Source organism: Castanea sativa, chromosome 8 (assembly GCF_040712315.1).
Source record: "Castanea sativa cultivar Marrone di Chiusa Pesio chromosome 8, ASM4071231v1".
Taxonomy (NCBI): domain Eukaryota; kingdom Viridiplantae; phylum Streptophyta; class Magnoliopsida; order Fagales; family Fagaceae; genus Castanea; species Castanea sativa.
In genome coordinates, this window is record NC_134020.1 from 23,809,261 (window position 1) to 23,869,884 (window position 60,624).

The window sequence follows — 60,624 nt, forward strand, 5'->3', positions numbered from 1 at the left end:
GTCGAATCGGACTACAAGTCTTCAAATTGAAGCATTATAAATTATTCTTTATCTCAAATTGCTTTGCATCAAAGCTAAGAACAAATAGAAGAGGTTTGACATCTAAATGGGTGTCCAGCAGCTTCTTTCTGCAGTTTTTCATTTGTTCGAATGCAAATAAATTCAACCAAGCAAAAATTGGTATCTCTTTTTTTTTTTTTTTTTTTTTGGGGGGGGGGGGGGGGGGTGTTGGGTATAGATAAATCTCGTATTGTATTTGTTTCTTAATTGGGTTTCCAAAGATATGGCAGCAGCATTTGTTGCAGGGAATGTTGTGGGGGCAGCATTTGGAGAGGTACTTGCTATTTTGCATGACGCAGTTACGAATGTTGTAGGCCAAGCCATTGTATTCAAATCCAATCTTGAAGACTTAAAATCCACGCTAGATGGTGTAGCACCAGTGGTCCGAGAAATAAGAGAATTAAGCCTAGCTCTTAACCGCCCAGAAAAGGACAAAAAGGTCTTGATCGAACAAATGGACAAGGGCACGAAGCTGGTTCTCAAGTGCTCCAAAATCAAGCGTTGGAGTTGGAACTACTGTTTTAAAGCCTACTCTTATGCAGGCAAACTTAAGGAGTTGAACGATGCCATTGAAAAATTCTGCCGGGTTAATTTGATAGTACAGAACACGAGGACTGGGTTGGAGACTTTGACCAAGCTGAATCTTGTTTTGGACGTGAGGAAGAAATATGGAGTAGGATCACTGTCTTGTGCAGTGCCTAGACCCCGAGATTTTATCGTTGGGTTTGATTTGCATTTGAAGGAGTTGAAGACGATGCTGTTTAAGAAAGATGTGTCGCTGCTTCTATTGGCTGCTCCTGCAGGTTGCGGAAAGACCACATTGGTGGGAATGCTTTGTAGGGACCCGGAGATTAAAGGTACTTCATCTCAATTAAAGCTTTTGGCAAGTACAATAATCTAGGGATACACAGTTTTTTTTTTTCTTTGTTAAGTGCTAACATGTCTTATGATTGATCGGTACATAGCATTGCTCTTGTACAAGTTATTTATGGTGCTAGTATGTGGATACTTTGTAGTGAGGGTAAAGGGGTAGAAGTATAAGAATTAAGGTCGTAAATGAACTGGCCTATTTATGAATAATTTAAGCTTGGTTTGGGAAAAATTCTTGTTTATGTTAATTTGTTTAACAAACAAGCTAGGCTTAGGTCCAAATGTAGGTTTGACTATTAAATAAGTCAAGCTCAATCACCAACTCATTGATCTGATATGATCAACCCATTGACTTATATAAATTAACCCTAGGCTAATTATAGACAAACCCAATGTTAATATGTGTTCTACAAGTACATGAATCTACAATTAGTTTGGGCCACTTGGACCACAATATTCCTAACAAAATAATGTTTTCATCAACAAGCATGTAACATAAGGCTTGACTTAATTTGATTGTATATAATATCTTATTTTTATTTTTATATTTGATTTAATTGGATTGTATAAATTTGTAAATGGGTTTATATGATATCAAATTATTATTTGTAGTTTATTGATAATATAAATTGTCTATTCGTAGTAAAACTTCATAGCTTTGTGAAGGAATAAGAAATTTTAGTCATTGTTTTACTAAATATGGGAAAATCATAAGTTATCAAGTAACTCATGAACAAGCTCAAACTTGTTTGACAAGAAAATGAACTAAACTTGAACATGTAATCTTGTTTGGTGATAAGCTCAAACATGAATTGTGCTTGGAATAAAATTAAATGAACGAGTCTAAATTTTTAAATAATACACGATCCAGCTTGGTTCATTTACAACTCTATCAAAAACAATATACATTAAAGACTTCATTATCGAATCCTAAAAATGTAGTATAGCTTGTCTCTTACGGTGAGATATGGTTAGCCACTACTATTTGTTAGGTTATAAATTAACCCCAGTTAAATTAATTAATTACCCAAATTAATTAATTAGTCCAAATTATATGTAGATCTAATTAAGGCATGATTAAATTACCAAACTAAGTTAAGCGCAGTGAAAAATAAGTTTAACATGGTGATTTGATGGGGGGAAAATCTTGTAAGCAAAACCCTATCGAGTGAATTTTAGGTCACTAATCCCAAAGAATCCACTAACAAAAATAAATATTACAAGTATGAGGAATCTTACCCTATCCTGAAGTACCTACCAACAGTTGAACCTACTAATCTATAAGGAAGCTTAGTTCTGTTAGGACATATGTGATTCATGTTAGGAGCATATGTCATTATGTATTGGCTAATCCTTTGACAAAACGAACTTTACTTGTAAGTGGGTAGATCTAGGATGTGTTTAATGCTTCAAGGAACAAGGAATAAGGTTTCAAGTTCAAGTGTTAAAGCCATGCAAGTCTATCCAAGAATCAAGTAATGAAGTGCTAGCTTTTAAAGCTCGACAGCTAGTATGTATCAAGATTTAAAAAACTGTCTAAGCCCGAAGCTCGACAGCTGCTCGACAGATAAGTATCTATCGAGAATTATAAAAATTAGATTTTCAGTTCTGATTTCATTTCAATCCGTTAGTATATGTTTGGGCTTTCTTTTCTTACAACCCTAAACATATATAAGGATTATTTTAAGGGCCGTTACAGTGAGCACAATTACACAAGTGTGGAGCAAAGTGTTGTTGATGAAAATTGTGACTGGAAACCTAGTTTGCTCTAGTTCTTCATTCTTTTGACGAAGCTGCTGTGTTTGTACACCGTAGGGTTTTGTGACCAAGCAACTTCATGATCTTTATCGTGTGATGAACTGAATAACTTTGCAGCCAACATTTTTCTCAAGTTGGTGATCAAGTCACGTACTGAGATCTGTGCATTTATTGGTTAGTCGCATACTAGGAGCTATGCATTAAAATGAGAGATTGTCACTATAGAACAAGTCCAATTAGGTGTTGGGGTAAGGGTTTAACTGTAGGTTGGTATAAGGTACTGAGATTCCTTTACTTGTAACCGCTTGTTGTAATGCAAGTGGATTCTTGGGAGTGGTGACATTAAAAGCACCGGGTGGGGTTTTTGTCTTGGAGGTTTTCCCCATTCGAAAACAAATCACATTGTCAAATTTATTTTATGCTACATTTTATTTTAGTTGGTGATTTGTTTGTGCTATCACGTACATTGCATATTAAATTGATTAATTAACAAACTTGGCTAAATAATCAATTAATTCATCACAAGGGGTCAATACATTTTCAGCTGATTAGGTTTTAATCTTTGTTGTGTGATCCATTGACCCCTGTCGTCATGGATAGATGACTATCTCTTATTATACCTCCTTTATTTGATGGTGCTAATTATGCATACTGGAAAGTATGCATGAGAGCTTTCTTGCAGTCATTAGATGAGAAAGTATGGCAAGCTATGGAGATAGGCTAGACCAAGCCGAAGGAAGCACTGATTGATTGGGATGATGCTAAGATCAAGGCGGCAAACTTCAACAACAGGGCATTGAATACTTTATTCAGTGTGGAGGAGTTCAAGAAGATATTCTCCACTGAAACTGCAAAGGAAGCATGAACCATTCTTCAGAAAACCTATGAAAGAACCAAGGCTGTCAAGAATTCGAAGCTTCAAAGGCTCACTACTAGCTTCGAAGAGATTAAGATGGAGGAGGATGAGTCATTTGATGAGTTCTATACCAAGCTCAAAGGCATAATAAACTCGGCTTTTAATCTTGGGAAAACCATTCTCGAACCCAAGATTGTGAGAAAGGTGCTCAGATCTCTACCCGAGAGATTTTATGCCAAGATCACTTCTATTGAGGAATCAAAGGACATTGACAAAATTTCTTTGACAGAGATGGTTGGCAATCTGTAGACCTATGAGTTAGGTTTGACAAGAATAGAGAAATCTAGTAAGGGAAAGAGCATGGCACTAAAGGCCAAGAATAGTGATATGGATGAGTCTTCAGATGATGAAGATTCTAAAATGAAGTCCTACATCACAAGGAAATTCAAGAAATTAATGAAGAATGCCAATGCGAAGGGCTTCGACAAAAACCGTAGGCAATCTTGTTAGTCTAAGAACCAAGACAAGGGGAAGAAGGATGCTAGGGATGGCGGTCAGTACACTGTTCCCTCAAGACCTAAGTGTTTTGGGTGTCAAGGCTTCAGTCACGTGAAACAAATGTGCCCTACTTATCTCAAGTCCATTGTTGTGAAATTTTAAAATACTCGCAAGTGTACGAACCGTACCGAAGTATAGTTTGACAAGAACGAGGTCGAACCCACAAGGACTTGAATGAATGTAGGAAAATTAATTAAATCTTAACCAAATTAATCCTAATCTAGTTTAATAAAAATTGGTTGTTTTGAAAGTAAATAAACTACGCAAATAATAAAATTAAGCAAATAGTTAAACTAAGCAAAAGATATAAAACAATAAAAAGATGGATACAATCAAGGGAAATGAATTAAGGTTTTGGAATCCGTCTTGTAAGTCATATCAGCATATATTTATGATCATTAATTTTTTCCAACTACTACATGATAATCTAGAAATCAATCTTGCTATCATGGAAAATATTCTCATTAAAATCCTTATTTTAAAAATTCAAAAGCATGTTCTTCTTCGCTTCTTAAGTATAAAATCAAATCATCAATTGTATCTATAGCCAAACAAATCACAAGATATATCCAATTCTAAAAATCAAATCATAAATTGTATCCATTGACAAATAAATCACAAGCGATATCCAATTTTATAATCAAGAATTAATAAACCAAGCATTCAATTAATTAAGATAAATCCTAAATCATGAGAAAAACATGATTGAACTCATATCTAGAATCTCATCTTAGTCAATTGATATGAAGCAAGAACAATTTAAATCATTAACGAACAACTATTGTGGGAAAAATCAAATCACATAAATATTACTAATAATCTTTAACAAAGTTTCATTCTCAACCCTAATTATAAATTTAGCTACTCATAGTAATTAAAATAAAACACAAGAATAAAATACTAAACATTAAACTAGACAAATAAAATAAAACTAACTGTCATGGAAGAAAACCAAAGAAGTAGCCGCACTCTCTATGTTCAGCCCCCAGCCCTAGCACTAGCCTCCCCTTGAATTTTTCCCCAAAGAGCCTTTAAATAGGTCAAGGAATCCTATTACAAGTTGAATTACTGTTTGGGGAAAATTCCAGATTTTTAGACTTCACTTAACCGACAATTTGGGCCCATTTAACGTCAGAATTCGGACTTTTGGTAAACTAAAAAGTTGTAGCCCTTTAAGTTAACTTTTCAGCCCAACTTGAATCATCTCAATTGGATATCTAAACCGAAAGTTATGCCAAAAATACTAACTGATGTGCAGGCTGGAATCCTAATCCGAATTGAACTTGGATTTGATGCAAATTTCCTTTGATTCCCTGCTCCAATTAGACTTAAATTTAATTGGGTTGGTCTTCTTTAACTTCATCATGGCCCTTGTAAAAGTAAAGTCCATTAGCTTTCTTCTTTGCACAAATCCACTTATTTAATTCCATTCTCCTACAAAAGATAAATTCACGCAATAAGATTCAATTAAGCACAAAATTGATTATTCACCATTATTCCAAAACCAAATATAAAATGCATGAATTACCTCAAAATAAGTATGATAATGCTTTCTAACAATGATATAAATATGCAAAATTAAGCTATTATCAATGCACATCATCCATCGAGAAGAGCAAGGAACTTACTGCTACTTTGAGTGACACCAAACCTGAGGATGATTCCGAAAATGAGGATGACGGAATCCTAAATGCCTTCACCGCCACTGTCAATCCTACTAAGGGGATTGTAGAATATGTGGATGAAGAAGAAGACTTGGTGGAGTCAAAGTTTGAAAAGATGGATGAACAAGATGACATCCACACTACCTATGCAAAGTTATACAAGGTCTTCGAAAAGTATGAGAAGTTGTATAGGCTGGCCACCAAGAAGCTCAGTGATGTCGAGCTTGAACGAGAAGAAATCTCTACAAAGTTTGATGAAGCCAATTAGACTATAGGAGCACTGAGGTTTGAAAACAATTTCTTGGCTGAGAAGACCGAAGCTTAAAGTGAAGTTGTTTCAAGTCAAAGCTCAGTTGGAGACGACTTCAAGTGCAAAACTTGATGAGATGCTCAATATGCAGAAATCTGCCTCCGATAAAACCGGTTTAGGGTACAATTTCTCTTCTCCTAATATTGCTTCTTCTAATTCTACTTTTTTGCTTCTCTTACTAATAATATTGAATCTGAGAATAATGATGTCAAAACTGTGTTAGCTAGTGAGAACGTAGATAAGGGTAAATCTATCTTAGGAGCACCCCCTAAGCTTACTAAGAAAAAGAACAAAAACCTTAGGGCTAAGAAGAGTAATGCTCAAAAGTCTAAAGAGAATAAACAACATATCTGTCATCATTGTGGAGCTGTTGGACATACTCGTCCTAATTGCTATAAGTGGCTAGCCACTCAACAGAGCAATAGCATGGTCTCATCGGAAAACCTGAGTCAGTTTCCTTCCTCTCTTGCTCCTCTTAGAGATCTCCTCAAAGCCCTCATGTTCCTTTCGAACTTGAACGGGTGCAATGCTTCCCCCTCTCCGACGATTCAAGGATTTGCAAAAAGGAAAGGTTCTTCCAAGGTGTGGAGGGAAAAAAGTCTCCAAGTGATTTAGTCACTTTTCTCTCTCTCTCTCTCTCTCTCTCTCTCTCTCCCTCTCTCTCTTTGTGTGTTTGCATTACTTGTGTGTTTTGCTTTATTATTTTGAGTCAGTCTAATTTTTATGCATTGCTTTGTTTAACCTATTTTTGTTTGTGTGTTTTCAGTTTTGCTTTATTTTGTTTTTTTTTTTTTAAATTGAAAAATCAGAAAAATACAAAAATAGTGTGTGTTTGTGTACATTGGTACTTGTGTACCTTGAATGGCCAATGAAATAAAATTTTCTAAACTTTGTATCTCTTGTAACTTAGATGAGCTTTTCTATGCACAACTAAGCAAGTGAGTTTTATGGTTCGTGTTTATGATGAGTAAGATTAAGTAATCTCTTGTACTTAACACTTGTATCACTCTTTTTTATGGGAAGGAAAATCCTAAGAGAAAGGCATAAATAACTATCTCACCATTGTTGCCCGCTAATCATAAAATGACAACTGTATGCTTCGGCATAACAAAAGTGCAATGTCAAAAGCCTAACATAATTGGGTATTTTTTTTGTCTCTTTTATATGTCCATGCATGATATGCTTAAAAGAAAATATGCAAAGAAAAATTAAAGTAAAAAGAATCAAAATGCTTTAAAATACGATTGCAAGCGTGTATTCTAGGAGATGTGGGAGTTATAGGATGTACCTCGAAGGTGATAGTCCCCATCAATTAGTTATGATCGTGTGTGAGCTAAATTGATTTCCTCATATCTCAAATAGTCATAACATGTAGACACTTATGCAATCTTGCAATATTTTGCACACACAACACGCAATATTCTTTGCTATTTTTAATACATGTGCAGGTACAATGTGAATTGGCCATCACAAGGTATACTTGTGTTAGTGTATGCCTACTAAACTATCTTGACTTGTTTTTGAAAAATAAAATTGGTTAGACATGTTGTGTGTGTGTGTGTGTGTGTGTGTGTGTGTGTTTTGGATCTAAATGCATGACATTTTTCTTGATTGAGAGATGTTTTGAGAGCTAAAATCATTATTTGGATCTTTGGTTGAGTAGCATGCTTGATTGCATTTATATTTGTGTTTTTCTCTTCCTTGAAAAACTGTTTTTAAGCAATCTCGACAGCTTCTCGATACCTCTCGACAGCTAGACTATCTATCGAGCTCTTCAGCTTCCTTTTATCGCAATCTCGATAGCTTCTCGATAGCTCATTAATCCATCGAGAAAGTTTCTGTCTCTTCAATAGATGCTCGATAGCTTCTCGATCCATCGAGCCTTTTTGCTGTGGAAACCTTTGGACAGATCCTTAATTGCTATTTACTGCTTTTTAATTCTCGACACCTCTCAACATCTCTCGATCCATCGAGAATTATGAGCTTCTTTATAAAGGGTCCACACGATTCCAGCTTCATTTTTCTCGATCTCTCTCAATCTTTTCTGACCTCTAACCTTCCCAAACACCTCTCTCTCACTCTAAACTTCATTCCCAGTTGATTTTCGGCCTAGATTAAGTGTTTCTTCACTGGTAAGAGTCCTAAACCCTTCATTCTTCATGCATTTCATGCATTAGACCTAGGTTTTTGGGTTTTCTTTGAAATATTTTTGGGGTTTTTCAAAATTGATGAAGTTTTTGCAAAATTTTGGGATGGGTTTTGTATAATTGATTCTATATGATCATGCATTGCATCACATTTGCATTATAATAATGTTTCATACATTTTAGATGTGTGTTTACTTTGTTGCAAACTTGTGTGCTAGTAGGTTTGGATTGGGCTAAGCCCATGATGCTTTTAAGTTTACATGTCACATGTTCATGCATGTTTCAAGTATACGTACCTTCATTTCTTTATATCCTTCTAGTGAATTGTTTTGGTGCTCTTCTGTTTGTCTCCTTCTCTCTCCCTCTCACAGTCTGCATCAAGGCACCCAAGCTTAAATCCACTCTATCTCGGAACCCTCTTCGTTCCGGGGCATCTTCCTCTGATCCTACCCCTTCTTACCTTTGGTTCCATGATGAGAAAGCCCGTAAGGACTTCTCGAAGAACTTTTCTCAACGAGGCATTCATTCAGAACGCCAAGTCATTATATCGGACTTCTCCGATATTGACCTACCCACTGTCATTCACAGTAGGGGTTGAGAATCACTATGTGGCATCTCGGTCACTTGTCCCTTCATGATCATACGGAGTTTTACTCCAATATGCACGGTTTTGATTATTTAGTACCTCATTTTTTTACTCGCGTTCGAGGTACGCGTATTACGGTCACTCCGGATATTGTATCTGAGGTGCTTCATGTCCTAAGGGTGTTGCATCCCGACTACCCTGGTTGTGAGCATCTTAAGACTGTGTCTAAAGACGAGCTCATGTCTTCGTTCTGTCAAACTCCTTCCGATTAGGGTGATAGTCAGAACACTCGTTGCTCGGCCTTTGTTAAAGGTCTGAGATTCCTTAATATGGTGATGACTTTTGTTTTACATACTCTATCATAGAGCCTCGTGCTCGATTTTTTCTTTGCCTCCTAGAGCATCTTACTATAGACTTCCATTTTCACTTCATCCTCTCCCTCATAGATGTCTATAGGGATACAGGGGCCCATGATAAGCTCATCTTTCCTTCAGCTATCAAGAGGATTCTACGCCATTTTTCCGTCTCCTTTCATGCTTTCGATTATTTCTCTGTCATGTGTGTCATTGATACAACGACTGTCAGACGGAGTAAGGCCCAGCTTCGATCGAAGCGGCCATGGACTAAGATGACGACACTTCCAGCTTCTATAGCTCTATCCACCTCTGCTCTTTCTTCTTCTTTTGCGGGTGGTGTTACTCTTGATGCGATCATGGCGCAGTTTCAGCACATGGATGCTCGCCTTGACACTCTTAACGATAAGTTATGTTAGGTGAACACCCGTGTCGGTCGTATTGCACGACAACTGGCTCGCCTTGGTGGCTTTATTGAGTCTCCTACTCCTTCTCCAGAGACTTCTGAGGATGAGGACTAGGATGGTGGCTTTGATGGTGGTGATGATGAGGATGATGGTGCTACCTCCTCCAGCGATGATGAGATGTTTGCTTGAGTTACTTGCCCTTTGTCATTCGTGACAAAAATGGGAAGTAGTTTTGGGTATGAGAGCAGTCATGTATTTAGGGGGAGAGTTAGTACTTAGGAGATTTTTGTTAGAGGGAGTGTCTATATTTTGAGGGATGTAGCGATGACTTATGTATCTTTTTATTTTCTTTCTATTTTAGATACTTTGTTTATGTACCTTTGGTCTTGTGACCACTTTATGATAGCAAACCTTATATTCATTTTTGATGATATATATATATATATATATATATATGTGATGAGGTTGTTATTACAATTCTTTCCCTTATCTCTTCATGTGTTGTTTCTTTACTCTCTTTATGCACATGCTTCTTAAATATTTTGTATGCAATATTTTATTTCAGTTTCACACTAAGATGCCTTGATGAGTTTTGTTTAAAGAGTTTCAGAAATACAGGTTGTCAAAATCTTCCTTGCCATGAACTCTCTTTTTGCAAAGTTTTTCAAGAGTTTGTGTTAGGATAGATTTTATTGTATTCAACAAGTGAGTATGAGTTGAGTGATTTATGACTTCTCTTATATGTTCATTTGTTTGTTGTGGTTTTGTCACGAATTACCAAAGAGGGAGATTGTTAAGACATATGTGATTCATGTTACAAACATATGTTATCATGTATTGGCTAATCCTTTGACAAAACACATTTTATTTGTAATTGAGTAGATCTAGGATGTGTTTAATACTTCAAAGAACAAGGTTTCAAGTTCAAGTGTTAAAGCCATACAAGTCTGTCCAAAAATCAAGTAATGAAGTGCTGGTTTTTAAAACTTGACAGCTAGTATCTATTGAGATTTAAAAAGCTGTCTAAGCCCGAAGCTCGACAGATAAGGTATCTATCGAGAATTATGAAAATCAGCTTTTCAGTTCTGATTTCATTCCAATTTGTGAGTATATGTTTGAGTTTTCTTTTCTCACAACCTTAAACATATATAAGGATTATTTTAAGGGCCCTCACAATGAGCACAATTGCACAAGTGTGGAGCAAAGTATTGTTCATGCAAATTGTGACCAGAAACCTAGTTTGCCCTAGTTCTTCCTTCTCTTGATGAAGCTGCTATGTTTGTACACCGTAGGACTTTGTGACCAAGCAACTTCGTGATATTCATTGTGTGATGAACTGAAGAACTTTACAGCCAACATTCTTCTCAAGTTGGTGATCAAGTCACGTATTGGGATCCGCGCATCTATTGGTTACTCACGTACTGGGAGCTGTGCATTAAAAGAAGAGATTGTCAATACAGAACAAGTCCAATTGGGTATTGGGGTAAGGGTTCAACTGTAGGTTGGTATAAGGTACTGAGATTCCTTTACTTGTAACCGCTTGTTGTGATAATAGTGAATTCTCGAGAATGGTGACCTTAAAATCACCCGGTGGGATTTTTGCCTTGGAGGTTTTTCCCATTTGAAAACAAATAACCTTGTCAAATTTATTTTCCATTGCATTTTATTATAGTTGGTGATTTGTTTGTGCAGCCACGTATATTGCATATTAAATTGATTAATTAATAAATTTGACTAATTAATCAATTAATTCATCACAATGGGTCAATACATTTTTGGTCTATCAAGTTCCAATCCCCTAATTGGACTACTTATTCTAACAACCTTTTCCTTTGCACAAATTTCCTATTTTTGACTAATAGCATAGCAATCCTTTTAATTGTTGTAGTTTTGCAGAAGTCTTTAGTTCATGTTTTGATGAACTGGTTGCAGCTTGGTACAAAACCCTAGGCACACAAACGTTGCAGTAACTCTTGTTATATGTGTGTGTCTCTGGAATCCTAAAGCATGAATCCCTAGAATGACCAAGTCATCATAGGCTAAAAACAAAATTTATTGTTCATTGTTCTCGAAACTCGATAAACAGAGAGGTGTCGAGCCAAGTATCAAGACTTGCAGTTTTAGCTTTTCTTAAATAGTTTCTTGAGCAGTCTTGTATCTTGAATAATACCACTTGTTATACTTCTTGAACACATTAAAAACTAAAACTCAAATATATATATATATATATATATATATATATATATATATATATAGGGTTTTGATATCGGATTTGTCAATACATAAATATATAACTCTCAGACTATATTTTTTTTCATTCTTATGTTTTTAATCCTTACAATATACACTAATAGAGTAGTGACAAAGAAAATGTTATAAAAAAGAAAGAAAGAAAAAGCAATTCTCTTCATAATTGATATGGTTTTCTGGAAAATTTCTTTTGCTCACTTCTTACCCTTCGTTGGGATTAGGAATTTTATCCATTTGACTTGGCCATTAAATCCATAGGTCTATAATGTTATTAGACATGCCTTGTTTCTTTGCAAAATAATAATAATAATAATAATAATAATAATAATAACTAGTCGCTAACCCGTGCGATGCACGGAAAAACTATTGATAAAAAAAATCCAACAATGTGTAAATAGACATTCTGAAAAAATAAAAAAAATTGAAACTAATCCAAACAAATAATTAATCAACCAAAAATATAGCTTTCAATAAGAAAATAAAAAAATCACATGAACCTAAATAAAAAGCATTTAAGGTAAAGAATTAAGATCAATCTACTGAGACGCAAATACCAAAAACTCCAAGACTTAAAACTTCAAAACTTATAGAATTCCCAAATTTTACTTCAGAACCAAACCAAATTCAACAAATTTATATATAACATACCAAATAAAAATTTATCGTTCCCTAGGCTGGAAAACATAGGTTACATTTTTTATTTTTCTCCAAAAAAATAGAGATGCTTTATCTACCATGTACAATATAAAAAAATAATTAGTAGAAATTTCAACCTAAAAACCAAACCCAAGATTATCAACGTGAGTCCTTTTTTTTTTTTTTTTGAGTCCTATCATAATTTTTGTTTTTATATAGATTATCAATGTTTGAGTTTGAGTTTGAGTTTAAGTTGAGCTTGTTAGAGAGATAGAGTTTTACTCCTTATTAAGTTTTAATTAAATAAAAATAATTTTATTTTAAAAAATAATAATAATGATGAGTTTGAGTTTAAGTTAGACTTATTAGAGAAATAGAGTTTCACTCCTGATTAAGTTTGGACTAAAGATAATAATTTTATTTAAATAAAATGCTAACTTTATTTAAATGTTGTGCTGACATGAAAAATTGTGAGAGCTTCAGAAGTTTTGGTTAATAATAACCAGTGCAATGCATGGAAGAGTCAAACAAAAGTTGTAAATTTTCACTTATAAAAGTTACAACTTAAGAGGAAAAATAAAATACTAAGACCAAAAGTGAAACTCTAACACCAATAATGTTATATAGTCTCAACCTGCAGAAGAATAAAATAACATATATTGTTAGGGAGCGAAGACAAATAAATGTACCAAATATTGAGTAAAGATTGCGTTATTCATCTGGCTTAAATAGTAGAACTATTTTTAAAAAATTCCTTTGGATACTTTTAAGCCAATAAACAAAACAAACCCTCATCACACACACAAATGGGAGAAATTTAGAAAGAATAGATGTTGAAATATATGAATGTAAAAAAGAAGAAGAGGTACCAATTGAAAGGCAAAAAAGAGCATTAATTAAATTCAAATTCAAATCTATAAAGATGTAGTTCATGCCTCTTAGCCGACCTTTTCTTTACATACCACCAATAAAAAAAATAAAAGAAAGTTATAAATCAAAGTTTACAATTGTTTTATGCGTTAGTTTTTATTATTATAAATTATTATAGTTTCTTGATTACACCTAGCATCATTGTATATGAACGCTAAAATACAAATATATTTGTAATAGATTAATTGTGAAATATGACTGATATTCCATAGCAAAAGTGATTCTCATTAGGATTTGAATCATGAAAAACAAATAAACTAACAAAAAAAAAAATATTCAAAAGATTTTCTTTACTTTTCAAATTAGTGCTGAAGGGAAAAATAAAACTACAGCTCTCCAATCTTTAATCTCTCTATATATTAGTATTATATATATACCTACCAGTCCTTCATTGAGGCATTACCTTAAAAAAAATCATCAACATTGCTAATCAATGCAATAAACTCCAATATGCAAGAGAGCAGGGAAAACTGATTTTTTTTAAAAAAAAATTCTGCCCAGACGCCTTTCATAATTCATACCCAACAAAAGCTAACACATATTAAAAAAAAAAAAAAACAAAAGGGTGGAAAATTTTTATTACCTTCAGCCTTGTAGTAAGGTTGCTCTCTAAGAAGCTTGGCTCACTCCATAATGGTTTGCAATCACCTACAAATAAAAAAATCTCAAATTAAATTGCTGAAACTTTTGTAGCTTATCCGGTTTAGGGTTTTGTTTTCTCTTTCTAATCGTAGGACTATAAGTCAAATAAAAAGAGGCTGTGTTAGGTTTAGGGTTAGTGCCATGGAGGAATAATTCAAATTAATTATTTTATAGAGTCTAAAATGAAGTAGGAAAGACAACTTGAAACCTGAAATAATAAATATATAAGATATAAAACCTAAAATAAAAAGAAAAAGAAAATAATGGCGATGTGAAAAATTGTGAGAGCTTTAAAGGCTTCGATTTTATATATATATATATATATATATATATATATAGATAATAATGTTATTAGACATGAATTGTGCCTTAGTGGCAGCTTTCTAACTACCTTGTGTTTGGAAAGGCAAATTTGTGGACAACATATTTTTTGTCAACGTTTCAAAAAATCCCAACCTGAAGGTCATTGTTCAATAACTATTTAGCCATAAGAGTGATGAGCGGCTTGAGTTTCTAAGTGATGAAGATGCAATCAACCAGCTGGAACACTTGTTGAATCAGATTGGACCAACTCCTATATTGTTGATCTTGGATGATGTCTGGCCTGGATCAGAATCCCTTATTGAGAAGTTCAAATTTGATATTCCAGATTACAAGATTATGGTGACTTCAAGAACTGCATTTCCAAGATTTAAGTCTAACTTAGAGCCATTAGATCATGAAGATGCAATGAGTCTTTTTCATCACCACTCAGCATACTTGCAAGATGAAAGCTCCTACATTCCAGAAGAATATATTGAAAAAATATTTTGTCGAGATATATATATATATATATATATATATATATATGATAAGGATAATTTTGTAGTTAAACCATGACAAGGAAAAAAGGCAACAAACCCAATGATCCCGTCGGCAGCGCTTACCACAAGTGACTGCATCATGAAGTTTACAGCTTCATGAAGGCTGACGACCCTAACAAAGGGACGACGCTATAAGCTGACGACCCTAACAAAGGAACAACGCTACAAGCTGACGACCCTAATAAAGGGACGACGCACTAGGTTGACAAGAACAACCTGAAGAGGTAAGCGAACCTTCATCTAAAGCCTTACTTGATCTCCACGCATATGTGTATAAGGAGAGTTCTTGCACCACACTAACCCTAATCAAGAAGACTCCTATAAGGAAAGGAACTCTAGGAGATTTACAAAATCCAAGAGGTTCTTTCTTGGAAGGAAAGGACTTCTTGGCCAAGGCACGGATGTCAACCCTACACTACTATAAATACCCCAAAACTCTCGTAAATCAAGGTACGCATAATTCATCTCAGCTCTAGCACTCTAGAGTTGTGAACAAAAGATTTCTCTAACTTGACCGTTGGAGGGTATTTGGCCGGTACCACATCGGTACAATGGGAATTATGGCACTGAGGGAAAGGACGAAGCATCATGCATGAAAATAGTTGAAGTCTTGAAGGAAGTGTGACGGCAAAAGGAAAACACACCAAAACAAAAGTGGATCCCACAATTTTTTTTTTTTTTTTGCATATATCTTTTTGTACATATCTTACTTTAATCATCTCTTCCTTGGAACCATTCTTCATCAATGTCTGCATCTGGATCATGGTTATGGTAATAAGGATCATCAAAGTCAAAAGGACTGGGCATTTCCCAATGGTGTTGATGGGGCCATTGTTGTCGGCAAACATCTGGATCTGCTGGCACAATGTCTGGAAGGATTTCTTGATTGAGGGATTCTGCCATTGTGAGTGAATAGTGACAGGATATCCAAAATACGTCCGTGTGTCTGTGAATAGTTCCGTCGGCATTTGTTACCCAATGTAAATCTGGAGGGTGGACAATTCCTTCTGCTTGAACATTATTTTTGGAGTTCAGCTTAGCTACTAGACATGCTGAATTGATTTTGTGACCAAACTGGGGGTGATCTGTTTTGTGATACTTGAACCATTGACCATCATGAGCATCATTTTTCAAAATTTCATGCCAAAATTTGTTAAAATATTTATTTTCATGAGGAAAAGTATATGAGTAGAATCGTGGCTCAAAATGAATGCACAAGTAGTACTCATTGAGTAAGTACCACATGTAAAGGTAATGCGCAACATTCCAATATGTTATCCAAAATGCAAATGGGGTTTTCCATGGTTGTTCAATATCTAGGAAAATGGTAAGGAAATGGCTTTGGTGTTGTTTAAGGTAATCATGGAGGACTCGAATGATTCTTTTAGATCTAGCTTGGAGGATCAGGGTTTTTATTTGGTCTTTTATGTCTAGGGGAAGGGTTTCTATCATGTTCATGATACCATCAGAGGATGAAGTAGAAAGATTAGAGGATGAAGAAGGGCCTGAAGATGAGGATGGATCTGTTATTGGGTATACACATAAGGGTGAAAGAATTATTGTGGTATGAAGGACTGGAGGCTTTCTAGAAAGGTAATCAGTGATAAGGTTATCTGTACATTTGATGTGTTTGACTTGGAAGGACTATTGTGAAAACCAATTTGACCATCTGAGTAACTGGGAATGGGGGAGCATTTTTCTTTTGAACTGGAGCATTTTTGGGAAAGAAGACATATCCATTTCTACAAGAAAATTGTGACCAAGGAGGTGAAACTGGAACTTTTCAATGCCATGTTTAACTGCCAGAATTTCTTTGAAAGTGGAATGATAATGGAATTCTGAAGGCTTGAATGCACCGCTTTTGTATCCACAAATGTTTCTCTTACCATCAATTTCTTCAAAGAGAGCTGCTGCCCAATACTCATCACTTGCATCTGTTTGTAGAATTCTTTTTCCAATTCCTAGAATCTGCAAAGGAGGAAGCTTTTCTGCCAATTTTTTCAATTGTTGAACTACTTCTGTATTAACTGAATTCCATGCTGGAGGAGATTTTTTCAACAACTTGGACAAACAATCTCTGTGCCTGGAAATTTTTGGAATGAAATCTAACATGTAGTTAACAATTCCAAGAAACTGCTGGATCTGTTTGGTGCTGGTGAGTGTATCTGAAAATTCACTGAGAGAGACCGCTATATGAGGCTGCAAAGTGTATTTTCCATCTGAAATGTTTACTCCCAAGAAATCATTAGAGAATACTCCTATGACCATCTTCTTTTCTGAAAGCATTATCCCCTGAGCTTTTACTAAATTGTAGAATTCTGTAAGCAATTTTTCATGGGATTCTGCATCTTTTGAGAATAGGAGGATATCATCTACATAGATCAATGCATTTGACAACAGTGGTTGAAACAGAGTTACCATTGCTTTTTGAAATTGGGATGAAGCATTTTTGAGGCCGAAAGGCATTACCGTCTATTGATAATGGTGGTCTGGAATGCAAAATACTATCTTGTATCTTTCTTCTTGATGGATTCCTAATTGCCAAAATCCTGCTTTGAGATCAAACTTTGAAAATACTTTGGCATTGGAAAGATGCTGGAAGAGAGCACTTTTGTTTGGCAGTGGAAACTTGTCATCAGCAAGGAAATGATTAAGATCTTGGTAATTGATTACCAATCTAAGCTTTCCTCGAACTTGTTCTGCATGCTTGTTAACATAGAAGGCTTCACATGCCCATGGAGAAGTTGTGGGTTCAATGAGGTTTTCTGAAAGAAGGGTAGCTAACTCTTGCTTAGCTAGGGACAAGTGTTTTGGGTTCATACATCTATGACTAGTTTTTGTAGGGTTAACATCTTCATTCTTTTTGAAGGGGAGGGTTATGAAAAAGGCTGGGTTTTTCCACAGAGGATTTGGGTTTTTGAGGAGGAATTCTGAGTGGGTGGCTGCACAACATTCATTGATAATCTAGGCTTTTAAGGAGTCAAAAGGGTTTATTGAGAACAAATGTGGTATCTGGGTCCATGTGAGAAGGTGTTGTTTATGCAAGAGGCCTTTTGAGGACCATCTAAGGCTGGGTATCTGGTGAAGGAGGTCAAATCCTATGAGGAGGCCTCTGCCTGTGAGGGGGGATCCAAGAACTTGGTGTTTAATAGTAAGGGTTGGAAAAATTCTAATGTGAATGGGTTTGCTTTTCTAGGTGATCAGGAATGTTTCTCCATTGGCTGCTCTGAACATCTGATGATGGGGTAACCAAAAATCTTCTGGTAAAATCTTAGGATGAAGGATTGTTGCTGCTGCTCCTGTATCAAACAAAGCTATTACTGGGATGGGTCTGGAATAGGTATCAAGGAGGATGTGAACTTGGGCTATTAGTGTGGGGCCAATTATTGGGGCTATAAGAGGCTGAGATGTGTATATGGTTTGGATTTCTGGGTCTGAATCATCTGTAATGTTTGACTCTGACTCATCTTCTGAGGTTGAATAAGCCATGACTACCAAGGCTTGGGGAGAATAATCGTCATCAAGGGAAAAGAGTGATTCAACATCTGAAAATGGAGTATCATCTGCATGAATCTGGGCTTGCTCTAAAAGCTTTGCTGCTTTTTCTCTTTTTGGACAATTTTTTGCAAAATGACCAGGCTTTCTACATACAAAACAGACTTTTAAAGTTTCGCCTTTGAACTGCTTTCTTCTGAGAAACTTCCATTTCTTTTTTCTGAAAAACTTCTTCTTTGGATGAGAATGTTTCTTCTTCCAAGAGTACTTCTTGTAATGATCTCTTCTTTTTGTTGGACAAGCACAAGTTTTGTCATAACACTTGATCTGCAAATCTTTCCTTTTGCAATTGTCTTTAAGCTTGCTGTGGATCTTGTCAATCTCTGAAAGAAACTTTCTTTGATTGCAAAGTTTTTCCAAAGCAATAAGGACTTGCTGATAAATCTCACCTAAAGAGGCTTGCTGCAAAGTGATTTTTTGAAGATTCATCATACGAAGAGTCTCATCACCAAGTGGTTCTGGGAATGAGTTCAAGAAAGTGTGCTTGGAATTCACATCATCCATGCCATTAAAGGCGTAGTATCTGCTGAACATTCTGTCAAAATGTTTTTCCAAATCTTTTCTTTCAAAAGAACAACATTTCATCAGTAGGAATTCATCTCTGGCTACTTCAGTGTAATGAGCTAATGAACCAAGAAATTCATTATGGAGGATCGTGAAAAAATCCTCGAGTGTGTTACTTTGGGCTGCTTGTCTTTGCCTGTAGTCTCCAAGGTTAATCCACCATTGTCTCAGTCTACCTGTGAGTCTTGCTACAAATTTGGCAATAATCTGGGCAACTGTATTGTTTGGGGCTTGAAGTTCTGCTGTACACCATGAATACATGTTGAAAATCTCATCATGCCATTTTGAAGGAGGACTGTTATCAAGGGTAAACAAGTGCTTTGAATCTATAGTTGATGAGTAGGTTAATCTTGTGTGGTGATCAGGGATGAAAAATGGTGTAGGAAATATTGGTGGTGGAGGTGGAGGTTGTTTAGGGCGAAGGACATCATCTTCTTCTTCTACTTTTGGCTCAGTCATGAAGATTCATCTAGGTTAAGGCCAGACAAGTCTAAATCTGTGTCATCAATGACCGGAAGAACAAAGGGTTCTGTTGGTTCTTGAAGAGTTAAAGTTCTGAGAAATGATGATATCGGGTTTGGAGGATCAGAATTTATGGCCAACATGTTCATATCTGGGGGTCTGGAGGAAGCACCAATAGTTGGATCTGGTGGTTGGTATAAGGGTTCTTTGTCTTTTTTGATGGGAGGAGATTCCTTTTGTGGTTTGGTTTGAGGTTCTAGTTGGGGTGGTGGTGTTGGGTTTGTTGTGCTAGAAAAAATTTTACATGGTTTGAAAGGATTTTGAGCTGGATGTGTCATGTTTAGTGGTTGGAGGTTTTGGTATGAGGAAACTGGGGAAAATGGTGAGGGTACAGGTATGGACAGATCTTTATACAATGATTGACAAGGTTGGTATGGCATGTAGACTTGCATTGGAAGTACTTGGGTAGCTGCCTTTTGTGAGTTTTCCAAAGACTGGAGTTGCATCAACAACTGTTTTTCTTTTTCTTTTTGCCCGATGAGTGGAAAGGAGACAGACAAATCTTTTACTATGGAGGCAATTGTTTCCAATTCTTATTCAACTGACTGTATTTTCTTCTTCAAATCTTCAATGAGAGAATTTGAGGATGAGAAGGTATGACTTACTGCTTCAGTCAACTTTTGTTGATTATCAAGAATCTTCGAAAGGACTTGGTTTTGTGCAACAGCATTTTCTGCCTACCAATTGAGAGCTGCTTCAGCTGAGGAAACTTTTTTTTTGGTTCCATCTGGATTGGTTCCAACAGGGTTTTTGATTTTCCAAACATGTTTAACATTGGCTTGTGGGTGGTCAAAACTTTCTAAAGGAGGAAAATGTTGTGAGTATGAGGGTGATGCATGGTCAAACATATAACAAGGTAAGGGCTTTTGTGTGTGGGTTTGACTGGGAGGCTTGGGTTGACATTTTTGTATTTGGGAAAGGACTTTTTGGTAATATGGGATTAAAGGTGGTTTCTGGTTTTGTTGGTTTGGATGATGACTTTCTTTGCATGGGGAAAAGGATGGAGGTTTTTGTTTTCTGGGATAAAGGACATAGTAGTCAAACTTTCCTGAAGGTTCTCCAAGGAGGTCAACTTCTGGGTCTCCTGCTTCATGTCTTTCTTTAAGAAGCTGCTGTGAAGACTTTTTCTTTCTTTTTTTCTGATCTTTTTCAAATACTTCTTCTTCTCGACATTCTGCACAATCACAAACATTCCACCATATGTGTCCAGTGGATGATTTTCCTTCATAGACAGGTTTTCCATCTTCTCGAAATGCTTTGATCTGAAGACCATCAAGACCTTCATATGAAACTGGTTGGATCATAGCCGTAGGAAAGACTGTGACTTCTTCTTTTCTGGTGTGGCTGTCATAAACCTAACTTCAACATCACCATTCTGGTTTCTGATGAAGAAAGGAGTGTTGGACTGGATTGGCTGAGATGCCTGATGGAGAGTCTCATATTTTGTGATCCATGACTCTGGAAAGAGTTTTTTCATCTGATCTTTGTTCAACTGTCTTGGAACAAATGTGCACATAGGTGTCATGCCTGGATCAACTTGGATTAAAAGAGCATCATTGGACTGGGCTATCTCTGGAATAGCTATGTCAAAAGCATGGTTTTGGAGTCTATAGGCAAGCTGATAGTGAAGTGTAGCTGCAAAAGTATCATGCACTTGAGAAGCTCCTGCAATCTGGACTTGGACTTTAAGAGCATCACAAAGGTGAGGATCTTTGAGAAACATGTTGAAATTGGGGAAAAGGGTGACAAAGACTGTTCCCGCATTGAGTGTGGTTTGGACAGTTCTTATAACTGCATTGTGGTATTCCAAAAATCTAGAATCAAGAAGAGCAATTCCAGAAGCTATAGGGAGTCCTTTTCTGCCATGAAAAGTGAGTGCGAGTCTTACTGCACCAAAATGGAGGTGAGTATAACCTTGTCTTTGCCATGGAATGACAAACTCTCTGGGAAGGGCATATGATTGACCAAATTCAATCTATATGTTTTTTTTATGGGTACATAAGAGCTTATATACCTGCTTAATTCATGTTTTCATAATTGCACATTATCATGTTTTCATACCCATAACATCACAACATGAGTGAAAGTAAGGGACATAAAAGCAATTGTCATACAAACCACAATTTCATATATCTGAACAAAGTATGGTTTAGGCAAAAGTCTTGGCCAATATTACCCTTGTAACCTATAGAAAATAGCTGATTTTATCTGATTCCTTGAATTGCAGATAGTAAAAAGCTGTGGGGGGTTTCCAATAGCTCTTGAAGTGATTGGTGGTTTATTCCGTGGGCGGCCTGCTGAGTTTTGGCGCAGTACAGTAATGAAATGGTCTGATGATCATTCTATTTTTTACTCTGATACTGAGGTGCTGCTTGCTTGTCTCCAAAAAAGCCTAGAATTTTCTACTGACAAGGTCATCATCAAAGAGTATTTCATGGATCTAGCTTCATTTCCCGAAGACCTAACGATCCCTGCTACTGCCCTCATTGATATGTGGATAGAATTATATGAACCAAACAAGGATGATGTCCATGCTATTGTCAATTTGCATGTACTCACAACTCGAAATTTGGTTAGTCGTGTAATGACAAGGTGTGCTGGCTTTTAATTTCTGAAGTGTGATTTTCTTGGTAGGATAATTTCTTTATTTACTCATTGCTAGTTGCAAGTTGTTAGTTGTAATATGATATAACTATATATATGACTCATGGACAGATATATTTCATTGTCTTACGATAATATATTAACTTCTAATCACAATTGATAATATAGAATTTTACTTCTTTGACATGTTGAGGACAAATGTCTGATTTTTAATACCAATAATGTTAAAGGTGATAACTACAAAGAGCTAGAAAGAAGGACTTATATGAAACCCAAAGCAATAAGGGGTTACAGCTACTCTGCCTAAGAAAAGAGGGGGATTTTAAGTTTTGAACTTTTAGTAGTCTCTTATTTTTTGCTGCTTGTCTTATAACCATTTTATTTCATTTATGCTAAATAGAAACTGATTGTGTCAATTTCCCTTGACTTTGTTATCATATCCTTAACTTTGTTCGATTGTCATATATTACATATTTTTTCTTATGTGTGGATTGAAGAATTTGAATCTCTTTTGAGCTTATACTTTTGGCCATTAACCAGGAAAAATGCAAGTGAGGTTGACAATTATTACAATGAAGACTTTGTCAAACAACATAATCTTCTTAGAGACCTAACTATCCATTTGAGCAGCCGGGATTCAATATTAGAAAGGAAAAGACTGATTGTGGACATAAGTGGAAACAATCTGCCATAGTGGAGGATGGAACAAAAGCAACAACTCATAAATGCACGATTATTATCTATATCAACTGGTTGGTTCATTTTCTCCCTAACAAAGACACACACACACATGCTCACTTGTTGTATAACCTAAAAAAGAGTATCATGTCACACCATAACATGTTTTGCAGATCAATTATTTTCGTCGAGTTGGTGCAACATTAAAGCACCCGATGTTGAGGCTTTAGTTCTGAATTTTCAAACAAGGAGTTACACCTTACCTGAGTTTGTGGCGAAAATGGTTAGACTCAAGGTTATAATTGTCACAAATTATGGTTTCTTTCATGCTAAATTAAATAATTTCCAATTACTCAAGTCCCTCCCCAATCTAAAGAGAATTAAATTAGAAAAGATTTCAATTCCGTCCTTTTGCAACACCCCTATACCGTTGAGGAGTTTGAAAAAATTATCCTTATTTATTGGTAATATTGGTCAAGCTTTTGGGAATTCTACTATACAAGTTTCAGATTCATTGCCAAATCTCATGGAGATAAACATTGACTATTGCAATGATCTGTTAGAATTGCCCGCATGGTTGCGTGAGGTTCTCCACCTAAGAAAACTCAACATCAGCAATTGTCATAAGTTGTCTGCATTGCCTGAAGGAATTGGAGAGTTGGTGAATCTAGAAGTACTGAGGCTTAGATCTTGTACCAAGTTATTAGAGTTGCCAGAGTCAATTAGAAGTCTTCATAAGTTAAGCCTTCTTGACATGTCTAATTGCCTAGGCATTATCAAGTTGCCAAAACAAATTGGTGATTTGCATAATTTAAAAGAGCTACACATGATAGGGTGCTTGAGATTGCATAATCAGTTACCACTATCAACAATGGAACTCAAGCAATTGAAGCTTGTGGTATGTGACGAAGAGAGGGCAAAGTTATGGGAGCCTATCAAGGAATTCCTCTCCAATCTAAAAGTATTGGTAGTTAAGGAAGATATCAACTTGAATTGGCTTCCCAATTCATGAATTCGATCTGATAATTGTTTCTTCTTGGAAAATTTTGTAGATTTTATTATCTTAGATTTTTCTCTTCTACTCTTTGTTCCTTTTTCATTTTTCTTCAGTAAATATCACGAAATAAGTGGCTTAGTACACTAGACAAAGGAATATATTTTGCAGAGTTGCAATTGCAGATATGATGATTTATCCCTAAAAAGTATTGGGAAGTTTAATGCTAAAGGATGTGAATGTGATTGTGATTGTTTTCATTATGTATGGTGATATGGAAAAAGAACTTGTAAAATCTATTCAATGATTGTTTTTCATTCTCCCCCTGCGCATACAACTTTGTTAGCTCATTTCTTTTGTTTTCCTTTTATGGCAAATTGATAATACACTTAAATAGAGTTGAGATTGGACTGTGTAAATAAATTTATAAAATAATAGATTATTTTTTGTAATGTATTGATAATAAATAGTCCATTTCATAGCGTGTGTGTCTATATATATATACACACACACACTAGTATTATGTCCGTGCGATGCATGACTTAATTAAAAGTTATATATGTTGAAATTATATTATAATATGTGATTAATTTGTGAGTCACACAATAAAAAAAAATTAATTTTGCAATATGTATACATACGTATATTGAGTCACTTTGTGCATACATGGTGTGTAGTATATAAATTTTACATATTAAAATATAAAATTATGATATATAATCAAAATATTTAATTTATTTTAAATTTCTTGAAACATTTAATAGAATTTGAGGTGAGTGAAATATTAAAATTTGAGATTAAATCACATCATTATGATTAAAATAATAGTGAGAAACCTATCAAGGTTTAATAGAATTAATTTAATTAAAAAAATAACATATTTCTATCATTCTTACCACTTCTTCCATATTGGAAAGTTGCTCTTAAAATATTATACCCATGCGATGCATGGCTTAATTAAGAATCATGTGTAAACTAAAGAAAAAAAGAATATATTTTTTAATTTGATTAAAATTAAATAATAAACATATTTAAGTGGTAAACTCAATTTAATAATTAAGAATTATAAAGAACCCAAATTACTAAAATTTTTAAAAATAAAAAAAAAACAAACAAACAAACAAAAGTAGTGAGATTTACATAAGAATTGAATTTGTGTATTTGAAAGCAAGGGAGGAGGCACCAAATTTCTACCTATCAAAACAAATTGTGTAAATATAAACTTCAAGAAATTTTCTTGAGAAAAACTAAGAGGTAAGACCTTCGCAATAAGATTGCATCGATAATTGAAAAATAGTTTCATTAGCATTGAGATGTGATGAGAATTAAAAAGTACTTTTTGCGAGGTCCTAGGCTAGTTTTGTGAACACCAATCTATATTATGAGTAAATGATGCATTTGGAATATAATAGATTATAATTTCAAGGTGCTTAAATCTTCAATGGATCACCACCGCACACCCTTGGTGTGGTGGTCACTCCACAAGTGTAAATGCTTGTGGGCTGTGGGGAAAAAGAGTCGGGTTTCAAGTCTCCAGGAGGGAGTTTTACACACATATACACAGTACACTTAGATTAGTGTAGAGTAGAAATTCTATCTTGTAAAAAAAAAAAAAAAAAAAACTTCAATGGATTGTGCTAGATCTTGACCAATATCATTTTTTAACCCTGCACCTTCAATAAATTTCATTTTAGCAATTATTTTCATATCCAATTCCAGTGTATATTTCAATTGACCCAAACTTGCTAAGCCTACTACACCTTAATTTTTACAATTTTTATCCCTCTTGAGAATCCTTTGTTGTGATTATATCTCAATAGGTTATGGTTGATAAAGATCTAATTAATCAAGTTCCAACAATTCAAAATTATAGTAAATAATAATTTTCAAAATTTTAATAACATGAATACTTCCATTTTTTTCTCCTTAGAAAATTTAGGCTAAAAAATAAAGAATACATACTAGGAGTAATGAGGATTGATCATACTTACCAATTATGGAATAAAAATCGTAATATATATTACTTATTTTAACCGTCCTTGAGTCGTACGTAAAATCTTTTTTTTTTTTTTTTGAAACCTTATGTAAAATCAAAAAGGATATAGACGTTTTAATCTCAAGAAGTTAATATGGTAAAAAATAAAAATAAAAGGTGATATGGAAAAAAAAGAAAAGAAATAAGGAGTCTGTGATGTTAGATTAGAATATATATATATATATATATATATATATATAATCCTAAACTTTTTGAAGAAGTTGACATGAAAAAAAAAAGAGTCCATAAAATTAAAAAGGATATAGAACTTCTCATCTCAAGAAGTTGATATGAAAAAAAAAAAAAAAAAAAAAAAAAAAAAGAGGAGTCCATAACGTTAAATTAGAACAGATATAGCGGAGTCCATGATATTTAATTTTATATATATATATATATATATATATATATATATATATATATATATCCTAAACTTCTTGAAGAAGTTGACATGAAAAAAAAAAAATAGTCCATAAAATCAAAAAGGATATAGAACTTCCCATTTGTAGAAGTTGATGTGGAAAAAGAAGAACAAGAAGTTGATACCAAAAAGAAAGGAGTCCATAACGTTAAATTAGAAAAGATATTGAAGAAGTTGACATGAAAAAAATAAATAAAAAAGAGCGTAAAATCAAAAAGGATATAGAACTTCTCATCTCAAGAAGTTAACATGGTAAAAAAAAAGAGTCCATGACGTTAAATTAGAAAAGATATAGCTTGTTAATTTAGTTTTTTCTATTCAATAGGTATCTTAGGTATAGTAGCTGTATGTCATCAAATAATTGAAACCATAACTATATGAATCAAATAAAACTTAATAAATTTAGGTTAAACAAAAGACAAAAAATACACAAAACCTATTCAAATTTGATGAAAGAAATGCTAAAGGTCTCGTAGCTGAATTGACACCTCCTTATGTACAAAATGCTTGAGGGTCTAAGGGGGAAAGTGGTTCGAGCTGCAGGATTAGTAGTATGTTGTAATTATTTCTATAAAAAAAATTGATGAAAGAAATTAGAGTAAACAAATATATAAAAAATTAGTGTAAACAAATACATACTTGTAAGGTTGTAGGTAGAAGAAAATAAGAATAGAAGAAATAAAAATCATATAGTAGATATTTATTATGAATTATTTGATATCTATACACTCTACATTGAAGAAGTTGATATAAACAAAAAGTCTAATGCCAGTCTAATTTGTGGAAGTATGAATTATAAGAAAAGAAGATAAGAACAAAATATTCTATCTATTTTTTTGCTAATAATAATGCTAAAATTTTTAAGTTGATTTGAACGTGTGTGTGTGTGTATATATATATATATATATATATTATGTTTTTTTATCGTATATATGATTTTAACGTTTTTTTTTTCGATTACCATATAATTTCTATTTTTTTAATTTAAAAAATATTAATAAAATTGCTGTTTTTGGACGTGTAGTGATATAATTTGTGTTAAAAAAAAAAAGAACAATAAAAACAATTATAATTTTGTGTCTATCCATCAGGTGTTTTAAAAAAATAAAAAATAAAATTAAAGGTTGATATTAGTAGTTGTATATGTGTACTATGATTTTTTTTTAAAAAAAAAAAAAATTAATGTTGATATGATCAATTAGTATGAAACCAAAATTCTCCTAGAATTTTAGAACTCATAAATCATAAGTGAAGTAGATCTCCTATTGTTAATTAAATAAATCACTTAGAAATTATAGATAAATTAATAATAAAAGGATTAAATGAAGAATTTGGATTTGGATTGTATTCAAATTGAATTTTTTATCAACTTAACAATTATAGGATAAGAAGATAAGAACAAAAAAAAATTATATATATATATATATATATATATTAAAGAATCTAATAAAATCTATTCAATTTGGTGAAGTTACGTGGCACAACCATGGCTTCTAAGCCCAACTTTTATTATATAGTATATGATATATATATATATATATATATATATATATATATATATATATATATATATATATATATATATCAAGGAAGTCAATACCGTACCGGAGACTGTACCGGTTTGGCCACCGGTACGATATATTTCGGGTACCGGTCAATACCGGTGTACCGTTTCGGGTTTACCGCTATTTTATATATATAACTAACAATAAATGTGAATTTCAGGATTACCTACTTAAAAAATATATTCATATATTAATAGTATATATTAATTACATGTTTATAAATTTAATTATTTGATAATAACCCATATAAATTCTTACAAATGTAAATTTCATACCTATTTCAATCTGCCACAGCCCATTTTTTATTAAAAAACTTAGAGTCTAATACCGTAAAAAAAAATGTTACAAGTTTTAAAAAGAAAAAGAAAAAGTGAAGTGGGGTGGAAAAAGTTGTTGGTAAAACTGAAAAATAAATTAATCCATTTGGTTTTTGATTGATGGGCATGGGTGATAAAACCAAAGACAGTTGCTTTTTTCAATTTTTACAAGTTCCAACGTTTCTCTTTTTCAAATATTCACGAGTTCCAACAAATTTTTCTGCTCAATGCACAGTATTGACTGACTTATCAAGTCTTACTCCATCAACATTATTTATTTTCATTTCACTTGTTTTCATCTCTCTCTCTCTCTCTCTCTCTGTGGTGTTCAGCAGCTTCAGCTCTGCGTAGCAACCCATTAAGCACCATCTTTGCCAACGTGAAGCTCATATAATGATGGCTTAAGGAGGAAAAAGAGACAAGGAAGGCTGTATTCGACGCGAGGAGGAGAGAGATAGTCACTGTATTGGCGTTTTTGGGTCATTTGGTGTAATTTCGATTCCGGCCCGGTAATCAATATCCGGCCAAAATCCGGTATGTATCGCGGTATGGCCGAAACAACGCCAGTATAGCCGGTATTTAAACCGGCACGAAATTACTATGTTTCGGTACCGGTTTAGCCATCGGAACGGAAAATTTTGGCCGTACCGGCCGGTACGGTACAAAATTATCTACACTGATATATATATATATATATATATATTATTTTTAATGATACAAAGTGGGTATATTTAATTTATATACATTCTATTGGTTTATAGATTCATGTTGGCAAAGAGTGAACAAAAGTGTCTTGTTTTAGTGCTTTTTGAGTGTTTAAGTGTTGTCAACATTGCTACCTAGGTGCTCTTTTATTGTGGAAAACTATGCTACTCGACATTGCTCGACACTTGTTCACCCGATTGAGAAGGCCTAATCTCAACAGGTCAAGTTGTATCTCGACAAATCGAAACTCGGGATTACTGAAATGTAAATTCAGCCCGTTAGTACATTAACTGATTTTGATTTCGCATAAACAAGTCAAAGGTATCTAAGCAAACCCTAATACACTTCCAAAAGACTTTTGGAGCTACTCTCATATATATATATATATAAAGGTTCTGTGCCTCTTGCATTCAAAAGCATCTACAAGTGATCAAGCAAAACACAATTTGAATCGATGATGTTGAAGTTGCTACAATACCAATCATCAAAAGAGCTGGATCTGAATCTTCAAGTGGATACTTGGAGTTTTAGACTAGAGGTTCATGTTGTAACATCTCCATAACTAATGAAGTCCATAGACTCGAAGCTGCATTTGGTAACACTAGTAAGTTTTACTAGGAATAGAGTAATTTGATTATTGTAATTCCTCTAATTAGTTAGTGAATTTGTTTACCTTAGATTAATTGGTTAAATCCCTCCAATACTTTTCAGGGGTCAATATTAATACCACCTAGGATGATGGCCTTAATTTTTTTTTTTTTTAAAGTAACTAATCAATTAAAAATCCTTTTGATAGAATCCTTCAGAATTTGCATCTCTACATATCTGAGTGGTCAGTACCATCACCAATTCACAATCCATAGACTAGAGCAACATCATATATAAAACTAAGAATATTATTATTAGTCCATTTGATTTTGTTTTTCAAAACCATAGAGGAGAGGAATGCTTTTTTTTTTTTTTTTGGAAATACAAAATGGGAAGGTTCTCATTCTGCCACCCTAACATTAGAACCCCTCCCCCTCCTCCCTTAAAAGACATCTAAATTGGGTTCATTAATTACTTCCCCCTCCCTCCCCTCTCATCTCCCTCCATCCAAACATACCGTAAAAGAAAATTTGAATAATTTAACTCTTTTCTTAAATTCATGAGGAACTATGGAAAAGGCAATTATAGAAAGTTAATGAGCTAATACAAGTTTGGGTTGGGTAAAGACATCGTGTATTTTTTTTTTTTTAACAAAAAATAGATGTCATGTAATTAAAAATAGGTTATCTTAGTGCTCCATTAGCTACACAAAAAGATTTAATGGAATTAAATGAAAAGACCAATAGAGCTCTTTTTTTTTTTTTTTAAGGACTACAATCATTCGTTTGAAACATTAGAAATTACAAACAAGTTACGAGACCAATAGCGTACTTTGACTTTTACTATATTTTTGGTAGGGGTAATTAAAACTTAGGCATAGTATCATAGATGAAATCTATTAGGTTCTCCAATTAAATTCCAACATATAGTTGCATTAAATTTAAGGGAAAGGATCCTCTCCAATTCCCTCCCATTTTTTTGGCTAGATGTGCTACATGCGGTATTTATTTGGTTTTTGAATGCTAGATGATTTACATCTAAACAAAATAAAAATTGGAAGGAATTGAAGCATTCAATGGGAGGTGATCTTATCCCCTAAATTTAATTGTCTTTTGAAAAAGAAAAAAATTGCTCATGCTTTATTTGCCCATACAACATTTTGTTTGAATTTAATTAAAAACTTAATATATTGCACTTGAGTAATTGCACTAAGTTTTTCCCTTTTGACAACGAGTCCTGTATGGGCTGTATAGAGTCCAACTTCACCTTCATAAAGCCTCGTTTATACTGTTGTTTTCCCTCACTTCATTTTGAACTATTGGGCTTATGATCATTATTCTTGATGTTACGGCCTGTCCAGTTCACTTCATTTTCTTGACCCATCACCATTAACTTGTCTTCATCCTTATCAGCCTGTCCAGTTCACTTCATTTTCTTGAGCCATCACCATTAACTTGTCTTCATCCTTGTCATTCCCTTGAACCAAACAAAATGTAAGTCTAAAATAAATAAATAAATAAATAAAAATGAGGATTCGAACAATAGAACTAATAAGACAAAGAGAGATGGTGGTAGTGGCAGTCAACAGTTGAGTCATAGGAAGGGACAAAAAGTATTAGTATCTAATATGATCAGTCAGAGACGATTGAAAGACGCATTCTTTGAAAAACCAGATACTTAGGGGTGTTTGGTTTTTAAACAACATCACACGTATTTTTATACATTTTTTTCCCCACATGTATTTTCACAAATATTTTCAAATAATAATTTTCAGTTTTTAAACACATGTGCTAAATGGGCCTTAATTTTGTAGTATTACTAGGACCAAATAAAAGAGTTTTGTTCACGGGACTAAAGAATCCGGAAATCAAGGATTGCGATTACTGGCGTCCACCGATGAGGCAAGTTGTATATATTTAGTAAGTATGTATGACGCTTGCATAATCGTTCCTAAGAACAATGGAAAAGAAGACCAATATATTCAAATTGGTAAACCCAAATAGAAAAATTGGAATGTAAGTAAATTCTTATCTTTTGTGTTTGATGGAATCAAACTTGGTATTATTTATGGCACTCATACCAACATAACTCGACTATCATTCCATTCCACCCACCCCTATCACTATGTCATGAGCGCATAGGTTTGATTACATTAACATGCGTGTATGTGAAACATATGTCAAGCCAAGAGCCTAATAGTAAATGGCATAATCTACTCTCTTTCATGAAGAGGATCAAGGTTAGAATTCACTATCCTTTATTATTATATCTATCAAATGATATATATATCCAACTTAATTGAAAGTTTGGAACCTTAAGTTGTTTCACAATTTTAAAAAAAAATAAAATAAAAAATAAGAAACAAGAAACAAAAATCAAAGAATGATAAATCATCATTGACAATAAATTACTTTTAATGACCTGAGGTCTTAATTTTTCTAAGCTAGTCTCCCACTTTGCAAATTATCAAGTTTGCCTTCACCATGTAACAGCTTATCGAAAGTAAGGTAAGACATTTTTTTTTTTTTAAATAATGATTTTTAAGAATTTTTTGGGTTAAATTTTATACTTGAACTATGATATTTGATTTTCTATAAGAAATTAGTCTTGGTTTGCTTAGTATGAATTCAATAAGCTATGTCTTGAATCCATCTTTACTTGGGTATGTTTAGGTTATTGGATGATTCTATGTAGTGTTATCAACGGGTTGGGTGGGTCGGGTTTGTGCCTAACCTGCAATCGAGCCGTTCAAGATCAAGTGGGCAGTTTCCCAACCTGCAACTGACCCGTGTACAACAACGGGTGCATCAGCTTGGGTTGCCGGCGGGTGGTTGTCGATTTCGGGTGAAACTGAAAATCACCAGAATTCGCCGAAATGCGACAAGATCTCGCCAAATTCGGCAAGATCCTGCAAGATCCTTCCAAGATTCAGTCTAAACTCGTTGGATCCGGTGAGATTTTCGCCAAAGTCATGTGGAGAAATCACTAGTTCGACCAGATTTGGGGTATATCATGCTGGAAATCACTCGATTAGTTGAAAATGTGGCCGAAAATCTGGAAAAAATGGCCGAAGTTGATGGTCTTTGGACGAGTTGAATTTCACGGGTTTTGGAAGAGGAGATCTGAAACCAACCTTCTGGTGTCGGACTTTTGACGTCAAGACTTAAGTCCAAAAGGCGAATCAGGTGGTTCTAGGTCGGGTTTGGGCGGGTGGGCGAGTAAGTTGGACAACCTTAATTCTATGATTAAGTGAAGCTGATAATGCTTTTGATAAATTAGATTTATTGTTTTATATTATAAAATTTATTATATTCTTATCATATTATAATTTTTATATTGTAGACTGTATTTCTTTCATTTATAAACATTTTTTAACTATAAATGTCTACTAAAATATATCAATATAGATATGCCTTTTTTGTTTTATGTTTTTGTAAAGATGAAGAATAAAAAAAATATATATTTGAATCTTAAATAGGACCACTTGCTTAATTTGTTACTCCTAATAAAAAATAACAGAAAATAATTATAATGAAAAACATGACATAAAAATAATGAATAAGAAATTCATAAAAAAGAGATAGAAGGTAATAAATAATAAAACAGGAAGATACTAATAAAATACTTATAATTGTATTCAAACATGTAATATATATATATGTATTAAGATAGGTAAATAAATAGGACAGCCGGGGGAGATTAAATTCGAACGGCAAACAAAAGGCACTGCAAATATATATAATATAATAATTATTGATTATATAAAAATACTAGACTATTTTCAAAATTCATATATCAATTACAAAATTTTATTGTCACTACTTATCATAAATGTTTTTAGTAGAAAGAAAATTTTTAAAATTAAAATTGATAAAACCCTAGATAAAATCAATCATGTCACTGAAAGAAAGTAGATTATCCATATGATCATATATATAAAGGAAATGCTGGCAAAGCCTAAAAAAAAATAAAAAAATTGATAAGTAGTTTTGTATCTAAAATACGGGTAATTCTTAAATACTCCAGGAGTAATGCTCCCTCCTTTCACATGAGGGGTGGGCCCCACACGTGGGTCCTACCATGGAGCCCACCCCTTATGTGAGAGGAGGGAGCATTGCTCCCGGAGCACCTAAGTTTTTTTCCTAAAATGCTAGCAAAGCCACACACAAAAAAATGAAACAAAAACAAAAAATTCTTGATATTATGTGGATAAACTTGAAAACAAGGAAGTTCACGAAATTTGAAACAATAATGCGAACCGTTCAACCAATTAGTCTAGACTCTAACCAAAAGAGCTGTCAAGCCATTTATCTTTTAGTAAAAGACAAAACAGAACAAGACATGTAGCAAAGAAACGAAAGGAAAACGTAACCTACTTCAATTGTTTTATGCACTACAACACTAGTCATATAATTAAGAAGAAGAATAAACTGCCGCACACTTTTGGTATAATGATTACTCTACAAGTATAAGTGCTTGTAGTGTGTGAAAATAAAGGTTGGATTCAAATCTTCATGAGTTTCACACACACACACATATGTATATATATATATATAGATTAAACTAAAGTAGAATTTTTATCTTATAAAAAAAATAATTAAAAAAAAAAGAAGAAGGATAAAGTCCTCAATACAAACGAGTAAAATTTTTCCTTTATTAATTTCCTCAAGGTGACCTCCATAGTGGGTGTAGTTATCAGTATATAATAAGCATGTAATAACTAAGGAAGTATCCATTTCACTCGTAGCCTTTGCCCAAATCTACTCCTATTTGTTACAATGGAATTGTCCAAGCTTTTCAGTACCCTTCTCATTATTGAAGCTCTCTTCATCTCCCAAACACAAGGTCTAGCAGCCCCCACCAACTCAAACCTCTTCAGAGAATATATAGGAGCTGAGTTCAAAAATGTCAAATTTACTGATGTTCCTATTAATCCAAATGTTAAATTCCACTTCATTCTCTCTTTTGTCATAGACTATGACCCCTCAGGTAATCTCTCTCCTACCAATGGAAAATTCGACATCTTCTGGGACTCTAATAATCTTAGTCCCTCCCTTGTTTCTTCTATCAAGAATGCCCATCCAAATGTCAAGGTAGCCTTAAGCTTGGGAGGAGATACTGTACGGGGTGTCCCTGCTAGTTTCAGCCCATCCACAGTGGATTCATGGGTTCTAATGCTGTTTCGTCACTCACAAGGATCATAAAGCTGTATCAATTGGATGGAATTGATATTGACTATGAGCACTTCAAGGCTGATCCTAATACCTTTGCTGAGTGCATTGGGAAGCTTATAACAACTCTGAAGAGGAATAAGGTAATCTCGTTTGCTTCTATAGCTCCATTTGATAATGATCAAGTTCAGAAACAGTATTTGGCCCTGTGGAGGAAAGATGGGCACCAAATAGACTATGTCAACTTCCAGTTTTATGCATATGATAAGGGAACCACTGTGCCTCAATTTCTTAACTACTTCAAAACCCAGAGCTCTAATTATAATGGTGGTAAGGTTTTAGTAAGCTTTAGTACTGATGCTAGTAGTGGTGGGTTAAAACCTGAGAATGGCTTCTTTACTGCGTGCGGTAAACTCAAGAGTCAGAAGCAACTTCATGGTGACTTCTTTGGTCAGCTGATGACTCCAAGGCTAATCGTTTCCGCTATGAAAAGGAAGCTCAGAGAATTTTGCCAGGTCGCCTCTAGTATTATCATCAAATTATTTAGTGAATAGGTATTGAAAATTAATTAGATCCCAGCTGCATGAACTACTTAACTGTTATTGTCTTGTATTTCCATATTTCATATTTGTGCTTTGTGTGTTTGTAATAGTACATTGTACTTTTAAGTTGTTTTCTCCTAGTTTAAGATTATCTTGTGGCTTTTGGCATATATTTGGATTCTCTGCACTATCTATTCCACTGTTCCACATCTAGCTAGTCATCTATGGAAACTTGCAGGAAGCTGGGTTTTTTGTTCTTATCTATTGTTGAACTTTAGCTGAGAGGGAAATCAGAGATGTGTCTTTTATGGCCAATTAATTGTACAGTTTTTACTTGTTTGTCCAGAGTTATCAAATATATTCTTATTTTCTATATCAATATACTATACTTTTGATTTAATTTTGCTTAATTCCTTTCCCAACAGCTCTGTCTTGTACTTGAAAAGGATGCTTATAATTGTTAAATTTTACTTTAATATAGTTTCTACCATCCGTGGCGGGAATTTGAGTTTGTGTCTTTCACCTAGACGTGACTATAATCAAGAAAGCATGGGTGCAGCAATCTAGTTGCGGCACCCATGTCCAATTCTTGGGCACGCAGCTGCATGTGCATTCCTATTTCCCACGAATTTTTTTTTTAAAAGGGCAACAAACAAACTGACCTGCATATTCACTTTCAAGAAATGAGTAGTGCTATCACTTGTGATCAAAGAAGGTTCTTCAAAGCTCAAAGATTGCATCTGGAGAGTATTCAAAATGGGTGAAGCGAGATGACTATTAGTGGGGTAGGTGGTGGGACATTGGAATGTGCATTGTGCCGTCATGTGGGGTAGGGGTAGGTGGTGGAACTTAATATCCCATTATATTTATTTATTTACAAGAATACCTGAATTCGATTTTATTTTTCTCAATTACCAATCTAATTACTTTATGATTTTCTTTAATCTCACTTTATTTAAGATTCAAAAAAATAAATTAAATTCATTATTTTTGTAAAGTTTTAAACCCCTTAAACATAAGTTGTTTAACTTAGTTATTTAGCCAAGTGAATACTTAGATAAATTAATTAGATCTAGGTTAACACATATAAATCATATCATGTGAATAATGTGGAAATATAAAAAACACAACGATATGGTAACCCAAGAAAACTTAACCGATAAAAAACCTGGGGAGGATTTAACCTAGTTATCCTCAAGGTAAAAAACAGATCCACTAAGAAAGAATTGAAGTTTGTACAATAAGACTTAGACTACTAACATCCTATTGCTACCTCGGGTAGAAAACTTGCTACTTCGGGTAGAAAACTTACTACCACGACCACATGACAGCTCCTAGTTTACGGACTACTTCTTTCCTTGATCTGCTGCAACCACAAGTTCTCCTACTTGTGACTTTAAGACTCCACTCAAAGGTTTCAGATCTTCTTTAAGTTCTTTAAGCAGCGACTGAAGTGATCATCAAGCTCTTGATACTTATTTGGTCAGCAGATGACTCCAAGGCTGATGGTTTCCCCTATGAGAAGCCATAGCAAGCACTTTTGGCAGCTGACCACTAGTTTTATCATCATATTATAATTTGTTTAAAACAAATGTATGACTTATGTAGGAATTAGATTCAAGTGGAATATTGTACTACTGTACTTTTGTCGTTTAGTATATACATTATACATATTTCATGTTTCAATATAATGTTGCATGTTTGAAAGAGTACTCGGAAAAATAATAATAAAAAGACAAATTTATATTTTATATATTATTAAAAACTAAAGCGTAGCATTTATTGTTGATACGCTCCTTTTAAGCCACATAAGCGAGAAATTATTAAGTCTACTAAGAGGACAACTAACGTGGTCCTCCCTGACCTTTCAATTAATAAAATGCTATTATTTATGCAAATGTGGCATCATTAGATAATTTTAATTTTTTATTATTTGGACTGATTAGGAAACTCACACATACATTTGTATAGATAACATCATCTTATTAGTTAGGGAGGACCACATTAGCAGTCCTCCCGGTATAAATAATAATTTCTCCACATCAGCAACCACATCATTCATCTATTTTTTATATATTTTTTTTCTCTTTTTAAACTTTTCTTCCCCCTATTTTCCTAATTTCCAAAAAAAAACTCTTCTTCTCCCTATTAATTCACATACCTATTGTTACACTTCTTCCAACCTTTTCCTTTCCTATTTACCTCTTTATTTCCCCACCACTTTACCGTTATACTTCCTTCCTCTTTTTTATATTTTGACTCTTTTTCTGTACATTTTATTTTGTATAAATTTGATATTGTTTTCCCATTCAATCCATATTTTTCCCACAAAACTATGAGTACTCTCTCTCTCTCTCTCTCTCTCTCTCTCTCTCTCTCTCTCTCTCTCTCTCTCTCTCTCCCTCTCTGAATTTTTGTTCTTTCTTATAACTCTAATTAAGGTTGATTGTTTTTTTTTTTTAATATTTGTTTTGGTATTGTGTTTTTTTTTTAATATCACATCAAAAAGTCTTCTCTTTCCCTTTGACGCCTTTGGATTTTGTACCAGGCAAAGTGTCTAACACCAACAATTGAAAGTCTTATTGGTGTTCTATGTGAAACTGCTACAAATCAACTACAACAATCAAAAGGGTTGTTGTGGAGTTAGTCATGGATAGAGAGATTCGTGCCAAGGAGAAATATACCACTAGATCAAGTCCAATTGAGGACAGATAGGGAGATTTATGCAAAGGAGAACTATACTGCTAAATCAAGTCCAATTGAGCATAGGAACTAAAACTTGTATAGCTCAGTAGATTCTACTGTAGGCACTTCGAGATAGACCTGTAGGGTAAAATTCCTTGTACATGTAACCGTTTTTTCTTGTTAGTGGATTCTTCAAGAGTGGTGACCTGAAATTCACTTGGTGGGATTTTGTCTACGAAATGTTTTCCCATCGTGATCAAATAGTCATGTGAAACTTATTTTCCACTGCACTCTAATTTAAATTGGTGATTTGATTGTGTCTTTATCTGATTTGCATGTAATTTGACTAATTAATCAACTTAGGTAATTGAATTAACCAACTAGGACCAACCTATAACCCAATATCCCAAATAGTTGTGTTTATTGCACATATTCATTTTATAAACACCCCAAAAAGTAATTAAAGATTTCCAAGTCATGATTTCCACGTGACTTCAAGTCACAATTTCAATTATTTTTTTGTGTGTAAAACAATTTGTATGCAACAAATTTAACCCATTCTGAAAATAGATATATGGTTGTGTCAGTTGGAAAAATGGTTTTTTGCAACTTTCAAGCGTTCTGGTCACTTGTCCAAATCCATTAAGGTGTGAGTGAGATATTGACCCTTAAAGGGTTTCTTGAACATGGTTTAAAGTGGTCAAATCAACGAGTCCCACATAGAAAATGAATTAAATTTTGGATGGGTTTATATATAAGTTAGCTATTGGGTGGGGCCTCAAGTGGCACCGCACTTTAGTAGAAGGTAAAGTACCTACTGAACTTCCACCACACACCTGCACACCCTGTTCTCACTGAGTAGAGGCAAGTCTATTTGGGTTGGTATGGCCGCATGGGTGCTGGTGCATGTGTGTGGGTGGATCAAGTTCATCCAGTATATTAACACACCATAATTGAGCAATATGTTTGTTTGCTATTATATCCTTTCCGAATTGGTGCTAGTGTGTTTATAAATAGGAGCCCCTCATTTCATTTCATTCAAACTTTTGGCATTTATGCATAGAGCCCCTCATTACAAAATTTGGAACATCAGAACTATAAGTTGTTGTACTAGGAACTTCTTCCCCATTAGCCCTCTTAGCATTTTTTATTATGCCCATTAAGGTTTCAAAAATGACAAAAACCAAAAACTCATCCAAGTGAATGAAGTAGATGTTAAAGAGTCAAAAATTACTTATTCCTCAATCTATTAGTGAACTATGAGAAAACACCAAGGTTCTCAAACCCAAACCGGCCAGTCAGATCAATTTAACCATGAACCGATCATGAAACCAGTTTTTTATGTGTGAGAACCAACTACTTAAAGAATTTGAATGAACCTATTGAACTGTGGTTCGACTTGGAAAATCGTGTGAACCATGAGCCAATTCAACCGGATAAAACAATTGACTTTATTTTAAAAAAATGAGAATTGGGTTCTATGGGGTGTAGAACCTGAGATCTCGTCCTCATCAATTATTATATTTATTTTCTACTTACATGATTTATAATTTCTCAACTTATTATATCACTTCTCTCTCAATTTATTAGATATTTACTAAATTTGTTTTCTTTGCTTAATTTACTTGTGATTTAAGAATAATTCATTTGCATGGGAATTTACTAAAATAATTAGAAGTGATTTTTTTTTTAATTTACCCTAAATGATTACTACTTGAAGGATAATTATACTAGTTTATTTATGTTGTGATATTTTCCATTAACCTTATAATATCATGAAAATGTATTTGAAAGTCTATTTCAATTTTTTTTTAGATATTTTTAATCAATTTTGCTAATATTTAAAAATTAAGAATATACATTTATTTGTATTTTAATTAATTACTAAATTAATTATGACATCATAAAAATTTAACCTCGGTCTGACCTTAAAAAGCTTGAACCACTTTGCGTGGGCCTTTTTTTGCAAATGTTGGACTGGGTCGCCTGCTACTACACTAGACCCAAAGATTTCTGGATCGGGGAGTTGGGACCGGTCCAAGAGCAACCCTCCTTGGTCCGGCCTGTGCGTAAACGATGCCCTTGTTAATCAGGCTTTGATCACATGCCCATGGCAAGCAGAACTATTACATTAACTACAGCAGGCAGATACAATAAAGACAATAATGGAAATTCCTTTACGATTCAGACAAAAGTGAATAATGGGCTTTGATAAGGAATGTCCGTTTTATGAAACAACAACAAAAGAGTAGGTATTGAATGAACAACAATAAGCTTATTACAAGAAATAAATGTCAGTTTGCCGTATCAAGTTACGTTGCCATGTCAAGAAGGAGGATCACCTCTTCAACGCGATTAACCTCTCTGAAGGAGAAATTAACTGCTTTGAAGGGGCGGGCCTGAATGACTTTGTGTTTGGTGAGGTCTTTCTCTGTTACCATAGAACATGGGTTGGAGAAGGAGAGGGAGATCGACCCATTTGGTGCATGCCTACCACTCTGTTCTCTCTGTCTTCCTTTACTCCTCTCTCTATTCCTTAGTTCTTTCCTTTCTTTCTCTTCGTTTTTACCCTTCTTTCTATTTTTTCTAATTCTTTCTTTCTTTTCCCTTGGTTTTTATTCTTACTGTCTTTTTTTTTTTTTAATTATAGCGATTATCCTCCCAGAGATTCCTCCTCCCACCGTGCACAGCAAGGGCTCCTTATATAATGCCTGTCGTGCTTAACTTTTACCATTTTAGCCCTTAACCGTTTTTGTCTGGTGCGGGTGTCCTTGCCAGCTATTACTGACTGATCAGTCACCCAACCAGCGCCACTTACCTGCGTTGACCGCGCCATTCCACCTCACCAGACAAAGAATGCTCTTTTGTTTGCTTGCTTGCTTGCCGTGGCATTCTTACCTGCCACGGTGTAAATACTCTCTTTCTCTCCGTCGCTCATGGCATGCACCTAGTGGCTCCAACTCAGCTTTGCCTCTTTTGGGTGGTATGTCATTTCAGCAAGACATTGCCTCCAAAAGAGTTTGAGCAAGAAACACGAAAATGAGTTTTTCCCCCTCCCCACCGCCAGACCATGCCCTCTTACCTCTGACCCATGACCTCATCACTTCCTGTATTGGCTGGGTACAGGCTGGTGGTGTCTGGGCCTTGCGCCCGCCTTACCTTAATGCTTGTCCAAATTCTGCCCGCTGCTCATGTGTTTGCCGCGGTCTGAAGATCCACGTGCCCAGTTTGCCGTTCATCTTTGACTTCTTATGGCGTGGGCGGCTTTCCCTAACTTCTCATTTATGGCTTGCTTCTTTAGGAGCTAGGCCTTTACCCGATCGTGGGCTTTTTGTGCTTTATTCTCAGCCTTGTTATTTGCTTCCTACCACATCATTCTGTTATGCCTGCCATAAAGTTTGCTTGACCCAGAGTTGCTAGGCCTCTTTAGGCTTTTTTGTCCATTCCTTCTCAGAAGACCTAATAAACTCATTGGGCCCTTTACTACTTGCGAGCTCCCTCGTCCCGCTTACTTTTCTTTGGGCATCCTTGGCCTGTTTACTTTCTTGGAGCATCATCGGCCCTTTCCATTTCTATACTTCCCATGGGTTTTTACTAACTCATTGAGCTTCCTTGACCCAACTGCTTCATACTTCATCTTTAGGGCTCATGGATTCTCCATTGCCCCTTACTCTCTTTACTTACATTGCTTTGAGCCTGCTGTGACAACCGTGGCTCATTCTCACTTTTCTACATCCATACTGCCCATGGGTTTGCTATTTCTTTCTTCCGGGCCTTCTTAGGCTCATTTGCTTCTTCATGGTCCATTTGTTTACTTTATGGACCCATTGTCCATTATTTCTGCCACTTGGACTTAATTGTATTTTCATCCCACTCTCTTTTGCCTATGTCTTTGGGCTTTTCCTCTTGCTGGGCTTCTAAAAAAAATGAGCATCTACACACTTCACTTTCGGTTCTTTGAGCAATTCGGATTTGAAAACCTTGAAAAACACCAACTATTATTATAGCTCAATATAATCAAAACCAACATCACTATAACTATCCTCTTAAGAATTTTTTATTATATTTTCAAAAGAAAACAAACAAAAACTTTAGAGGCAAAAAGTAAATTTTTTTTATAGTTTAGGGATGATAAATTAACCTTTGAAATTGAAATTAATAAGTGTGGAATTTTCAATAATTTAGATATGTAAAAAAAAAATTGAGACGAAAAACAAAATTCATACAAAATTTATGATGAAAAACAATATCTTATCCTTTGCTCTTTTTGAATACATATTTATGTTTTTTTTTTTTTAATAACAGTCCTGAAAAGGAAAGATTAAAGTCACAAAAGGGTACTTGGACTTATTCCATCGGAATCCACCACAGGGTCAAAGGCCCAGCGTTGGATGAGGTGATGGACAGGGGCCCAAGATCAAGGAAAATGGGCCGACGAATTCAAAATCTTAGCCCGCGTACCTGTTCCTCGCCAAATGAATCTTTCAATTTCACTAATATACTAAACAAAACAGAGTAATCACTAATCAGCCGCAATCTTTTAGCAGAAAATTAGACATACCGGGAGTTTATTCTTCCCACCATTCATTGAAATACTTTATCCAAATGATTCTCAAAAAAATAAAAAGGTTTAACCAAATAAAAAAGTATTGAGTTTTTTTTTCTCTGAAAAAAAGAAATGAAGTTGTTAACCAAATAAACTCTTAAGATTTGTTTCTTTCATGTTGCAGCGAATTCTATACTCTTTCGCAAACACATTGGTCTTAGATAAAGTTATCCGACGCACCCATAAATTCCGATTTTGAATTCCAGTCCATTCTTTGCCTTTGAAATTGATTACACAAATAACAATAACTCATCAACCACCAATAGAAATTCAACTCTTATGGGCAACCAATCATGTTAACCCTATGGAAATTTCCTTAATCAAAGATAGACACTCAAATGTTATGGTAGCCGTCAGCTTGGATGTTGATGGTTTGGGTAATGAGAAAGCCTTATTTTTTACCATAGACTCTTGGGTTCAGAAAGCCATTTCTTCACTAACCATTATGATCAAAGAATAAAACTACAATGGAATTGATATTGACTGTGAGCACTTCAACGCAGATGCTTACACTTTCAGAAAGCATCGGACTGCTCATAATTAATCTTGAAAAGAGTGTATTAGTTGCTTCAATTGCTCCCTTTAATGATAGGCCATTATATCACCAATAATGTTGGGGATATCATAACAATCTGTATCATCTTTTTTTGGTATCTATTAATAGGGTATGCATCCAGCCCATCAATACAATTCAACTCAATGCTTCGAGTTTGTTTTTGTGTGTTGTTCAGGTCGATAGCTTTTTCAAGTCGTCTAACCCAATCCCACCTACCACATATATAAGTTTATTTTATTGCACTTATTTTAATATTTTAGTTTGATTTATTTTGATATTTTGATAATTAGATTTAATTAGTTTGGAAATAAGACTTGTAATGATTTATTTTAAAAAGTAATTAAATAGTTTATGAAAGTCCAATTATTAACATGACATGATACATGTAAAGCCTAACCCAACTTGGCCCATATGAGCTGAGTTTGATTCTACACATGTGATGGGTTGGGTTGGAAATTTCTCAACCCAACATACATAAGTTGAATTGAAAAAACGCTCCAACCTAACCCAAACTGACTCATGCATATGCTAACTTATTAAAATGTGTCAGTTGAGTTACACAATTCTCCGGCAAAATATTAACATTTCATTGACAATGAAAATTTTCTTTTTTATCTCACACGACAATTATTGTGTCTCAATTTCTAAGCTATTTTTACTAACAAGCTTTAATTATAAAGGGGGTCAGATTATGTCTAGTTTTATTAGTGATAGTGAGCAAGCTTTGGGCCCCAATGATGGATGTTTTTTAGGCCTGCGATGAATTGATAGGCCTACAAAGGTTTGGGCAACTTTTGTATAGGGCGCTGATGAATCCTCTAAACGTGGAGAAAGCATCTCTTGCGTAGGTCTCCTGAAATCAGCACATACCTTTTCCCTAAATGTGAGATTTTATATTATTTTCTTTATTTTTAACATGAGTTTCATTTTTTCGTGAATGAAACTTTAAGCATGAGTTCTTCGGTCTCAAGAAATGTTTTTTTTTTTCTTTGGCAATATATTTCCACTAAAATGTCAAGGGAAAAAAAAAAAGATGATGAAAGAATTAGCAATAAAAATTATGTAAATTAAAAAAATAAAAATAAAAATAAAAATAAAACCTTTTGTTAGAACATATATGAATCATGTTAGGAACATATGTCATTTAGAATTGGCTAACCTTACGATAAAACGCACTTTACTTATAATTGGGTAGATCTAGGATGTGTTTAATACTTCAAGGAATAAGAGTTCAAGTCCGACTATTGAAGCCATGCAAATCTGTGCAAGAAACAAGTGAAGAAATGTTGGATTTTAAAATTCGACAGTTAGCTCGATAAATAGCATCTATCAAGATTTAAAAGGGATTTTCAGTCTGATGCTCAACAACTACTCGATAGATAATCTATTTAGCGAGATTTACGAAAATTAGTTTTTCAGATCTGATTTCACACATATCCATGTGTATGTGATTAAACTTTCTTTTTTCACAACTCTAAACATATATAAGGATTATTTAAGGACTGTCAAAGGTTGCGCAAGTGTGAGGCAAAGGTTTTGTTCATGCAAATTGTAACTGGAGACAGAATTTGCCCTAATTCATTTTTCTCTTAAAGAAGTTGCTGCGTTTGAACATCGTAGGGTTTTGTAACCAAGGAGCTTCGTGATCTTTATCGTGTTGATAAACTGATGAACTTTGCAACTAACATCTTTCTCAAGTTGGTGGGTTAGTCACGTACTTGGATTTGTGCAAAGGAGTAAGCCACGTACTGAGATCCGCGCATCGATTGGTTAGTCACGTACTGGGAGTCGTGCATTTAAAATGAGAAATTATCACTACAGAACAAATCCAATTGTGTATTGAGGTAAGAATTTAACTGTAGGTTGGTATAAGGTATTGAGATTTCTTTACTTGTAACCACTTATTGTGATAATAGTGGATTCTCGGGAGTAGTAACATTAAATTCACCCAGTGGAGTTTTACCTCGGTGGTTTTCCCCCATCGTAAACAAATTACCGTGTCAACTTTATTTTCCGCTGTATTTAACTTAGTTGGTGGTCTGTTTGTGCTACCACGCTATTGCATATAATTGAATCCAATTAATTTACCTGGCTTAATTAATTGATTTAATTTATTACAAAGAGTCAATATATTCTTGGCCTATCACCTTCATTTGTGCATCATGCCTCTCTAGTCTGAATGATATTAAATTGTTAACAAGTATTAACAATCATTCTTATTTGAAAACAAAAAAAATTAACAATAATTCATACCAATAACATCAATAAAATTGAATAACTTGGGTCTGTCCAAACAAGTGATTATAGGGTCCCATATAAATAAATAAGAAATGCATTTGGAGTCTTAGACTGTGTTTATTTCGTGCTTTTTCGATGAAATGATTTTTCGTTTTTTTCCTGTCTTTTCATCTGGTTCAACTGAAACCTAGGATCCTGTCTTCCAACACCTCTTAAAAACATTATTGGCCTTCGTTTATGGATCTATATGGACCATAGGCACTATCAATCAATGGACAAGACCTTAAGAAGACCCTACTTAATAAAAAGATTAAGAGAATGAATATAGCAAGCTAATAAAGCACAAGTGCTAGTACGAATATTCTTTTTTCCTCCTGCTGCTAAGGTCAAAATCTCACTTATCAAATATATATATATATATATATATATATATATATATATATATATATTGGAATAAAAAAAAACTTTAAAAAAAAAAAAAAGGACTATTAGTTTGGTGAAAACAAAGAACAAAGAGAAACTAAAATATAGTTGTTTACGTACTTACGGTAATGGATCAAGTATTGAATTGGTTTGCGAATGTGGTGGATTATTTTTCTAAACTATTTTCCTCCTATTTTTCTCTTTTTTGATTAAGATAATTAAAAAGAATTAAGTTTGCTTGGAACCTAAACATCTTTATTTTACTATATATTTTATAAGTACATGTGAATTTATACATTAACTAATTTTTGTTATGGGAATTCAATAAATTTCATTCAATAAAATTAAGACAATACATCAATGGACATAGTATGTTTTAAAAATCATGGATTTTCTTCTATCTAAGTTACATAATTTTCAATACTCATCGCATATTTAGCTAACAAATATGCAATGTTGTTGCCTTGACGACCCACATGAGAAGTGTCATTGTCTAAGGGAACGTTTGGTAGAGGAGTTTGAGTTGAATTGTTTGTAATTTTTTAAAATACATGTGAATAAAAAAGTGTGTAGAAATATGTTTAAGGTTGTTTAAAATTTGGTAGAGTGAGTTTGAACCACTCTACCAACCAGACCCTAAAGCATTGAACTAAGCTGGTTACACCCTATATTATTGCTGCAATAGAAGTGAGAGGAGGAGGCATCCCAGATCCCTATCATTATTTATATCAAACCTAATCAAAATGCTAAACACATAATAATAGAGATTTTTTTTTTTTTTTCCAAATCTTCTTCTGAATTCCTAATGGGATTATGCACCATGAGGATATTTTGATTATATTTTCTATAAACTTCTCTTGCAAACTAAGTAGTTATTAAAAAAAATAAAAATAAAAATGTAATTTCTGTATTTTTCTTTTACGTCGCTATTATCGATAAATATATTCTGCTAAAACCTTTTCAAGTTTCAACAAAACGCAATGCAAGAGTTGACACCATTATTATGTCTGATTACCAAAATTTAAGAGTCACAGTATCCACCCCCATTGAAGAAAAAAGTGAACATAAGAAAATGATACCCACCCAAAACCTTTAGCACAAAATATAATCATGTTAGAAGCCAAATATTTCTTCCCCCCAATATTTAATATACAGTAAGAATCATATTGCAGACCCTACCCACCGACCCTTGAAGATGCTTGATCGCTCTGCTACGACAGTTTTATAAGATGACAAAATTTTCTAAGCTCTATCTTTCTGCGTCCACAGTTAATTAACAAGAAATCATTTTCCACTTTAGGTTTGGTACTTTGTTAAAAAAATCACTCGAATTGGAACCGGAAATATAAACAATTCTTCCTGAAGATGGAAAGTGATTGCAAGACATCATTAAGCACAAATGAATGCCTACAAGATTTCGTTGCAGAAGCTAGGAAATGCCTAAAGAGAATGACTTTAGTCAAAATTTGATCCTTTTTATTCTATTGTCAAGTTCTTTTCTTTATCAAATTTGACAAGGTTGCTTAGTCACTCCTACTCCCCCTATAGTCATTTGATGGATTCTTGAAAAGAATTTGGACTCAATTCTTGCATATATTAAAAAGAAATTCATTGAGACCTTAGCTTAATAATAAAAATCAATTATTAAGGAACATATATCATAAATTTTAAATCCTATCATATCTATAAATAAATAAAAAATGAAGAAAAAAAAAATTGTTCATACAAGTGCTATCTTCTTTCTCTTGAGGCATCTCCCCTAGTCACTTTCTTCTTCTTTTTTTTATATAAGAAAATTTTACTTTAATCTAATATAAGTGTATATGTGTGTAAAGTTCACTTCTAAAAACTTGAACTTCAATCCTTTCCTCTCATACGGTCATACTTCACAATAATTTTTTTACTTGCAGAATAATTATCATGCCAAGGGTGTGTGATGCTCACTTTCCTAATTTTTAAATTTTCATTACTAAATCAACCATTAATACTCTAATAACGCTTGTAATGGCAAATTAATTAGGAAGCCATACAACTCCCAACTCTTAATAACTCAGTTACAAAGCCCAAATTCCTACAAATGGTAACCTCTTTTAAAGTTTGTTTTCTTTCTTTTCTTTTTTGCGGAGGCAGAATGTGTAACACAAAACATTAATTGAGGTTCCCTAAATGACACATACTCTTTAATTGATTTGAAGCGGAGACCACCCAAGATGAATTATAGCCATGAAGACTCTCAGCTCAACTCTCACCATAGCAATTGTTATGTCATTGCTATTGGCCACTCGGGAATCTAGTATGGCTGCCACTTCGGTTGTAAGCAATCAACAACATAAGGCACAGGACTCAGTTTATGTCAGTTGCAGTGGCAATTGGGCCTATGAAGTTTCGAAACATATACCCCCAGGCAGTAAGATTTCAATCCCGCTGCCACCCATTACTAAAGGCACTGTTGGAATATTAGGAACAACAGGCACTAATTGGCCACCAGTAGTTTACTGCGTGGCAAAATACAATGAGGTATCCCGGCACTGGCTATTCCTGTACTCATCATTAGCGTCCAAGATAACCAATTATGCAAGAACAAGTGCTTTGTAAAAGTTACAGATGAAGGCTTTTTCAAAAGGAATGAGAAGAAGCAATGGGAGTACATTGCCTATAAGATATTTCAACCCTAGTTTGTGCTGCCTTTTTCAAATGAAAGTATCACAAAGGCTTGTTTTCTTAGAGAATAAACAAGATTATTGTGAATCAAAAGTTGAGTAAGTAACTCAAGCCTTATGTTTTTTTTCTTTAGTTTCTTTTTTCTGAGAGAATAAACAAGATTAATTATTGTGGATCACAAGGCCTAAACCTTGCAACCAACAAGTCATTGATCATTAAAATCAAAAGTAAATATAGAGGTTTTAATTAGTCAGTAGATCCTGATGTTTCAAATAGAGTCATTCAGAGTTCAAATTTTCCTTTTTTAACTATCGAATTAATATATATATATATATATATATATATATTATAATGTGCAGCGACGCGTAGCTGCAATTGTGCTTGTAATCCAAGCACGACCTGCCTGCCACCGTCCTTTTCATGGAGAAATGCTAGAGCACGTTCGTCAAAATTCCACAATGGCGTCCAGTCCATGATTAGATGGTAGAAACCTAACCCAACTCTCAGTGAGGTAAACTTGAGTTGACCCTTAACTTCTATATTCAAGGCCAAACAATCCGTTGTCTTCATCCCAAAAGCTTATTACTTGGAGACATAAAGTTCCTTCTTTTCTCCTTTACGTGAAAAGAGACACATGAAAAGGACCATAATGCTTGTTATGCCTTATCTTAAAGGGCCTTTGCCACATATTTCTGTCATTACTTGTCAACTTCCCACCAAAATCTTGAGTAGGGGTAAACCGAATGTAGTTGAAGTGACCAGTTAGGCAAAAAGCAGCAGTTGGAAAACTAAGATGTAATTTTTGTCTCAAAATTACAATTCTTAAATATTCTATGAGTTTCCTTTATTCCATTTTACTTTTTAGAGTTTGCGTATCCTTGACTCTTAGATCTTATCATGATATGCGTAATAATCATTTTTGTTCACCCCCTCTACAATCAGAAAAGTAAGCGCATTCTGTTTTATGGCAATACCCGTGGCAATAAGGGCATTGATCAGTTTACATGAAACTATTCATGTAATAGGCAAAAATGTGGCTAGTATTTGCCACTTTAGAAGAAAGTATACAATTCTTTTAACTAGAATGCATGTTGAGGTCTAAAATATTACAAATATCAAGAACCAAAGCAAATGGACCCTCAAAAATAAGGGAGGCTCAATCCGTGTGTCAAGGCCCATTTAAAATTGGCAAAAGGAAGCCCAAGTCCATAAATGGGTAAGCCTTGGGCCTTAGAGAAGAAAACAAAAAAGTAAAGGGAGTTTGGCCCAGCCCTCTATAAAAAGGAGCTCCTAGGGAGCTCATGGAGAAGAAAGGAACTGGACCAGGATACTTTGGAATTGCCAAAACAAAAGAAGTGATCATCGGGAAGTGCAGGAAAGAATCAGCTGAGACAGCTCAAGAAGGCATGCCCATAGGCGCAAGGAACGAAGAAAGTCATGTCTCATCAACCACCCACAACAAAAAAGTTTTGGAAACAGATGATGACTTAGGAATCAACACCTAATGAAGGGAGTCTAGTACCTAGAGAAAAGCAAGAACGTGAACCATGAAGGAAGGTAGTTAGGGATCTTTCAACATAACAGTAAGGAATCTACCTATTTGAAGAAAAATGACCAATGGTGAGGCAGCCAAAAATGGGCTCTGAAAAGTCTCTTTAGAAACTTTGGAAAAAGGAATAGAATTCAGCCTCATCAGGAACTCCCAAAAGAGGAAGGTCAACTGGGGACTTTTTGGAGGTAACCTCAAAAGAAGAATGCAATGAGAAAATAAGGAAATGACTAGCCACCATTGTTGCTGACACAACGTTGGTTCTGATACCCAGAGCAACAAAAGGAGGGAATCAATGGCATACCAAAAATCCTAGGAAGGTATTATAAAAGAAGGATTAAGTCATTAGCAAAAGACATTCAGCAACTATTAATCAAAACAAAAAAGAGTATTAAAGAGACTCATTAAGCTTCAGAAAAATAGAGAGAAAAGAAAGGCATTGTAAAGGATCCTGTAATGAGTACTTGAAGATACACTTAGATTCAAGGGGATTCAAGGGGATTCAAATCTCACAAGTCTTGGATGCCTATAAAGAGCTATCCAAGTCTATGACTTTCGAACTTATTTGAACCTCGTGGCATATCCTAGTGAGAAATAGGGTCCAATGTACTGAGAACTTAATATATTGACAAATCACTCTATTTTCTGAAGATCCCTGAAGTTCTTAGTTGCATTTTCATAATAATTCTTTACTGTTCCTCAACCATTTATTTACAATATGTATATGTTTGCATGTATAAATGTATATGTGTTGTAAGACCCATGTTTTGTGTACAAATTGGTTCGTAATCAACCCAATATAGCTGCAGTAAACCAAGCCCAGTCCACCAACCAATAAACACTGTTATCATGGGAGGCCCAGAATCCTTATCATCATTTGGGTCTAGGTACTGTCCAAAACAGGAACCCATAATGTACACTTTACATGCGTGAATAGTGTAATAAAAAAAATTCTAGCAGTTAATTATGCTCAATTGCTCATCATTCAAATGTGAGCATAGTTTGAGTCTTGGCTAAATTGTAGTTATTATTCCAAAGGATATAACTATTATGATCCTAGTGTCCCACATGACTTAATTAAGTGTAAACTTAATCATATATATATATATATATATATATATATATATATATATATATATATATATATATATAAGCTCTTGGGCACCCTCCCCTTACAAGCTAGTTTTCAATAGTAAGTTCTACCCATGAGTTTTTATCATTGGTATCAAAGTTATCCACCATGTTGAATAGTCAGACATAACTTGTTAAGTATGGGATTAAATAAGTTGCAGTTTTGTGGTCGAATCTCGGAGAGGGCGACCTAAAGGCTAGATTAAAATGTCTTACTAAGTCATTGAATAATTGATAGGCGAGTGGAGCCACCAAAAAAGAGAACATACTACCATCAAGTTTGTGTCAATAGAGTGAGCCACCGTGGACATCGGCTGCAGAATGTGGTGGTATGCTATGATCCTAGTGTCCTACATGGTTTAAGTGTAAGCATAACCATATGTATAAGCTATTGGGAATCCTCTTATTGCAAGCCAGTTTGCAAGGGTAAATTCTACCCATAGATTTGTATCACACTGCTCCTCTTACCCAATCTTAGGGCAAAAAGAAGAAGAAGAAGAAGAAGAGTGAGCAGAAGAGCATCATTTCTTTTGTTCCTTCCATGATTGTTAGGACACAAGGGTAACTAGCCTTTTATATATTGTCCTTTTTCCTAGTTGAATTAGGAGTTTAGTTTTTCTTTTCTTTTTTTCCTTTTCTAGTTGAATTTGGATTTTACTTGTTTTTCTTTTCTTAATTATGTTATTTTTCTTTTCTCTAGTAGAAGTAGGACTTTTAATAACTCTTTTTTCTTAAAGGACTAGGAGATAAGATCTTCCTATATTACTGTTTAGAAGGAGGTGGTGATTCTTAAATTTTTATTTATAAATAAATAAATAACTTCTTTTGAGGGGTTTTCTATATTCCCTTGCTTGCTAGCCTAGTGTTCTTGTATCTTATAATATCAAATTTAGATTTTTGTACCTTGTCAAAGTAAGGAACCATGGCATGTCTATTTAGAATAGATTCCATTTTGAGAGAGTTTAAAAATCACTATCTTGTTGGAAGGTTCCATTTCTTTAGATAGACTCTAGTTTTTCCCCTTTTCGAATGGTAAATATTTCTCAAACATGGCTTGTGAAATAAACCCACGTTTGAGTTATATTGTGGTAGAGTCAAACATGGGATGCAATTTGGATTTAGGAAATTTACTCTCCATTGAATAGCTAAATCTAAGGGGAATATGAAGGTCACTCTATCCTGCCCAAATTTACTACTTATGTAAAGTCATTTACACTAAAAATATAACCAATTACTAATGTAAGTTCATTTTTTTGGCGAGCAGTGGCAGACCCATTAAGGAGCCAAGGGGTTTTATAAATATCGTAGTTTAAAAAATCGAATTGGGGCAAAAACCATTTTTACCTCCGATTCCCAGTTCAATCTGATTTTTTACCGGTGAAAAAATTTATCAGTTTTGAGAGTTTTTACCAGACCAGACTGGTACCCAATTCCTGGTTGAACGGGTCAGATGACCAGTTTGGTCCGATTTTTAAAACCAAGATAAATAAATATATATATATATATATATATATATATATAGAGAGAGAGAGAGAGAGAGAGAGAGAGAGAGAGAGGTATGTATAAAGAGTTTTTAGCATTTAGAACACAAGCTCTTCAAATTATCTCCATAAAAAAAAAAAATTAAAAATTATAATGGTACATAACCCACAATCTTATTCCAATTAGTAACTTTCTAGCCAATTAAAATGTTAAAGTAAAATAATACAAAACTAAAGTGTCTTAATTCTCTCCTGATCAACCAAAAAAAATAAAAAGACAATTTTCTTTTATACTGTGTCATGCTTAGCCTAGACTAAGATAGGATAGTTTTTTTTTTTTCCATACTTAGCTTTTGCAAGTTGTGATCATTAGCTGAACCATTTCTCTCATCTTTTATGTCACGATATCGCTCTTCAATATCAGGCCATAGAAACAATATGTATGTTTCTTCCCAATTGCTCTCTTTCTTTTTCCCTGATGTTTTAAATGTCTGTATCTCTAAATTTAAAATTGATTTCGAAATATGCTATATTAATCCTAACAAGTATTTAGAACCCTAAAGAAAGCTCAATATAGTCTAAATGTATATGACTTAACCAGTTTCCACACAAACTAACTACACTACACAAGACATGGCAATATAGTAGAGCAAAGGAAATAAAGGGAAAGCGAGCAAACCACACTAAACACCAAGACATGTTTAGGAAGTGGAAAACCTGAGCCCCAGGCATTAAAGCCTCTACCTTGACCACCCTTCGAAAATCTCCACTAAACAAGATAGTTGCAGTACCTTAGGACACTAAAAACCCTCCAAGCCCAAATGCCTACATGTACTTGAGCCCTCTAAGCTCTATCTAGCAACCAACTCCTCCAAGTCCCTTCTCTTTCTACCTTACTAGAGACCCTCCGTTGAAGCACCAATGGTAACACCACCAATGAAGATTGGATTTGAATATGGCTTCTCAAGTTTCCATAGCCTTTCTCTCACTCACAAGGTCTATGTTTATGGGTGAGAAGGTGTTTACAATATTTCAATCAATACAATGAAGGAGATGGAAAAGAGAGGTTGGATTGGTTTTTCTCAAAGCAAAATGGCTCTCTCTCTTCATACACTATGATAGGCTTCTCTTAGATTTCTCTTCTATGTTTTCTAGTGTTTATATATTTCTTATCTAACACATTTACCACGCCTCACAGCTATTTGTGTGTGTGCGTGTGCGCGCGCGCTGGCAAACATACATTGGACATGTGCTAATTAGAATGTAGAGCACCAACTAAAGATGTTGTCACCCCCTAAGGTCACATGGGGGTCATGAGATGCACGTCTGCATCCTCACAACCTATGTAGGTCACCTCCTAGTCACCTCTAGGTCACGAGATCTATGGTTGATACAGCTTTCCAAGGTTGAGGGAGAGACTCAGGTACATCTACCCAAAATTATATTAAAGCCTAAGAAAAATACATCAAACATAAAATGCAATACAAAAAAATTTTGTCACTAAATAAAGCCAACAATAAAATATTTCTCAGATTTTCTTTGGTTTAAGGAAAAATTTATAATTCTTAATTCTCATTCATATATGATTTTATTCAAATAATGTAATATTTTCAACATATTAAGCTAAAATAATGATTTATAAAATCTCATCTTATTAAATCATACTAATATTACCAGAAACTAGGATTTTATTATTAATCCTTATTGTAATTTAACTTTTAAAATTTAGGCAATTTTAGACCTATTCATTATATTACTTAAAGAAAATATGTTGACAATTTAAAAGGTAATACATCTTTGAATTCTACTACTTAAAATTCAATTCCTAAAGAGTGCCCTAGGAATTTCCATCGACAATTTTTTTTTTCCAGATAATTTGATTGTCTCTATTGAAAGCGAAATGGTGAGAACTTTAGTCCAAATTTGACACTTTATTAGTTTAGTTCTCTAAAAGAGCTTAGACTACAGATTTAATTGAGCATATTTAGTCTTTGTGGCTTTTTATCCTTTTATGCTTACATAGTGTAAGTGCACAATTGCACCTGGACCCAAAGACAACTACGGGCTCAGGCCCAATGAGCCTTAGACAATAAAATTTGTAGAGCGTGGGCTTGAAACCTAGATTAGAAGTGCTGAGAACTTGATAACGGGTTAAGAGTTACAAACACATGTAAATAACAAAAGATAATTGTAAATAGGCCTCCTCGGACGTAAGCCGAGGACTACTTCTGTATTATTTCTATTTCTTACTTAAAAGTTACAATTCTTAGTTTCTTTCTTTGTTGCCGATCCCCCTTCTCTCTGGCCTCCACCCCCCTTAAATACTTCCTTTCCTGATACTTTTTGGACAGTGACTAGAAGTTTTAGCCCTACTGTTCAAGGGTCACTTCCCCATCAATGCGGCCAGGGAGGTAGGTGCAGAGCCTTTAATGCGGAGGTGGCAGCCTTTGCCTTTGATATTTTCTTTAACACTGGTGCATCTAAAAGATTCAAGGTGTCCCCTTTTAACCATTAGTCTTTCTAGAGTCGTGCCTTGACCTTCATAATGAAGTCATGAGTTCTCTTGGATCTGTCCGAGGAGAAGCTCGCCCTCGGCTGTACCCTCGGATCCTCGGCGTATGGGCCAATTCGTAGAGTTTAATTCTGGAGCAGGTCGGCCCTCCATGCTACAGTCCAAAGGACCATATGCCCATTTGGGTCCTTTTACTCCCCACACATAGTATCTTCATGATAAATGATCATAGATAAGTGGGAAAAAAAAAAAGATCTAAAATTATCAAGTTTGATAAACCCTTTTTGTTAATATGTATTTTGCATATTGAACTATGTTTATATTTTTATATACAACTATATATAAATTGAGCATAATGCATAAAATAATTTACTTTTATGTAAGTAAGAGCAAAAGGTTGATTTAATGTATGAATAAATAAATTAGAACAAATAAACTCACTTGTTGGATGAGCAAAATAAAATAATAAAAACTTGTCAAGGCTAGTGTTTTTGACATTATATCCTTAAAACAAATTTCACCCCTCACGATAATGTTTTGAGTTTGTTGAATGTTTATCTCCTAAAATACAATGATCAACCACACACAAAGAAACACAACAATATTCGTGCACAATGTACTCTCTCTCTCAAATAAGGATGAAAAAGGGAAGGAAAAAAAGGTATATGGATTGAAATAAGGATCCCTATTTATGCACACACCCACAAGTTCAGCATAGGTGCAAAACAAACATACAAAAAATAAAATTAATAAAATGATTTAATATTTAATGAATTGGGCCCAAGCCGCACAAACTTGCACCCACATCCAATCCAACTAGGCCCAATTTGGGTGGATGGTACCCATGTGTGTGGTAGAAGACCTATTAGGTAGGTGATGCAAGGAAATATGATGGGTTGTTATATAAATTAGAACTAGATGAAATGAGAGTTGCTGAGAACAAATCGATAGGTAGTTAGGCACCTCTACAAGAACACTAAGTTCTTCAATAAAAGCTCTCAAAGGCTTATTTTCATTCATATACAAAAACTGATTTACATTCAATAAGAGCTCACATTCTACTACTTATACTAGTTGTTTGGAATTGCGGCCGTTAGATGGTTGACAATTGTCTAAATCCTATCTGTTAATACTTAAGAAATCATCTAACTAACTAACTAATTTGTTACAAGAGGATGAGGATATAGCTATTCGAAATTTCCCTGCATCAAGACTCTCCCTCTTAAGAAGTACTTGACCTCAACTACTCTTAGTTGCCACAAGATTTGTGTGAATTTCTAGCGTTCTAGGATGATGCAATTGCCTTGTATAATGAATTTGTTGTTGTTGGCAACACACCAAAGGTTTCTGCTTCTACACAGCAAAGTGCCATACAACTGAAACTCCAATGTAGATGTAATTGTATTAGGAGGACTCCCTTTCTTGAAAGCAAACTTGTCCTCAAGTATGGTTGACCCTCCAATTTTAAAGTCTTCTTCATTTGGACCATTGGTTTGGGACTTTCTTTCCCCTCTTTTGATTGCAATGAGTAGTGAAACACTAAATTGTTCAAACTATGTGTGTCGCACCTTCCTCCCAAGATGGCTTGCCTTTCGTAGTTACATGATTGTATGTCTACTTCATCACAAAGAATTGAATAACAACATTTTGAAACTCTAATTTCATCTCCTTTATTTAAGCAAGATAGTTTATGTTGATGCTTCAATTCTTGCTTGTTTGAAATCTATTATGACTTCATATTCTCATAACTACCTTTCTCAATCAACAAGTCACAAATTCTTCCTTCAATGCAAAAATTAATTGGAAAAAGTTTACATTTATGGTATTTTTCTTCCTCCATTTCTTTCTTTGGAACTTGCAAGGCTTTTGTTGCTAATGATAAATCATTTTCGATCTCAACAATAACATCTACTTCTTCCATAAATTGATAAGAAACAAGTTCAGCCACATATTTCATGCTATCACTTATTTCTTTCCGTTCTTCACCAATCTATTCTTCATTGTGTTAAGTTATGGTTTTTCACAAAACATTTATATTGGCTTTACGCCATTAAAAAAAGTATTGTAATTTCATTAATTTATTTTCTTATATTTTTTGGAATTTAATTGTAATGGGTTTAGTATTAAGTTGGTGAAGATTGCTCAAGACAGTTGATCTTGCGATTGGCTCGGGACTTAGCACCCATGAAGAAGTTCAAGAGTCAGTTCATCTCGCGAGTATCTCACGACTTGGCCAACTTGCGAGATGACCTGATAGTTGGGATTTTAAGTGTGACTCTTATACTCTTCACTCATACTATATATGTCCTCATTATCCACAAAATTGTAAGGAAGCTATTTAAAAGAAAACCCTATAAAGGTTTCTACAACACCCATCTTTTACAGAGAACTACTCATCCTCAATAGAGAAATCATTGTAGTCTCTTCTCCTTCCCCTCTCCCATTGTCATACTTTGAGAGGAGATTTATATCCAAACACAACACACACCCATTCAAAGTGTAGAAAGTGTTTTGAAACTTGGGAAGCATTGGATCTTTTCCAAAATAATCCGGTGAGGCTTGGCGGTGCAATCGGGTAGTATTGCAGGATCTAGGAAGCTAGTGAATACAAGACTCCAAGAAGTCCATTAGTAGCTACACCTTGAAGGGCTCAAGTACTTTGGGTAGATTAGGCTTAAAAGGTATTTTTGGTATCCTTGTACTTTAACTTATTCACTAGTGAATCATTTTGGCTTGGAGGGTCACGGAGAGGTTTTTACACCAAGTTCTTTGGTTTTCCTCTTCGATAACACATCTCGGTGTTATCTCGTTGTTTGCATCTCTCTTCCCTTACTCTTCAAGCTTTACATTTATTATTTATTGTATTTTCCTATGCTTTAGAGAGTAGTTATACACTTACTCTTATTCCGCACTTAATTAAGTAGGGTAAAAGCAATCTAACCATAAGTTTTAATTTGGGGGTCTAAACAAGTAATAGTGTTTTGCACTATTTGAACTTTAACAATGTAATTATCAAAAGTAGGCCGCCCCATTTCTTGATTTTCTAACTTGTCAACCAACAAATCTTGATCTTCTAACGCTTCTACCAGCAAGTCTTGATCTTCTAACTTTTCAACCTGAAAATTTGATCTTCTACCTCATCAACCACCAAGGTTTCACCATATGACAAAACAGGTCGGTTCTTAGCTGGTACCTTGGAAGCCTAACTTGATTAGCAACATTTGATACATTTTCGACCTTCTTATTAAAGTTAGATGTTGCATCACCGCTTCAACTAGAATTGAAAGGAGCTAATTGTGCCCCCTTAACTTGTTGATTCTCAATCAACACAGCCTTATTGAAAGCTTCTAAAATATTCCAACCATTGTGTAGGAAATGAACATCTTGGATTTGCAATTTGCTGTAAAGGGTGTGGCTGTATTTGTAAGCCAAGAATTGCTCTCTAAGCTTTTGTTTCATCTTCTCCCAAGTATGAATCTTGGTTTTTCCTTTCCTTACTCTTTCAATCTTCATCTTATCCCACCAAGATCTTGTCTTGCCTCTCAAATTGGATGCTAACAATTTAACTTTCATAATAAATAACAATCTCCTCAACTTGGTTAAGCCAATCCACAAACTCTTCATGATCCAAGCTGCCATCAATTTTCAAGGTATTAAATCTTAAATCGTGATTCCTAATTCTAGTTTGGCATCTTTGGTTGAACCATTGCAAGATTGTGGTTATGCCACTCTTGTTTTTGCTTATGAATATAAACAAAGAACTGCTCATAACCCCCCCCCCCCAATTTGAAGTTGCACTTCCAGCAACATCATGCTAATTGTGTTATTGTTTCCTATCTCTTCTCAATTGTTTAGTCATGGCTTGAAATTGCCTCCTCGACAATTCCACTTCAGCTTCTAAGTCATTTTGAACCCTTCAACCCCTTGGTCTGTTGGCTGCAATATATTCTTCTTCTGTTGCACAAATAGCATGCTTGTTGCCCTTATCCTTCCTTATCTTCTTAATCACCATGGTTTTTTGCTACTACAAACTAATTGCTAGCACAAAAGAAGGTTGTGGTTTTGGTAAGAAAGGTTTTCTAGAATCAAAATTAACAATCAAGATTGAATCTTAAGGGGTTCTTGGAAATGAAATGAAGAAAAAAAAAATGCAAAGGAACTTGAATCCTAAGGATCTCATGCTCGAATACCAAACTGATGTAGGGAAACATGATAGGTTATAATATGAATTAGAACTAGATGGAATGAGAGTTGCTAAGAACAAATTGATAGGTGGTTAGGCACCTCTACAAGAAAACAAAGTTCTTAAGTAAAAACTCTCAAATGCTTATTTTCATTCACATACAAAAACTTAACTAGAAAGAGCTTACATTCTACGACTTATACTAGTTGTTTGATATTGGCAGCCTATAGGTGGTTGACAAATGTCTAAATTATATCGACTAATGCTTAAGAAATCGTCCAACTAACTAACTAATTAGTTATAAAAGGACTAAGATATAACTACTTGAAATTTCCCTACATCAATTGTGATGCCCCAATTTGATTGATTGTGTGATGTGTGTGAGTGTGTGATGTGTGTGAGTGTGTGAGTGTGTGATGAACCCCACATCAGGTATTTACTGGGTTAAACTGGGCTTTATTAACAATTGCAAGGAGCTTCAATTGTGACTAGTCCTTTTGAGGTATAGCGCAGACATGGCTAGCGCTTTTCCTTAGGTCATTACATATGGTATCAGAGCCGGTCCGAAGATCCCGTATGAGCTCAGAGACACTATTTCACAAAGTGGGCCCTAATGAGGACGTTAGAGATTTAAGTGAGGGAAATTGTGATGCCCCAATTTGATTGATTATGTGATGTGTATGGGTATGTGAAGAGTCCCACATCGGGTATTTACTGGGTTGAACTGGGTTTTATTAACAATTGTAATGAGTCTCAATTGTGACTAATCCTTTTAAGGTATAGCGCAGATGTGGCTATCGCTTTTCCTTGGGTCATTACATCAATAGGTCGTCCCACTTCCAAAAAATAGGGTGCCGCATAGGACCCCACCTAATGTTTCAATACACGGGTATATATTGTATAACGTTATAAACCCACAAATATCTCTTTCCTTTTTTATATGGGATTCAAGCATGTCACCACTTTAAAGTTTAAACCATATTCAAGGAGGCATTTTAGGTGTTAATTTTCATTTAGTCATTAATGATTTCGGTAAAGTAATTAAATGATGTTAATCTTCTCACGAGAGGTGCTACGCCCACAACATTTTTAAAACATTTTCACAACAAATCATAGGTGATTAGTTGTTATTGATTCAAATTTGAATCTAACACTAAGATTACTTTTTTGCCCCAACAATAACAATCAGTAACAACCTACCACTTAGGATTTGTTGTAAAAATGTTGTGAAAAAATTGTTAACATATTATTTCTCATCTTCTCACAAATGATAAAATGTTCCAACTTGGATCCACCTCAACGGACTCATGGATATTACTATTACCATTATTTTGGTTAATAGAGAGTCACCCAAACACTTAAATCAATTTTAATTTGATCCTTAAAGATAAATTTACAGCTCGGTCCCTTCAGCTCAGACTTGAGGCTGGTAACACAATAACCAAAAGGTC

General features: G+C 34.4%; 2 pseudogenes; both read left to right on the forward strand.

The window, feature by feature from the left end:
- Positions 1 to 233: 233 nt before the first annotated feature.
- LOC142605496 (putative disease resistance protein At5g66900) lies at positions 234 to 23,825 on the forward strand (annotated as a pseudogene).
- Positions 23,826 to 34,213: 10,388 nt separating this feature from the next.
- On the forward strand, positions 34,214 to 36,706 carry LOC142606688 (chitinase 2-like; annotated as a pseudogene).
- The last annotated feature ends 23,918 nt before the right edge of the window (positions 36,707 to 60,624 follow it).